Source organism: Nuphar pumila, chromosome 6, assembly GCF_984573655.1.
Source record: "Nuphar pumila chromosome 6, dmNupPumi1.hap1.1, whole genome shotgun sequence".
NCBI lineage: Eukaryota > Viridiplantae > Streptophyta > Magnoliopsida > Nymphaeales > Nymphaeaceae > Nuphar > Nuphar pumila.
The window spans coordinates 42,676,031-42,748,119 of NC_143254.1; the positions used below are offsets into that span (position 1 = coordinate 42,676,031).

At 36.0% G+C, this 72,089-nt stretch overlaps 3 protein-coding genes across 4 annotated transcripts; 1 reads left to right on the forward strand and 2 right to left on the reverse strand.

The window, feature by feature from the left end:
• Positions 1 to 4,397: 4,397 nt before the first annotated feature.
• Positions 4,398 to 5,843, reverse strand: LOC149834741 (plant/protein (DUF1995)). Its single transcript, XM_090010284.1, has one exon. The coding sequence runs from the start codon at positions 5,823 to 5,825 to the stop codon at positions 4,800 to 4,802; it is 1,026 nt and encodes a 341-aa protein (XP_089866410.1). The 5' UTR covers positions 5,826 to 5,843; the 3' UTR covers positions 4,398 to 4,799.
• Positions 5,844 to 12,648: 6,805 nt separating this feature from the next.
• On the forward strand, positions 12,649 to 43,916 carry LOC149834742 (pentatricopeptide repeat-containing protein At5g08510-like). The gene is made up of 3 exons (XM_090009445.1): positions 12,649 to 12,861; positions 41,762 to 43,490; positions 43,852 to 43,916. Exons 1-3 carry the CDS (start codon positions 12,649 to 12,651, stop codon positions 43,914 to 43,916), a joined length of 2,007 nt encoding a protein of 668 aa, XP_089865571.1.
• Positions 43,917 to 53,082: 9,166 nt separating this feature from the next.
• Positions 53,083 to 64,068, reverse strand: MEE22 (maternal effect embryo arrest 22). 2 transcript variants are annotated; one of them, XM_090011529.1, is made up of 10 exons: positions 63,834 to 64,068; positions 63,403 to 63,517; positions 61,860 to 62,833; positions 59,877 to 61,683; positions 59,464 to 59,797; positions 59,231 to 59,361; positions 57,370 to 58,091; positions 55,893 to 56,005; positions 54,894 to 55,392; positions 53,083 to 53,197 (listed from the first exon to the last, which is right to left on the reverse strand). In XM_090011529.1, exons 1-9 carry the CDS (start codon positions 63,873 to 63,875, stop codon positions 55,074 to 55,076), a joined length of 4,557 nt encoding a protein of 1,518 aa, XP_089867655.1. In that variant the 5' UTR covers positions 63,876 to 64,068; the 3' UTR covers positions 53,083 to 53,197; positions 54,894 to 55,073. The 2 variants fall into 2 exon arrangements, with proteins under 2 accessions (XP_089867655.1, XP_089867656.1); XM_090011530.1 differs by lacking the exon at positions 53,083 to 53,197 and adding an exon at positions 54,065 to 54,806.
• Positions 64,069 to 72,089: the final 8,021 nt, after the last annotated feature.

Genomic DNA, 72,089 nt, shown 5'->3' on the forward strand with positions numbered 1-72,089 from the left:
TGGCGAGCGCCGGCTGGCGAGCGGTGGACGGGGAGCGGCGGCTGGCGAGGGCCGACGGGCGGCGGGAGGGTGCAGTACAGCGAAACAGGGAAAAGAGAAAGAGGGATGGGATTAGGGATTTACTTCGACATTTAGCGACGGCTTAGCGACGAAAAATTTCCGTCGCGAAGCCGTCGCGAAACCCAAATACCAAAAAAGCGACGTAATATATTCTGTCGCTACTCCGTCGCTAATTAGCGACGGAGTAGCGACGACAGAGTTCCCTCTCTAAATCCGTCGCTAAAATGGTGTTCTTGTAATCAAAAGTAGCGACAAAAACATGCAGTCGCTAATCCGTCGCTAAGTAGCGACAGATTAGCGATAAAAGTCGTTTCCTCGCTAATCCGTCGCAAATTAGCGACAGATTCTATCTCTAGCTAATCTGTCGGTAAGTAGCGACGGGAAAAATCCGTCGCTAATTTCCGTCGCTAATTAACAATTTTCTTGTAGTGTATATTAACTAACTAACTAATATTACCTACAACAAATAAAATGACCTGTCAACAAAAAACACAACAGATGATTAAAGACAATAAGGAGTGATTGCCTAAACGTGAACCGTGTTTCATGGTGTTCTAAATATGCAAGATCAGACCGTGATTTTCGTGAACACGGGTTCACGCCAGATCCAAATATTTCACTAATACCAACAGGTCTGCGTGAAAACGCAGGTCTGTATGCTGGTCTCCAATTGAACTAAAACAAAATTATTTAGAAAGTAACACAATAAAATAAATAACAAACTATATGCACCTAATGATGGATCATGCTATGCAATATCCATTGATGAAACAGACTCGATGCATTCAACCAAAACCAATATCTAAGCTAAGTGCATAAAAATAAAGAAGAGGTTTGTCGTGCAATTCGCCTCCGACAAAGGGGTTGGGAAGAAGATGGTGATTCTAGATGTGAACACGATGCCCCGACGAAGAGGAAGAAGTTGCCGATGACGAAAGGGTTTGAAGCTAGAAGAAAAAGGGAAAGAAGAAGAAGAAGGGGAGAACATGGAGAGAAAGAAATCGGCAAAAGAGTGAGAGAGAGCAAGGGAGAGAGAGAAGAGAGGAGCAAGAAGTTGGGGGCATGTTTTCCAAACTGTAAAAACGTGTTTCAGCCCTTGAATATAACTATTTATAGTAAAATATTAGGTTAAAATCCCATTTTTCATAAAAAGTCTAAAAACTTTTGATAATTTCCAAAACAACTTTTTATGATAAATGTGTTTCAAAAGACTTCAAAACTAGCTAAATTGTAATTATTAATTTTACCCTAAACTAACCCAAACTACCTCTAATAAAATCTAAAGCTAAAAACTAAAATTGCAGGAAAGGTTTTGAAAAATGTGATTTTCTGATAAAATTCAATTCAATGTGGTTTCTTGAAACTAACGATAAAAGTGGGTTTTTAAATCGATTTTCCACTGGATTATGCATATAATAAGATAAATAAACATGTAAAATGTATGCATGATTATGGGTACCTTTTTCTTTCTATTTTTTTGTTATTGTTTATTCATTTAGAGATTGTTATTGAAATATGTGTTGTTGGAGAGTGGTCCAATAGGTGTGAAGCTCTAACCAAACCTCCTGTAGGTGAGTAATGATTTAAGTACAAAAGAATGAAGAATCTTGTAGGTATCAAGAGTTTAAGTTTTCTTTTTTCTTTCAATGCATATTTCTCTAGTGAGCTTTTGTTTATTTTAACTTTTAAATTTGAGTTAAAATTAAGTTAAGTTCAAGAAAAATTCAATAGTTTAAGTTAAACTAGGATTATAGTTAGATCCGTTATGAGTTATAGATCTCTTATGAGATCCGATTTGGTGATTTTGGATATGGGTTAATTCACAAAATGTATGTTCTAAAATGAACCAGCCTCTATTTTGGGTTTTCCCACTTAAATTGAATAAAAAATTATTATTTTTTAAATTGATGCAACTGTATTTTGGACCAAATCTAGAGTCCTAATAGGATGTCACGATGGCATATGGGGCTCAGAGACTCACGCCCAGTCTAGTGGAGTGACATATGTCAATGCAGGGCCTACAAGTGTCTTGGTGGGTGGCTAAGGGTATTTTGGTCTTTTATACCCTCTCTATGTCATGTGTCAATTCTAGAATATGTAGAGATCTTTTAGGTGGGTTCCATGACACTTAAAAATATGGTTAATTATCTAAATAATAGATTCTGGAGATATCATATATGAATCCAAACATTAGTATTTGAATCAAATGCAAATTTGGATTAATTAATGGATTTTGGATATATTGAATATGAATTTAAATCATATTAACTCAATCCATTATGAGTTCGGATTAGATTTTGGGTCTGGACTCGTAATTAAAAAGTTTGGACCCGACTTGATTTGGTTGTTTGATTCAATCTCAAATATATTGGACCCATAAGGTAGGACACTCCGAACAACGCCATTATTTTTTCAGTAGAAATTTCAGTTGATCGATGACTCACTTATTAAATTGGAGTTGACTTTGATGTTCCTCATCTCAAGGGCATTGAAATCGATAATCTGTAAACTCAAATTGGTTATGATTTGAGTGTTCTATAGTTGGTCAAAGTTCATTCTTAATTGCAAGTAAAAAATCAGCATTTTTTGGCATCAATTATTTTTTTGATTAATTTGTGTACGTATGATTAAATCTAAGACCATCATGATGATCTACGTTTCAAGGGCTATCAAATCAACTATTCAAATGTCAAATTCTTTTGAGTCTTTGGATTTTTTAGGCCACTTGAAAGGTTACTTTGTCATTGGACCATTGTGCACGTACGATCAAATTCTATAGAGTAAAAATTGATTTCGCTTAACCACTGTGAGTTTCTCTTAGTGACGAATCGCTCTAGTGAGTATTTTTTAGACTCTTCGAATCAATCGAGAAATTAAAAATACATCGCATAATAAACACTTCATCTTATTATCGAGTTTTTAGTTAAGTTTTTGGAAGTGTACCTTTATAGAACAGAGAAAGAGTAACAGTGTAATAATGCATTAGATGAGGTTTACAAGTATTTATGTGTTTTAACTAATATTGACGTAAATGTTTATGCATAACATGCATGGTTTTGTGTTCATACATATATTGGCATATATGACTTTGTCTTGTTATGATCTTGATTACTAATGATGTGGATGCATATGTCTTACTTGGAGTTAAGAATTATGATTATCATTGTTGTAATCATGATTTTTGTTAGGTTTATATGTCACGTTAATGTAATACTATAAATTAACTGTTTTGAAAATATGTATATTTTATGTGTTTGTATTCTTTTCATGTTTATATTATAGGGTGTTTCCTATAAGCTGGCTGGTGACAACGAGAGGCATATGATGGTACTAAGAGAGTTACATTTTCTTTAGATTTCTGAGAGGACTTGATTTATTTTTATATTTTGATTATTTTATTGAACTTGTAAACTCTGGTTAAATGAGAATGATACTTTGATTTATTTCAATTGATGGTTTAATTCCGATTATTATAGTTTTACTTGTGTGTATTGAGAACGGTAACCTGCACAGGGAAATCTGACACCCCATATGTGACGTACATGGTTTGTTTATTGAGGAACAACTTTCTGATTGTTTTTTTTGGCAAAAGTTGTATTTTTTAAAAGATGACTAATTTATGGCTTTTGATTTTTGAATTGCTAAAACAATCAGTTCACACATCAGAGTTTGGCTATTCAAGGGTCCATCCTCACTAAACAAACTATATAAAACACTTCTACGGTGTCAAATTGAGTCGAGCAGCTTGTCCTATGAGTTTTGGCTCATTGATACTACGTAGACAGACATCCACGCCAACAGTCATAAATGCAAATAAGAGTGATAATATAAATTTCACTAAATGTGAAAATCTGGATAAAACCGTGACAAATGACATGTACAATGTGCTCCCTACTTTTAGTCTACGATGATTTTATTGTGATTTTAACATAACATGGACTTGTTATTTTTGTTTATAATTTTCTTTAATTTTTTTAATGTAGATTTACCAATGCTTACGTTAACAAGAAATTGACGTGAATGAGAATTATGAATAGGATAGTAGTTTGTAAGATAAATTAGGCTCAGCATTCTTGGCTAAAGAATTTCTTAAGATCTGACTTAATCCCATCTGCTGGTTTCAATCTCTTACAAAATCATGCCTTGTCTTGAAGAATATTTACTAACTCTACTAAAATCTTTCGTAAGAGAAGGTCAGGTTAAAGATGATTATTTGAAAAGAATTCTGTTAGGCTATGACAATTGAAAGGCCTTACTGAGTTATCCATGACCCAGTAGAACACATATCAGGTCATATGGCATATGACGAGCCTTATCACATGCCAACCCTGATCATGTAAAGAACAACCTGAAACTGAGGGTACATTACACTTGATGACATCAATCAGAAGAAGTATGACAATCATGAAAATTCCTCTTGAAGTGGGAAATGGTGGGATACAATACAGCAGTCCACTGTACAACAATATCAACCAACAACACCTAGACCCATTTTTGTTGACACTCTTGGATTGCTTTGTGAAGTGGGATAGCTTTGACACCACTTATGCCACCCCAAAACCCAGAACCATCTTCCAAATTCCAATGCTTTGGTGACATAGGACATGCAGTAGAATTGCCACCAAACAGTTTCTTGCTTCTTTGATTGAATTTCCTAACAGAAAGCTGAGAACATCAGAAAATCCACAAATTCAGGAAATTCCTGGAAGTGATAAAAAGGACTCAACAAGAACCCTCTGCTAACTCTTGCGCATGAACCCAGTGGCACGAGAAACCATGTCTTTCACAAACTTGACTGACTTGGTGACCGGTGAGTTGGCTGCAATCAAGTTGTACAGAACCGTCTCAACCTCGCCCACACTGGGCCTCTTCTTGAACCTAGACACCACCCTCATCTCCCCACCACCACCTTCCTCCTCCACCAGCACCTCCCACCCGGCACCTGCCGGAATACCATCCTTGGCGTACCGGAAAACCATCCCCTTCCTCCTGCTCAACACCCCTTTCACCTCCAACCCCATGAACGAGTAGACCACCTCAAACGACGACACGAACCCACCAACCTGGCCAAACTGGCCCTCCTCCTCGAACGCCCACTTGGGGTTCACCATCACGACCGGTTTGGGATCGAAACCGAGACACAACGTCTCGATTTTCTTAAACCGAGTTGCTTCGGGAGCCACCACCACAGCCACGTCTCCCCACGCCACACCTCCCACCGAATCGAGCACCTCGTTCTGAATCGTATCGGATTGGAAGGTCCGATTTGCTTCTTTCTTCAGGACAGTATCGGACCAGAGGATGAGAATCCGAGCTGGGGAGCCCTTGCGTTTCAGGGGGAGTCCGTCGAAGATGCCGGCGACGAGCGAGGTGAGGGATTCCGGAGAGTCGTCACTGACGGGGATCTCGACTCGGAGCCTGGGCTGCCGCTGCTTCTTGAGTTTTCCGTTGAGTCGGGGGTTGTTGAGGGGCTTGGAGAGGGCGGCAGAGAGGGAGCGCCTCGCCTGCTCGATGGCTTCCTCCTTCGAGGAGGGTGGCAGGTCGCTGGAGGTATTTTCCGGCGGCCGGGATCTGACTTCCGATTTGATAGGTACGTGGGAGGTCGATGGGCGGCGTGTATGATGCAGAGGAGTTCGAAGGGTTTTGGTGGGGTTTAGGAAGAGGGAAGAAGGAAAGGAGAGAGATGGTGGCCGAGGGAGAAGAGGAAGAGATTTTGGGGAATTGAAGAGATGGGTTGAATCTCTGAGAACGGTGAAAGAAGCCATTGAGAGAGAGAGAGAGAGAGAGAGGTTTTATCCAAATGAAGAGGGAGAAACGTTTTTGGTACAGAGCCAATATGCATTTACTTACCTTGGTGTACAACGTGCCTTGGCTGCCGTTCATCTTTAGGATGGACGGATGAACATAAGAGACAACGTTGTTTTGAGTGGTACACGGCATGACAAGCTCTCCTCCTGGAGCAAACGGGACAAAGCTCGTCCATCTGGAGATGAACGTGTGGGAGTTGGAAGGGCCAGAGAATGTGTATAATGGTTTGAGATTGTGGGTCTATTTGCTGGGTTCTCTTGAACACATAGTAAGGTGATATGGATGCATCTCATTATTTGACTTGTTGGTATTGTCTCTCCAAGCATCGGATCTATTATCTTCCGACTCTGTTCCATTGCGCCATAGAGTCCAGGTCAGCGAGTCAATTTCATTAGCCACTTTGAGAGATCTAGAGAGAGAGAGAATGATGAAAATCCACTGTTTGTTTGGCCACTGGCAATTTCTAAGAGCAGAATACCAAAGCTATAAAACAACTCATCCATCGCATACTCTGGAGCCATGTATCCACCGTGTAGGAAACTTGCTCACAAGGTGTTGTTCGGAGAGGTGCTTAACAGAGAAATGAAAAATCAAAGATTAACACAACCAATTGAGAATAGCACATGTAGAGAAGGTTTGGAGGCACCGGAGAGATATTTTTAGCAGCAAACATGATCAAGAGAGGATGTGGTAAGTTGTAGCCCAAGTGATTTCCTAAGGGTGCGTTTGAATCCCCCGGATCTAAGATCAGAGGGATTTTGATTAGAGACTCTAGGATCTCTAGTTCAACCACAAACCATCGGACTTAAAATCTGTGGATTTGTGGGCCGGGGGGTGTTTGGCCTAAAATGAGGTTCTCAGTGATTGCAAGGCGTGGGCCTCACACATTGATCCTCATGCCTCGTGAACTCCATGAAGATATGTGGTAATCAAACACACCCTAAGGAAACATATAGTTGTTCGAAATAGTTGGTCCCTTTTTATTCCTTTGGCATCTTAAATCCCTCTCCGTCGCAAGTTCAAAACCCAATGAAACCGTTGTATAACTAGTGGCGGTCTGCCTAACCCCAGCTTGCCTATCATAAAAAGAAAAAAGATAAGATCTAGTCCCAATACAGTGCAAGGTTCCTAGCTTATCCAGCTTAATTTTTTAAATAAGTGGCTAAATCCAAATTTGGAGCTAAATCTACATTTGTGAATGGAGGAAAATTAATGGATCACTGGACCCGTATTGTATCTGGGTTAGTCGGATCTTAATTTAAGTTTAGTTATTTAGTATTAATAAGCTAGATTAAGATTTCAATGAGTTGGGAGCATAGAACCCATGGACAAGATCCTAACAGAGACCATGGCCAAACCCATATGCCCCTACTGGGTGATTTTGGATCTTGGTTTCATATTTGGCCTGTTATGTGGGTCAGGTTTGGGTGATAGGCAGGGGATCAGACTTTCTTGCCCAATCCAAATGGCAATAATCATGCACCTTGTGTGGCGCCACCATAGATGAGCATGCCATTTAAGAATGTGAGTAGATCTAATCACATCCTTTTAAACCCTTCCACCCGGACCCAGTAGAAATGGACCCCACCGCTAATAATAACCTAACCTACCCCATGCACTCCATCTCGTTTTCTTCCTTTTGCCCCTAATTGAACCTCACAGAATCTGTTAGGAATTGGATCCAGCCTACTCAATTCCCACTAAACTCAACCGGACTCAAACTCAGATACGATTGGTGGGGTGGGTCGGAACTCCTCCAGGCACACTACCGATCACTTTCGTCATGAAGGCTGTCACTCTAAGAATGGCTTACTGTCGGACAGAGAATGGACTGGTTAGCCTGGGATTTTTGCTCTTATTACACCAGACTCAAGTGTGATTTTGGAATCAGGGAGACCTGATTTTGTTAACGGTCTGGAAAAATTCCTGGGTGAAAGATCCCAAGGAAATGAGATCCCTGAAGTTGTCAAACGTTTTGTGTATAGCTTGGACAAAATACCTGTAAGGAAACCAAGTATACAGTCAAATCATTTTGTGAAAAATCTAGCTTATGCGGATAAGGGAGGAATTCAAAAAGAATGGAAGGATCATCCCCCTGATTGACTCCCATCCAGGAAGGTTTTTTTTATAGTTGCAACACTCAATTGACACTGTAATGAAAAATCTGGTAGGGGTCTTGCTTAACCCCAACTTGGCAGAGCAGGTTATATGTTCCACCCCCCCTAGATGCAAGTGCATGTTCGGGGCCCGAATGAATGCCACATATATAAGCGCATGGGGCTCGTATCCCTGTGTATGTCGACATCACTTGGCATCAGAGTCTGGTGCAGTTGCAAAGACTTAAGTACCCTTTCTCACCATTTTCGCCATGAAACGACCGTTCGAGAAAATGACAAAAATATCCTCCATCAAGAAAAGAAAGGATGATCTTTAACTCTTCAAAGTTCAAACGTTCTGTTTTTGCCCTAAGCAGTAAACTACTATGTTGTCGCCTTTGATGATGCATCATCTGCTGTAACAGAAACTCCCTTTGACGGCACACCATTTGCCATCGTCTGTTGCCACCAAAGCACCATTTTTCGTCGTCTGTTGTCGTCGGAGCAACATTTGCCATCGTCTGTTGCCGTTGGAGCACCCTTTGTCGTCGTCTGTGCAGTGGAAACATTGTTGCCATTATCGACTATATCTACCTTCTAGGTGTTTCTCCTTTACTATCGGATTACCAAAACTCCAATCGTTTTGGTGAGTTTCGTGTAAGGTTTTGTTACGTAAACAAATTGATTTATAAATTTGAATGCTAAATCTTACAACTGGTTGTACTATTTATGCTAAATAACACATATTTTCATACTGAAACAAATCGATTTGTACATATTCACCTTACAATGATATATAGCAAACATTACAACGATATGTACTTATGAAGGCTAAATTTCTACAACAATTTGTATGTTTGAATGCATCAATGATTGATACATTTAATGCAGTAGTGATTTGTATGTTCGATGCAACAACAATTTATACATTTGAAGCAGTAGTGATGTGTATTTATGATTTATAAAGTTACCACGATTTGTAATTAAGTTTGCTAAATCGTACAACGATGTTTACTTATGAAGCTCAAACGTTACAACGATTTGTACATTTGAAGTATGAACAATTCATATATTTAAATCAATAGCGATTTGTGTGTTTGAAGCAACAACGATTTATACGTTTGATGCAGTAGCAATGTGCATTTATGAAGTTACCTCGATTTGTATTTAAGTTTGCTAAATCTTACAACGATGTTTACTTATGAAGCTAAATATTATGACGATTTGTAATATTGGCGATTATATAATGAATGTGATAATTTGTAATAATATATACTTGGGGAGGCAGTTGTAACATATAATGATGCAGTTAAATTTATATGTTGTGCAAGTTAGCAATGACTAAAATTCGTAAAACAAGAAAGTTCTCACCGTTCGAGCGGATGACTACTGGAGAAATTATCTGCTAGTCTGATATATATGAGCATTATGAAATGTACCAAAATATAATGAAGATTAAGAATGATAAAAATAGGGACAAAGCGTTGAAATTTTATAATGTGAAGCCTGATCCATCAGATATTGAAGATGAAGAGCAAAGGAAGAAGGATAAGGAAGAACTAAAGAAGAAGAAGGATGATGAAAAGAAAGAAAAGCAAAGGAAGAAGGTGGAGAAAAATGAAAAACAAAGGAAGAAAAGGTAAATAAAGAAGGAGGATGAGGAGGAGAGGGAAAGACAAACGAAGAATAAGGAGAAAGAGGAAGAGAAGGAAAGGCAATTGAAGAAGAAGAAGAAAGAGGAGGAGGAGAAGGAGAGAAAAAGGCAAAGAAAGAATAAGGAGAAAGAGGAAGAGAAGAAAAGACAATTGAAGAAGAAAAATGAGAAGGAATAAAAGGAAAGACAAAGAAAGGAAAAGAAGTACGAAAAGAAAAGGAAAGGCAAAGGAAGGAGAAAGAGAACAAGAAAGAGAAGAAAAGGCAAATGAAGGAGAAGGAGGACGAGGAAGATAAGGAAAGGAAAAGAAAGAAGCAGGAGTATGAAGAGAAAGGAAAAAGTAGGAGGAGGAAGAGAAGGAAAAGAAAGGAATAAGTAGAAAAGCAGAAAAGGGAGACGAAGGAGCAAAGGAAGGAAGAAGTAGAAAAGTAGATGAGGGAGGCAACAGACGAAGAAGCAACAAAAAAGGTAGAGGAGGAGGAGAGAATGAATGGGGAACAAGAAAGACAAAGGATGAGCGAATGATGGAGCAACAGGAAAGGCAGAAGAAAGGGAGAGAGATGATGAAGAGGAGAAAAGTGTGACCAAGGTACGTAAATTGCTCTTGTCTGTCACGATTTAGTATGATAGGTATTATTATGTATAGTGATTACTATGTATAATGATTACTCTGATAACAATTACTATGTATAGTGATTACTGTGATAACGATTACTATGTATAGCGATTACTGTGACCTATGTACAGCGATTACCGTAATAGCTATTAGTATATATAGCGATTATGTAATGATTGACTGTGATATATATTATTATGTATAGCGATTATTGTGACAACGATTACTATGTATAGTGATTACTGTGATAACGATTACTATATATAGTGATTACTATGATAGCGATTACTATGTATAGCGAGTACTATGACTTATGTATAGCGATTATCGTAATAGTTATTAGTACGTATAGCGATTACTTTGATATCGATTATTGTGTATATGATTACAGTGATAGCGAGTGTACAACGGTTATTATATACAGTGATTATTGTGTACAATGACGTATAGAAGTACAAATGAGACTAATTGTGATTTGATATAAATAATATACTATTTTGTGTTACAAGGAGGTCAGAAGAGAAGTAGATCACCAGATGAAAAGTTGAAAGGGTGGTGTCAGTGGCCTATAGTTCTGTCATTGTATGAACAACTAAGTGAATATTAGAAGGACCGATTACAAAATATGCACTTCGGCAGCCTTCTGGACCAGCATTATTTTGAAACGTGTTGGAACACCATGACCCATCTGGTCAATAAGTAGAATTATAAGACCAACACATTCTAGTTTGATCATTTTGAGATCACCATAACCCTAGAAGATGTGACACGAATTACGGGTCTTAAGTGTCATGGAAGTGGTGTTCTAGCACAGGATTCAAACTATAATATAAGAGACAAGTGCATAGCCCTTCTAAGAATGTCAATGGAGGACTGAGGTCAATGTATTTTTGGTGGAAGCAATTTCACATCGATGAAAGTTTCTTCTTTCCGTAATAAATGGGAAGGCTAGTTCGCTACATGTGCATCTGAAAGAGCTGACCAAGAGTTGCACGACTTCCTTCTTTATTTTTTTAAATTTACTTTATTTTCAAATTTGTTTGGTTTGAGGTTAAGTTACTTGTGGCTGCAGTTCTTGAAAGACTTAGATGAAGTCAACAACTATGCATAGGGTGCTGTTATGCTCGCACACTTGTATAGTCAACTTTACCATGCGAGTAAGGGTACAAAGATCGTCGGAGGGTTTTGGCCATTTGTCTAGGTAATTGTCTATTACATATTTACTAGTTATAGACTAAAATTGTTGAAGGTTATAGTCTTACTAATATATTATTTTTGTAGGCCTGAACATGGAAGCATATTGTCGCCTTGCATCCTTAGTGTGGCCTTGCTATTTATGATTTTCCCATGATTGACCAGTGGGCTACAATAAATATCAAGGAGGATAATGCTAAATTCATTTTAGATGGTCTGCAATTAAATTAGGTAAATGATTTAAAATCGTTTACAATCGTTTTAGCATTTATCATTCATTAGTATAAATCGTTGAAATGTTTAGCATTCTTAAGTAATCATCGTTGTAGGATTTTGTCTTCGTGAGTATAAATCGTTATCGCATTAACATTTAGCATTCATTAGTATAAACTATTCTAATGTTTAACATTCTTAAGTAATGATCGTTGCATGATTTTGTATTCCTTAGTATAAATCGTGATTGCTTTAGCATTTAACTTTCATTAGTGTAAATCGTTGTAATGTTTAGTATTCTTAAGTAATCATCGCTGCAAGATTTTGTCTTCGTTAGTACAAATCGTTTTTGTATTAGCATTTAGCATTCATTAGTATAAATTGTTATAATGTTTATCATTCTTAAGTAATGATTATTGCAGGATTTTGTCTTCATTAGTACAAAGCGTTAACGCTTTAGCATTTAGCATTTATTATTATAAATTATTGTAATATTTAGCATTCATTAGTGTAAATCATTTTAATACAAAGCACCCATTAGTAACAATCATTATAATATATTTAGCACTCATTATTATAAATTGTTTTAATATTTAGCATTCATTAGCATGAATAATTATGTCTATACCTAAACTACAATCTCTAATATACAGGTTGTGTGGAGATCGTATGGAGATGGGGAGGACGAGGACCAAGAGGTTGTTGTTGAGGCTGTGAGACTGTCTGGCTATGATATTTGGCTGTTTAGCAAATCTGAAGCTGAGTTATAGCATGGTAGTCGAGTTCTCCTATAAGCTGGCTTGGGACAATCGCCCCAAAGCAGCTTGTGGTAGTGACAAGAAAGATGAATAGTGGTGGGGTCAGGAACGTGAATTGGCACAAACGATTCAGGAAACAATTGGGTAGCTAGAACAAAGGAGGTGTTTGTGCCATAACATATGATTATAAAGAATGACAATATGACCCCAACTATTTTAAAAAAATATTGAGAACCCGTGCATCAAAATATGGAGATTGAGAAGAAGCAACGTGAAAGTAAGGTCTCTACTGTCCCTCAACATGTCGTCTCACAGCATAGAAATAACGTCAATCGTGTTCCTCCGACTACAACTATGATTCTCTCAGTTACAATACACGATGAGGAGCCAACACAACTCACAAAGAAGAAGGTAGTCTCTACCACAAAGTTAGAGAGGGAGAATAAGGAGTTACAGAAGCAGGTACAAAATTTGGGGAAACAAATGCGATCACAATATGGTATAATGGTAGAGATGATTACCAGTAATTTTAATAATATCGAGGGAACCAAGAGGCCACGAAGGAAAGAGAGTTCACCAAGAAAAAAAAAGAGATGATTTGTATGTCATAGTCCATTTGAGTAGTCAAGTGCCACTGAATAAACATTATGTGATTTTTGTATCCCAATAATTATTTATTGTAATTATATAATTCTTTGTTATAATTTTATAATTATTTTTTGTAACATGACATTCTATAATTGTATAATTCTTTTTTTAATAAGTATAACACACAAGTGCCACTGAACAAATCGTTGTAATGTTCAACCTTCATAAATAAAAATTGAAGAAGCGTTTAGCGTTGTGTACTGTAAAAATTATGATTTGCTTTTACGAGTTGTCTTCCTATCGCGATTTACACAATGATTGATAAAAGAATGAAACGATTTATATGTATGAAGGCTATGTGCTACCGCGATTTGCTTGATACCGATTGGCTTGCAACTAGTTATAATTATTTATTGTAACGTAACATTCTATAATTATATAATTCTTTCTATAAGAGATCGCAATTTGTTTTTTATAGAGGAAGTGTTCTATCACGATTTATACAGCCACGAACATAAAGCGAAAATGATTTGTCCTATCACGATTTGCATTTACGAGCTTTGTCTATGTGAATGATATGTCTTATCGTGATTTATACAATGACTGATTCATAAAAGACAGAAAGGAAAAATAATAAACAAATTGACATGATGTTTAGACTTAGTAAAGTACAAATCGAGGAAACTTCAATGATACAAATTGAGGTAGATTCATAAATACAAATTGATTTTGTTCACAATGACAAACAAAGACATATCGTTATCGAAGTAACTTTATAACTACAAATCGACGTGATTTACAACCATATTCATTTACAAAAAATATGAGTATTTAGTTACAATACATCATGACCAATGGTTTGGCTTAGATACAATACATGACCATCATCATTAAAGAAAATAGACATCATCAACAACATCACCCTCACATCCAAATAGTGATATGCTTCGAATGCAATCCAGGCAAAGAAGATGAAGTTGCAGAATGTATGGGATCCCATCATCATCAATATGTTTCTACAAACATAGAAGATGGAACCGCACAACTGTAGCATATTTGTCATGAAGTATATCAAAGATTAGGAAAATATTTTTTCAACTGCGAATGATGGTTTATGAACGATGGAGGATCTGACAATATGAATAGATCAAATAGATGGTCATCAACATCACCCTCTATCTATCATGCAAAATATATATGCTTACTTCAGTATGGTGGCAATGATTAAGGATGATTATGGTCATTATATTTTGCATAAACTTTGATATACTTCATGATAAATACGTCACAATCGTATGTGTCATGAATATATCGATGTATACACAGAAGATAACCACCATAATCATTATCGAAGATTATCCAGATCTTTTCTCACAGTATGAAATAACTAAGTTATCAGCATCAAACCCCATCTATCAAGCACATGTAGAAGGAACACAGAAAAACAAAGAAGAAGAAAAAAGTACAAGGAAGAAGAAAAAAAGATGAAAGCGGAGGAGAAAAAAGAAGAAGAAGTTGCGTTGCCACAGAAAAGAGGAAGGGAGGTTAAATAGATTAGGGTTTTAGACCTGGACAACGGGTCGGGTCGGGTTTTACATAGAATAAGGTTTTACACAGATCTATATTAGGGTTTTAGATAGATTAAGGTTTTACATATGTGTACCTCTTCTTCTTCTTCTTTCTTCTTCTTCTTCTTCTTTATTCGTCTTCTTATGTCATTCTTTTTTTTCTTCAACTTTTTCTTTTTTCTTCTTCTTTGTTCTGTCTACCTATACATGATAGACGGGAGGTGATGCTGATAACCGAGGATATATCTATTTCATCTACTTTGACATACTTCATGACAAATACACCACGATGTTTATTGGTAAAGTACAAATCAAGGTAACTTGATAAATACAAATCGACTTACAACTCCATCAATTTAAGTTTTATGCTATAACAATATTTTAGTAACAAAGACAAATCGTTGTGGCGGACATATACATCATTGCGTAAATCGTGATATTTGTTGCAACATCTATATCTCACAACTATCTTGGATTAATACAAGCTACCTAGATCTGAAAGCATAAGTTGGCATGTCACTTGATGACTTTAAAGTACAAGTTAGAAATGATTTGTGCTATCGTGATTTGCTTGATACTGATTAGCTTGCAAGCAGTTATAATTCTTTTTTGTAACGTAACATTCTATAAATATATAGTTCTTTCTATAACATATCACAATTTGTTTTTTATAGAGAAAGTGTTTTATCATGATTTGTTCAGCCACAGACATAAAGCGAAAATGATTTGTCCTATCACGATTTGCTTTTATGAGCTTTGTCTATGTGAATGATATGTCTTATCACAATTTACACAATGACTGATTCATAAAAGATAGAAAAGAAAAACAATAAACAAATCAACACGATGTTTAGACTTAGTAAAGTACCTAAACAATACAAATTCACATATTTAGATATTTGAAAAGAAAGTTCGCATAAGAGATAAAATTTGTATAAAGTCCATAAATTTTTTAGAATTTTGAAATGAATTAAAAAGACAATTTTGTGAATTATTATAGTTAATTCATTAGAAGCTTTTTTTCTGAAAACTTATTGGTTGACTAATTAGCAAATTCATTATCGATAATATTTTAACATTTATTCAAGTTGTTTAATGTCTAATTGAAAAAATTATGAGATCTTTGCAGAGTATTTGGGTCGACCCAAATGGATATAGAAAGAGTTTAGACTCAGATCAGGGTTTAGACCGAACCTATAAGAGATTTGGATCAATTTGAGACCCAAATAGATCTCCTCTAATGTAATAGAGACCAAATTGGATCTTACTAAGAAAATAAGATATTGAATCTACTTGAAGACTCAATTAGATCTCATTATGTAAATTAACATTTGGATCCATTTAAAGATCCAATTGGATTCCAATAATTAAATAAAGCTTTTGTATCTATTTGAGACCTAAATGGATAGCATAAAGGTAAAATTAATTTGTTTAGATTTGAATTCAATTTGAGACCCAAATAGATCCTATTTAAGAAAACAAGATTTGAATTCACTTATGATCTAAATGAATCTTTTTAATATACTATGAATTTCACTAGAATATAATATGTTTTGGATCTATCTAAATTTCAAATGAATCCTACTTAAATAAATAGAATTTGGGTTCATTTGAAACCCAAATAAATTTAATTAAAATATATATATGTAAATGTGTATCTATATATATAATAGTTTAGATTGGGTTTGGATTTGATGAAAGCTAAATGGGTGTCACAACCAACCCAATCTAATCATTCCTCCACCTAAACTCATCCTCTCAATCGAATACATCCCATCCCACCAAATTCGTTTGACCTATCGTGGTATTTGTACAACCACGAACATAAAGCGGAAATGATTTATCCTTTCGCGATTTGCCTTTACAAGCTTTGTTTATGTGAATGATATGTCCTATCATGATTTACACAATGACTGATTCATAAAAGGCAAAAAAGAAAAATAATAAACAAATTAATATGATGTTTAGACTTAGTAAAGTACAAATCGAGGTAACTTCATAAATATAAATCGATTTACAACTTGATACCGTTTTAAGTTTTATACTAAAATAATATTTTAGTAACAATTGCAAATCGATATGAGTAAATTGTGATATTACATATCGATATCGTTCACAAAGATAAACAAAGATATAACGTTATCGCGGTAACTTCATAAATATAAATCGGCGTGATTTACAACAACATTCATTTACAAACAATATGAGTATTAATTACAATTGGCCATGAAACGATTTGTATTTTGAAGATCTTATCTCGATATTCTATTTTCTATAGCGATTTGCAAATGAAATGACATTTTTTAGTTTATGCGTAATGTAATTTATTTGTTTATTGTATACTTTGTGTGTGATTTTTGAAAATAAGTGGGATGTGAAACGACGTTTCCTTTATAAATGAGTGATACGCCGCACAAGTTCAGGAGGGTGTTGCTTCGCTTTGTTTCATGAGTAAGGAATAGACAAACTGATGTTTTCTTTATAAATGACGTGTTTGGGGATGAAACATATAACCTGTTTTATCGTAAAAGGGGTATCAATGGCGATAAAGGAGACGACGACAACTACATGGCCAGTGACAGTGAATCAGGCATATATTTTATAAACGTGACCGATCGTATATTCGATTTGTTTTGTGTACTATAGAAAGAGATTGCAATATAATGCAACAGTTCATTTATTGAATATTCTGCTAATGTCAGTAGAACATCCACAAAAAAATGTGCCCAAAAACTCAGCAAAGAGCTCCAAGAGAACATCAACCGGTTGCAAGATTTATTTGTAGAAGAAAACACTATTAGTAATTTTGTATGTATGAAACCACTATTAGTTATTCATTTATATATGCCATAAGTATTTATATTAACATGTGCATATTTTTTATAAACAGACTATATACAATTTTGTCATGTATATTCAAAGCAACGCAACAACCAATACTAGACACGTCGTCAACCCTTATTTCATGGCATATCAGTTCTCTTATATGTTTATTTTCATTTTTTATTTACTCTTGTTGCTTCGTGTTTTAGCCTTACTATTATCACTATTTCGTTCAATAGAGTTTTGTTTGTCGACTGCCATACGCCACTGGATTTTAAGATGGACTACAATGCTGAGGTAACGATGATCACTGCGGAGACTTTTGGTCAAGTGAAAAGGTAAGTGAAGAAACCCGTTGTCCAAGGTTTGTGAGGCATAACAGTCCTAACACAATTTCTACTATCGATTTGTAAGATATTATATCGATTTAAGATATTGTTTTGATTCTTAATATCGATTTGTATGCTGATTCTTAATATCGATTTCTAAGCTATCAATAGAAATTTTTATATCGATTTGTAAGATATTTTATCATCGATTTACAGATGTTGATTCTTATATTATAGCGATTGTTTGATCATTAGGTCTTATACGTGATGAATTTACGAAAACAACAACTATGGTGCTACAACTCATTGGACTTTCACACTGGTATAGAACGTGACATTATGCATTTGGTAAGTTTCTATCTATAAGTGTATCATATCTTGTATAGTAGGCCGAAATTTACTTGCTTCTGCATTAACCACAGGTGGTATTAATCAAAGACGTCTTGGGTGTTGACATTGGCGCGTGGAGGTTTCACTGTGCACTCGATGCTCCTTTACAAAATAATGGCGTCGATTGTGGAATATTTATAATGAAGTATATTGAAGCAATATACAATGGACAAGAACCTGATTTCGACGTTGTATGTTGTACACTTAAACATGTTTTATTATCCTACACTATTGGGGACTCAATTTCTATATTGGTCTCACATTATATTTTTGTTGCAGGATGATATATCTGGATTCTGCACATAACTATGCAAAAAATTGATAGAGTTTCTAATTGCAAAAGAGAAAAAAACTCAAACAGCAAGAATACCTAGAAGGCAATGAACGACGCGAGCCCCCCATGAGTAATATGATGTAAAGAGACTTGTAACAGATTTTGTAGACTATGTATAAAAAATTTATAAGTTTGTATACAAATTTTGTAAGACTGTATACAAATTATATAAATCTCTCTGGGTTGAAATAAAAATTCAATAATTACCCCGATTTCAAGAGGAATGCTAATAAATACTAATAAATGTTGATATCAAGAAGAATGAAAAGTTTTTGTGTTTTCCATCATTTAACATAGGACACTATGTAAATTAATGTGGTTGTAAATCGCGTCGATGGGGTACATGATAAATCGCTTTTGCTAAACACGTCAATAAGTTAGATTGTTATTTGTAGCAAAGGCAAATTGTTGTCTCCGACATAGACGTCATTGTGTAAATCGCTATAGGACACTATATGATATGATGATTCAAATATAGTATATGTACAACAATTTGTATATATGAAGGCTAGATGAAACAATAATTTTTACTTTTAATACAGTTTATTCACATAACAACTTTTTGCACAATGATTCAACTACATTATATGTACAATGATTTGTATATGTAAAGGCTAGACGAAACAATATTTTTTACTTTTAATACAGTTTATTTATAAAACTTTTTGCACAACGATTCAAATATAGTATATGTACAACGATTTGTATATGTGAAGGCTAGCTGAGACAATGATTTTTACTTTTAATACAGTTTATTCACAGAACAACGATTTGTGTAATGATTCAAATATAGTATATATACAATGATTTGTATATGTGAAGGCTAGATGAGACAACGATTTTTACTTTTAATACAGTTTATTCACAGAACAACTTTTTGCATAATGATTCAACTACAGTATATGTATAATGATTTGTATATGTGAAGGCTAGATGAGACAATGATTTTTACTTGTACTATAGTTTATTTACATAATAACTTTTTGTGTAATCATTCAACTACAATATATGTATAATGATTTATATATGTGAAGGCTAGATGAGACAACGATTTTTACTTTTAATACAGTTTATTCATAGAACAACTTTTTGCACAACGATTAAAATACAATATATATATACAACGATTTGTATATGTGAAGGCTAGTTGAGACAATGATTTTAACTTTTAATACAATTCATTTACAGAATTATGTAGCTAAAGAATTCACACATGATTTCTGTGTTCCATTGCTCACTTTTAAATTAAACTGAGTCTGTTATGAAACAGAACAATATAAGACACTATATTAAGTTTAATAAAAAATACAACATCTTTCAACATTGATTATATACCAAAAGACTTATAAAATGGATGCCATCATTCCACTCAAACTGGTCAGGAGAATTGAAGGTTCTAACATTATAGTGCACGTCTGTAGTGTATTGCTGCATGTTGGAAATTACACAAGTTAGATATTGATAAGCTGCACGTAATGCAATTTACATGAAAAGCAATATAATGTATTGCATACTTGTTCATGCAAAGGGTTTGGTTGTTTTTGCTTAGGGGTTAGTTGTTTCTTAGACATTTTCTTACCAACCAATTCTAGTGCACCATTTGTCCTTCGACGACTGCGATCAGAGGCAGGTTTCCTTTTGGTACCCTTCTCTAGGTAAAATTTTTCATCACAATCTACAATATTAACTCCTGACTTGTTGAAGATGATGTTTACGTTTCGGTGCAACTTCTCATGTGAGTCAGGAAAAGTATGATTTTTACCTTCGTTGTTAGCTCTCATTTTCTTAGACTGGTCTTCATGAGCTGCAATGAACTGATGGTGAATTAACTACACATTTTCAAGTAACTCCCTTGACACTTTTCTTAGGTTGTTGGTAACGGGAGGTTGTGGCACTTCTCATCAACATCAGATGGACAAACATTATCTGTATTTAGCAGTTCAATCTTTGCTTATCTCATCTATCTTCATATTAAATATGACTCAGGTATTTCTTGTATCTTTTCTTAATTAAGTGCCTTTAATGCATGATGACATAAAATACCTTTGAATTCATATATTTTGCACGTACATTCAATTGTTTCATTGTCAACATTATACGTAACATGTGCTTCTTGCCTTTTTGGATGCTCTTTGCCCTCCCATACAATATAATATTTGTGCATATTCTCGGTTTGCATATGTCCTTATATGTTGCAATTCATGACCTGTATAACCTTCTTCTTAATCTATTCAAATACAGTTAGTGTATACAGATCTGCAGGTCGCATCAATATTTTTATACCCAAAGTTATAGGGCATGTGTTGAAGTATTTCACATTTTGTTCAAGCACATTCTGTCTAAGACCGTCTACAAATAATTTATATTGTTTCATGAAGCGAAACATTATTAAACATGAATACAAGGTTTTTTTAGTGTGTCATGCATAGATTCAGTTCTTTGTGTGTTTATCATTACTGCACAAAAGTATTGTCTTCCATATGCCAATTCATACTTCTCTTTGTCAGCATATAAATTTTATAACCAAACACAGTCTTCAAAGTCGTACATCTGAATCATTTCCTCTGAATCAGACATAAAGGTGACCTCGTCTTCGCTTTCAAGTACACACCTTATAAACTTTTTATCAAATCATGTCTTCTGATTAAATATGTCCTATGTTCTTTGTTGTATTTTGAAAGATATGCTATAAACATAGGCGATGATGTGCATCTAGCCATACATGAGACACTACAGTCGTAATTACTTGATCATCATCTATAAGTACAGCTCCAGGGTGCTTCTCATTCATTGCTTGTGTAAATACTTTGAACAATCACTCAAAGGTTCTCTTGGTCTGGTCATATACAAAAGCGTCGCCTAATATGCAACTCTGTGAGTGATGGTTCACTCTGACAAACTGCGCAAATGGCCATTGTTCAGTATTAATCTTCACTGTCGTATAAAAAACAAACACATTATTGAAGCATTCATAATCTACTTTTGACTTTGAATCTGCCCAAAACATATTCACATCATATCCATCTTCATCCAGTTGCATTGCACTAAAGAAACCAGGGTCATTGCTTGATTTCTTCTGTAAATAATCAACCAAAGAACATATTTCTCCATTCTCCTTGTTATCTATCCTCTTCCTTCTCAAGTGGTTTCTTAGATCCATAGGTGTGAATGGCACATTCTCGCGACCACCATCTATGCGCATGCATAAATTGTATGTTTTTCTTGATGCAATGCCGACGCTGTCAATTATTTCAACAATTGCAGTATGCACTTCAGTTACTTTACTATGTGACCTTAACATAGGATTAATAAATAAAGTTGTTAATTCATGGTTATGATCATTGATTAAAGTGCAAACTATATATTTTCCATTCAGAAGTCTTCTTAACACCATTCTCACTGGACAACCACATTTTGAATTTGGCTTGCTCCTTGTTGGCTTTCCACTTGACTTCTTCCAACCTTCCTTAGAACAAACATGTCTTTCTCACCACGACACCCTGTGCATTTTTTAACCAAGAATACCTTCTAACACTGAAGCCAAGTTTTAAGGCATAATCATTATAAAATTTGTATGCAGCTTCCTCATTATTAAACTGTATTCCTTCTACGAAAACAAAGTCAAGTTTACTGCCATGATCGTCTACCTCATTATCGAATTGCATTTCTTCTGTTGGAACATTCAAGTCAAGAGTGAATCCAATGTTTGCACCCTTCTTATCATGTGTATCATCAGTGCACATGTTCACTTCTTTAGGTGTGTCATTAGTACAAATGTTCACTTCTCCATAACTTTTCAATGATTGAGATACAACATCTTCACTGCAACCAGATGATAAGCTCACCACTGTCATAAGCAAGATATCAATTTGTGTTAGCCAGTGCATACATTTACTATGATTTATTCAAGATGCATATAACAACAGATACCGATTAGTTAAGCAAGTCAAAGAAATGATTGAATAAATCATAGTATAAAAGCAATAACGATTTGTTATTTGCTTATACTATGCATCGAGTTGTTATTTACCATGCCAATAAAAGAAACAATTTATTGTATATGTGTGTTGACGATAGTGATTCACGTGATAGCGATTTAATTATATCTACGACGCTGTGAAGCAATTTCAATAGAAATCACTAAATAAGCAGCGATTTGAATACACAAATCACCACCGCAAGTGCGCAACAATATAAATTTTGTGCACACGTTTTAAAATCATACTATAAATATCTTACAAATCAACACTAGAAAATACATAATATCTTACAAATCAATATATATATCGCATAATATATTACAAATTGATACGACAATTCAGCATAATAGCTTACAAATCGATATTAACAAACAAAACAATATCTCACAAATCGGTAGTATGTTACTACAACCGCAATTTATGTTACATTGCATATACTGAGTGAATGAACGATACTGGATGGGGTAGAGGCCCTTCATCACATCTGTAACCAAGCATTCTTGTCAACAGATCCCAATGTCTTACAAATATCTTTAATTTTTCAACTGTTGAAAAGCCAACATCCACCTGCAATAACAAAACAACACCTTAATGGCACTCACAACGACATGCATTCTTCAACAATAGCATGATGACATGGAAATGTACTCACGATGCCTTAATGGCATTTGTTGGAATGTTTGTGTGTCATTGTTTTTTTTCATTCTGCATAACGAAAAAGAAGAAAAAGAGAATACTGTAAAAAAAGATGGCTGACAAATCCCCCTATGACGCCCACCAATGATTAAACCAGCCGATTGATTTATAGTTATCTTCACGAGGTAGGAATGAACCCAGGAATGTTTTGTAACACAAGGCAGGAACGAGAAGGCGATAATGTGTTGTAACATAAGATAAAAATCAAGGCAGATCTCGACTCACAGAAATGTGCAAAGCTATTTATGGTAGAACATTTTTGTCAAACGTATATCTATCTTACGGGAGGACATTTTTGTCAAATGCATATCTATCTTTTTTATATGTTATTTATCTTTTTTATATGTTATTTTATTATAAAATCATCATGGATAACATTGGCATATGAATTATCATGGGTCCCAAGATATTCCTCCGTACACCCCTACGATCATTGCAAAAATTTTGCCATCTTGGTTTCCTTCTCTTCCTTTCTCTTTTTCCTTTCTAACCTCTATTTTTCTTTTTGAAGGAGAAAATAAAAGACAGAAAAGAAGAGAGAAGAGAAAAGAAAGAAAAGAGAGAGGAACTCTTTTGCGAAGGTCCCACTTGACCTTAATTTTGAAAAGATTTAGAAGATTACTCACCTCCGTTTTGAAATATTTGCGGGAAAATTGGAAGATGGGATCCGCTCGTCGGTACGAGATTCGACCGTTCCTGGCGCCTTTACCAGGGGTAATCGAACCAAGGATCGAATTTATGCCTCTTTTCTTTGCCTTAATGTTATCTAAGAATTTATTCTAAGTCTAAAATGCACAGAAAATCATGCTTGTGTAATGTAAATGCAGAAATGTATGATTTTGAGAAAACTTTTTTTAGAAATTTTGAGATTTCTTCAGTGATTCTGAAATAAATGTGATAATGGAGTGAAGAAATGACTTTTGAAAGTTGAATCTAACTTTAGAACTTGTGATAGATCTGAGAAGGTATTTGAAGTTCTAAGTTTTTGAAATAATCAGAGTTGGGAAAATAAATCTTGATTTGAAAAGAATGAAGGAAAAGGAGAATTTTTGAAGTTGAGATAGAGAAAATGAAGTTTCAAAAAGTCGAAATGGATTTTGAATTTGTGATCTGGATTCCAAAGTGGAGATGGAGTTTGAAATGGAATTGAATTCTGGATTTGAAGTTTGAAATCAGAATGGAATTTGGATTTAAGAATTGGGTGTGAAATCTGGAATCCATGATGAAATTGGATCCGAAATCTGGAATCTAAGATGAAATTGGATCTAGAATCCAAGATGGGATTTGAAAAAGTAGAATTGGATCTAAAATCTAGGGTCCTAGATAGAGTGGGATCCAAAGTCTAGAATCCAAAATGGAGTTGAACCTAGAATCCTAAAGGGGATTGGATCCGAAGTCTGGAATCCAAGATAAAGTTGAATTCAGAGTCAAATATGGAATTAGAAGATGGATCTGGATTTTGGAAATCTAGATGAGATTTGAAGATGGGTCTAGGCCTCGGGCATCTAGATGGGTTTTGAGAATAGAATAGGGTTTTGGAAATCCAGATAAAATTTGAAATTGGATCCTATATCAATTTTTTGAACTCGGAGAGAAGGATAGAGAATGAAATTTAAATTTCGAAATCAGGTGTTGGACCTGGAAATTTCAAAGTTGAATTGAACTTTGAAATTAAATTGAATTTGAACTTTGAATCTGGAAATGAATTTGGAATTTTAAAATTGAATTGAACTTTGAAATTCAATCTAGAATATTGAATTGAATTTAAAATCGAATCCTGAAAATGGAAGTGAATCTGATTTTTTTTAATTCAACTTTGAATTTGGTTTTGAATTTTGAATATAGAAATGAATTTGAGTTTTCAAAGTCAAATAAAACTTCGAATTTGAATCTTTGAATATAAAATGAATCTGAAATTTCAAAGTCAAATTGGACTTTGAAATTGAAGTTTTGAATTTTCGAAGTAAGATAGAATTTGAGCATAGGAAGGAGATTTTGAATTTACAAGTGAGAATTGAAGATTGATCTGAGAGGTGAAGAAGATATTTGAAAAATATATCTCAAAATCACTTGATCTTGGAAAAGAATTTTGGAAATATGATATAGTTTTATCCTAAATGATGAAATGAATGAAAGAATTTGAAATTTGGTTCTAGAAAATTCATATCTCATTCTTTAAATGAATTAAAATAAGATTGAAAATATAATACATCTCTGACTATGGTCATAAGATGTATTATATAATAATCATACATAAATTCAAGTGAAGAATAAAACACATTTTTTGTTGCCTTTATAGAGTTTAAAATGAAAGTAACTCTCAATATATCCTAACTATGGCCATTGATATATATTTTGGACTAATTTTAAATTAAACTCTGATAAAGGAAGAAAGTATTTGAAAATATGATGACTTTTGAAGGAGATCTAGTGTGGATCCAGTGTTATTCCATAAAAGATGAAAACCATAAGTTTTGTTAGCACCCTGACTATGGCCATTGATGCAAATCATCAACTTAGGATTTAATCACCTTTTATTAGAATGATGCTCGTGCCATTCATATTTCCATTCGTGAATTTTTGAAATAAAGGAGAAAATGATATGAAGCAAGTAATTCTAGAAGATATGTATGCTCATACATTCTAATCTAAAGTTGGAAATGGAAAGCTTTTATTAATATCTAGCTTATTACAATATTGAAATTGGAAATATCAAAAATTTCTAATCTAAGGGAAAACAATTCAAGCTTTTCACATATTCCTGTAAAACAGAGTTATTATGAAGCAAAATGCAAAATATGAAAGAAAATGGAAAATTCTATGTTTTAAGAACCAGCATGCATATGGTCAGACCTAAATTAGTGAATGAGTACATATACCTCTACCTAAGGGTGGTGTTTATACTAAAATGGAGAATACACATGAATTTACCCAAGGCAGTGTATGGATAATATACTTAAAGTAGGGGGATTCATACTGATGAGACAATGCACATGCATTTAAGTAAGATATTTAGTATATCTACTATGTACTAGAATGTTATGATGCATCTAAGTAATGCAATGCTTAGATATGTACATGATATGATAAAGCATATGAACAAAAAAAATGGGATAAGAGGAACATGGTACTGTAATAAATGTAATATGAGGAATGATTTTACAGGTAATGGGAGTGAGGAAGCCATAACAATTGTTGGGTTGCTGTGCTAGGCAATCATAAGAAGCCACCATAGGTATTATGAGGAATGGATATAGCAGAAAGGCGGCAGATGGGTTGCCAGTGTGAGGGCAGTGGGCTAGGTTGCAAGAAGATGATAATGGTGTGATCATAGACCATAGGCTATGGTTAATGCTAATGGGATAACAGCAGCCCCTGGGCTGCTGTTGATACAGGTGAAATGCTATTTGAGTGCCCAGGAGGTGTTAGCATCTCGTGAGATGCTGGGTAATAGGGGGAATGGCTGGGGAATTAATACCCTAGGTGTGTAACACTATCTGTGCTGAAAGTTATTACAGGAAAGGTCGCAAATCGGCGACGTCATCTTCTGCCCACAAGTTGAACTCCCCACGGGTCTGTCACCAGCCCCACGTCGCTTGAGAGCTCATGATGAAAAGATCGAACCAGCATCATAGGCCTTTTCTCATGAGCTAAAATTCCCAGAGATCTGTCACCAGCCTTATGTCAGTTGAAAGCTCATAGTGAAAGGATTGAGTCAGCAGACACAAACCTTTACTCATGTGCTGAACTCTACACAGGCTTGTCACCAGCAAACAACAAGCTTATTTAATATTACTTGATGTCATTGAGATCTAGCATCACACTTGGACAAATCTCCTATTCCGATATGCAGTCAAGAGAGGGGATAAACAATTCAACTCCATAGGTATTTCCATATGTACAAATATTCATTACATCGAAGACAACTTCTATTTTGGATTTTGAGAATTGGCAAAATACAAAAACAGAAAAACAAAATAAAAAAAAAAATCTCTCTCAGGCAAGGGATTATTGCCTGAAGCAGCATTACCTTGTCTGATTCCTTCACCGGCATGGAGTTTCCAATCCAGAATGATGGAGTAACAGTATTAGAAGGATGAAAACCCGATGATACAGAAATAAGTCAAAATACAGGGATAAGTAAATGAAAGAATATGTAAAACAAAGATCATAGAGCCATAAAAATAACAACATGCTAGCATAAAGGGTGGGAATTGGAAATGTATTGCAGAAACATAATCATACGTGAGGTGTAGAAATGGAACAAGGTGTTGGACGAGTCTAGTTGACACTAGAAATGAATGACAACAAAGACTATGTCATAGTTGATTTTTTTCAAGCATACATACAAGATTTCAGCAACTCCAATCTAATCAATCAACGCAGTATGACAGAAGCGATTGCAACTTCAGTATTGCAGAAATATGTTTAACAGGAAATACGATTCAAGTAATAAGAAATGAGCAGGAAAATAGGGAGATCCAATCCACGTTAACACCCCAAATCAAACAAATTTGGATCAGTTTAGAAACCACACTAATGTGAATAGGCTTAAAACGCTGATTAGTAAATTTAGTTTACGCAATCAAGCATGAATCCAAGCTAACACAGAACGATCACATGATTTATCTCAAGGATTTCAATTTCAAAATACATGATCAAGATAAAATTTGCATATTAAGGGATGAAATGTGAACAGAAATAAAAGGTTGATGCATTTGTTAACTAAAAAAAAATGAAAATACAGGGGAAATGGGTGCTTAGTGATATACAGGAGGGCCAGGTAGTGTAAAGGGTGTTACAGAAATAATAAGAAGTGAAGCTGGAAGCCACCACGATGTGATAGAGTTACAGCAGTAGGATTTTACAATGAATCAAAGTGACTCTATAACCAGATATATATATATATATACTTTGGACGATTTACTATCTAAAAAAAAAAATCTGAAGAGCACAGATTTAAGAAACAGAAAAATATATTACCTTTAAAATTCTCAATACATCATCTATCATACCAAACTTGGAAATATATTCATCATACAGATCTAGGGAAGATGGAAAGGAACTTATGGCTCTTCATCAAGAACATTACCTTGGATGCAACTATAAGTGTCTGCAGGCTCTATTATTATCCTGATTCAACAACATTTCAGTGTTTATTCAAGGTGTTGGAGTGGTGATATAGGTAGGAGATGTGCTAAGAGTGAGTGAGTGTATCTTCTCTTGCATGACTAAGCAGTTGGAACTGACATAGATAATGACTAAATGCCACCTAATCAAAGAGCAGAGACAAATATACTCAGATTTGCGGTGGAAGCCAATGTCCTATCCTGGGTCTGAAAGTAGAACAACATCATTTCTAAAGAAAACTTTAAATCATGACCAACATTGAGCAACCTTATGAGCATTTGTACATATAAAACTATTCTTATCTTTCAAATGGCAACTGCATTCAATTGGCACAAGTTCTCTTTCCATTTTTTTTGGCCAACTTGATGTCCCCTTGGAATTGATGTTACTCCCTATTTGGCACACACAATGTTCATTGTGGATTCAGTCCATTATCTCTGCACCACAGACATCTTCCATGCCATCATTAGTTTCATTAGCATAGAGTTTTGTTATCGCTGCTAGAAGACTTGTAGAACATGATGCAACAACATCATGAGCATCTTCTAAAGTCGAGTGGACTGCATATTTTCAGCAAATCATTAGGAACTCATGAACAAAAACATGGACTGTATGCAAGCACTCAGAACAACATTCATATACACACAATTTATTGGAACTGATAGAGGAAGGGCTGAAGTTTTTCAAAGTAGATTTTGAATGACCAATTGATAAATCGGCACAACTAGCAACACGATTCTCAGATCTGTAACTACTGGTCGTAGTTGCTGAAACAGAGATCTTATATGGCCGCAGAGGTCATTCTATGATATGATTTGTATGGGAAAATGCTGAAAAATGAATAGATAAACTCAAGAGGAAAATTCCAGATTAACATAGAGGAAGATACGATATTGCATGCCATGATACTAATGGAATGGAAAAGGAAAATGAGCATAAATCAATTGATTTTGACTAAAAATAGATGTATAGAAGCAAATATAAATACTAGTAAAAAATGATGAACATCGTATAATATGCAGAGAGGAATATGCATGGGTCCAAGGGGAAAACATGAAATCAAAACACCACAGATAGTCTAGATTAACAGAAAAACAACAAGAAAACAACAGGAAAATCAAGATGCAAACAGAGAACCGAAAATCAACAATGCAAGCCGATTATCAAAAATGGAACCCAAAATTGGCTGCAAAAGAGAGACAGAAAATTGAAATAAAACATGATATGATTAAAATGCAGCATAGGAGAGATGCTCTATCTTGTTCTAAAAGGGATGAATGGCACAAGGCAATGAAAGAGGAAATGAATTTCATGGCATCCAATGAGGTCTGGGATCTTGTTAATCTTCCAAAAGGAAGAAAACCTATTGAGAGCAAATGGGTTCTCAATATTAAAAGGAATGCTGATGGATCTATCGAGCGATATAAAGCTCGTTTGGTTGCTAAAGGATATATACAGATGGCATGGATAGACTATGATGAAACATTCTCACCTGTGGTCAAATTGACCTTTATTCGCCTTTTGTTAGCCATAGTGTCACATATGGATTCAGAATTACATCAGATGGACGTTAAAACTGCATTCCTTAATGGAAAACTGAACGAAGAAATATATATGAAACAACCCGAGGGGTTTGTTACTGCTGGTTTTGAGCGCAAAGTGTGCAAGCTCAAATGATCCATTTATGGATTAAAGCAGTCATCCAGACAGTGGTATTTAAGGTTTCATGAGACCATCATGGGTAATGACTTTGCTATGATTGATAAGGACCACTGTGTTTATCTTAAGCATCAAAGTCCAAAATTTGTAATTATAACTCTATATGTGGATGATATTTTATTGGCTAGTAATCATTTGGAGTTTCTAAAAACCATTAAAGAATGGTTCTCTATTCATTTTGAAATGAAAGACATGAGTGAAGCATGTTTTATGTTGGGCATAGAGATTAAAAGAGATCGTTCAAGAAGACTTCGTTCTCTTTCACAAGAGTCATATATAAAGAAGGTCTTACAACGATTTCATATGCAAGATTGTAAACCCATAGATACTCTTGTTGCAAAAGGGAATGATTTAAGTCCTAAGATGTGTCCAAAGGAATCTAAAGAAATAGAAGCTATGTCCAAAGTCCCTTACTCCAGTGCAGTAGGTAGCCTTATGTACCTTATGATGTGCAACTGAACTAACATATGTTATGCAGTAGGGTTGGTTAGTAGATATCAAGCTAATCCAGGACAAACCCATTGGAAGGCTGTCAAGAGGATTATGAGATATCTTAAAGGCACATCAGATTCAGTTCTTTGTTACCATAGTGGTAACATGTGTGTGGTAGGCTATATTGACGCAGATTGGGGCGGAGACCCTAGCGTAAGTCTACGTCTGGCTATGTGTTCTTGATGAACAATGATGTTATATCTTGGTGTAGCAAGAAGTAGACGTGTGTAGCCTTATCCACAATGGAAGCTGGATATGTTGCAGGCTCGTTCGCAGTGCAAGAATGTGTTTGGTTAAGAAGATTCATCAAACATTTGGGACTCTCTTCTGAAGCAAAACTGCCAGTGACTTTATTCTGTGATAATCAAGTGTCAATAGCATTTGCTAAGGATCCCAAGTTTCACAATAGAACCAAACATATTGATACGAGATGCATGTATATGTGTGATATTGTATCTAAAGGCAAAGTTGCCTTGGCATATGTTAATACCCAAGATATGGTGGCAGATCCCTTTACTAAGCCAATCAATAGGGATTCTTATGTTAAACATGTAAAATCTATGGGTATTTGTAAGATTTGATATGATAATGTTATTCCTATTTCTTTCTATGATCATTGTATAGCATGTTGCACATCTATATGAGTATGCTACCAGGTTTGAGATAAATCTTCTCACACAGATTTATCGCCTCAGACGTTGCTTGTGGGCGGGCTGAGATGAGATGTAACAAAATCCAGGGTTGCTAAATTAATAAGCATGTCAGATTTTGGGGATATCATGTGATAATAACTCAAAAAAGAGTGGGAGTACAATGAGTTATGATATCCGCCATATATACGTATATGGGATACATCGCCCTAACTGGGTTAGGATGAGGTCTTGTATATATTTAACTATATGGAGAGACTGACCTTTCTATCTAAATGTCAAGGGTAACCTGGTTGACCAGATATGAAGACTTGGATAGACATTGCATGGGAATGTGCATCCTGAAGGACTCAAGTTAGTTTCTCGGGGAGAAACTGAACTAGTAAAGATCTGTACGACAAAGAATTTATGGTGTATGCATACATTCACTAGAGTGAGACAGTCTTGCTGTAATACGTGAGTCATACCACGTATGTCGCATCATAACTATAAGTCAACCACAAAAGGAAATGAAGAATGATCTCTGCTTCTTCATTGTGTGAGTCCTTGATATACATATATATATTTTGGTGTCCTTATTGACTTTTGACCTTATTTTAAGGAGAAAGATGAGTGTTGATATTTTAGCATGTTGCTTAAGGCTATGCATGATTCGGTCTAAAAGAACATGTTTGGGAAAACAACTTATCTTGATTCAAAGATTAAGAGTTGGAAAGGAAGATCATTTGACATTTTCAGATTATGGACATGTTAAAAGTCAGCTTATTTTACCACGTCCTGTGGATGTTTAGGTTTATGATGAAACATGTGACATAATGAAAGGCCTTGTCTAGTATAGCTTGGCACTATAATATGTGCAGAGGGATTCAGTATGCTAGAATGTGAAAAATGTATTTGATCTAGGACACAGTGAGTTTTTTATCTGGCTTGTGCAGGTATACCTTGTGTTATCTTATTGTTTGTAGGTTTAGGCTATTATGTTACACTAACCGGTACATAATATGCCTCCACTCCCAAAGCTCACGGGTCGCACGGTCCATTTGCCAGTATGAATACCCGATGTTATTCACCATCTGAACAAGTTTAGTGTTCTTTCTTATAAGATCTTTTCCCATCATGTGCGAGTGGGAGAATGTTGGGTCTGCAAACACCCTAAATTTTTCAAAATCTTATAAATATTCCTTTTTTTCTTTGGCCCCCGTTTTCTAAGCAATTGAGTCGTTTTCAATCAAAATTCTAGTTTATTGTTCGGATTTATTGGAATCAAATTTATTTTCTATATCTGACTCAATTTCGGATCCGGATCCAGTTCATAATCCAAATCCGAGCCTCGTTATCCAATTTTTAAACCAATTTACAAAAACACCAAAAATAATTTTTGAAAGGCTCAGACAGTCCATCCGGTGTCCGTTTTTATCCACGGCTCTGTATTTCGCAATTCGAGGTTCAAAACTTGAATATTTACTCAAAACCTAGGTCCAAACCTGTTTTCTGAAGAAATTTCAAAAGATCAAACCTGAATTCTCAAAAAGCTCCTCTTTTTGTAAATATTTCTCAAAAATACAAAAAAATAGTTTTAAATCCCTTATTTTCTTTCAGTTTTTAGAGTTTTATTTCAAAACCACAAAAAAATATAGAAAATACGAAGAAAATTACAAAAAAATGGTTTTAAAAACCCCTTTTGAGAAAACTTTCGAAAAGGCCCTTTTTAATAAATTTTTTTTCTCTTTGGAAAACCCTAACGACATTCCATGGCGAACGGCAGAGCTGGCCCGACCTCTCTTTTTTCTCTCTCAGATCATCTCTCTCCCTCGCCCGAACCCTCCATCGCCAACACCCATGTGCATCCTTCTTTATCTACCCTCCGATCATCACCTTCCACAGATGACCATCGATCCCAAACCAATTTCCCTTCTCGAGCAATCGATCCACCGTTCGATCGGCATCCATCAGCCTCCCTCAGCCTCAACCACCAATCGCCAATGAACTCCCCCCCTTCCAGATCCCTCCTCCATCTCCTATATAAACAAACTACAGAGGAAGGCTAAGGCATCCATCTTCTACCTCGCCATTTGCTTTCTCTTTCGCGATCGCTTCCCCTCCTCCTCTCCCTCTGGTGCTCTCCCTAGAAGCTATTGAAGATCGATCCCCTCCTCCAAGGTTCTTGCAAGCAAAAGTAAGCTAGTGAACTTCCCCTCTGGTTCCATTGAAGGGGCATCATTTCTTTTTTTTTGGGATTTCTGCAACGCTTCAACCCCCTGCAAGTCCACGAAACCAACGAAGGGAAATCAATTGATTTTCCCTATGGTTCATTTGAAGGAGAGATCGACTCCCTCCTTTCGGATCTCTGCAACTATCTGGTGAATCCCCCTTCAATTACCATCCAATTTCGGAGCTCTAGCAGAGTCGCAGGTGAGTGATCACCTCCTTCTCCCTTTCATTTTTTATTTTATCCAGGTTATTTAGTCATTTTTTTTCTTTTCTTCGTTTCTTTCTTGTTCATCGCACTTTCTTCTTTTCTGCAATTTTTTCTTCATCCTCTCTGTTATGATTTGGCATCAGTTATACCTCTACCTCTTTCATAATTTTCCTTTTACTATTTATCAAGAAGCATCATCCGTAGCCTCGATTTTCCTCTAGCAACATCGACCTACGCATTGCAATATTAATGAAATCTTTTTATTTCCACATTTATTTTTCTTTTCCTTTTTTTTATTATTTTCTTTGGTTTTCGTTTTCCTGTTTCCGTTGTCTTGAGATCTTGATTTCCTGTTGGCATTATCAATCTCCCATTTTCGTCTCTTCTTTATAGTTAATTTCTAATTTTCTTACTTCAAACTCCTGTTTATACCATTATGTATTAGATCCAGTAACTCATTTCATTCATAAGTGCTCACTTGCGTCCAGTCCGTAGTATTATACCTAATCCAGTTTTATGCACTTTTGACCCAGCACCTCTCTATCATCTTTGTATTTCATAATACGTTTTTGCTACCTATTTTTCAGTCACGTTCCTGTTATTCTTATCACGTTCTTGTCATTAGGTTTTTACATGTATTTCATTTGTATTTGTTGTTTCATTTTTGTTAGTGAGTTTCCATTTTCATTTATTTTTTATTGATTTCCTGTTTTGAATCTTTAATTCCCCTTTTCTATTTTGATTTCCCTGTGGATTTTTGATCTCCTGCTTGCATTACAATCCCTGTTCTTGACATTTGATTTATTGATTTTATTGACCATGGTATTTCGATTTTCGTTGGAGAATCATCTCATGGCATTACTTTAGCAGATGATGATCTAAAGTTATTGCTAAAATATATGTGGGATTCCTGGTTCCCTGTAAAACAAAGGAGAGTTGATTTAAAGTTAAGCAGCTACTTCATGCAAAATGGCATTCCAACCCCCCCCCCCCCCCCCTGGCACTTGGTTACATCACATTTTATCATAGTATATATATCCAATGGTCTTGTTTTCAATTTTTTTCTTTTTTTTGCTATTTGGAGTTTCCTTGGTGTCCTTCTGGAGTTTAACATAAAATCCCCATTCACTTACCTGTTGTAGGCGTGTTACTTTTACCTTGTGTCATTGTCCGATAGCTACTGTATTTTGGACCCCTGGTCATTGAGAATCTGTAGGTAAAGCTGACTACGATGAATGTTGTGGTTACTAAAAAAAAAGAGAGAGATAATTATAGGACAGACTGGTAGAATAGAAAACAAGTATATCTTGGGTTTTGAGAGTGGTGAAATCAAATATACTGAAAAGAAATCAAAAGTTACTACTTCCAACCACCAGGACGAGCTTGTTGTTGTTACACATGTTTTTGAATGCCTTCCACTGGAAATCAGATGTTAGAATTTAGATTGCTGAATAGTTCTGATAGAATTCTAATCACCCAAGGTCATTTACCACTGACTCTTGGTTTGTATCATACATAACTTGAGTTTAGTGAAGAAGGTTTGCTAAGTTCATAGGATTTCAGAGGACACGACCCATCTGCGGGTCATTGGAGAGCTCCTCTGATGTATACGAATCTGAAGAGTCATTCAAGGAGTTTATGAAACAAATGACTCAACGCTGGCACATCAGCATCTCCCACTAAAAAAAATAAGAAACATCTCCACTATTGCATACCTATTTTTCTATCTGATGTATTTTTCTGAATATTTCCTAGCTTTGTAGCAAGGTATTTGCATTTGGTAGCCGCTAAGTACCTTCCAGTTTGTGTGTTAGCAGTATTTTTTTTTTAAGTATCTTTAATATGTGGGTTAGCAATGTATTTGTCTTTACTAAATGTGTTCCAGTTTATATATTAGTCATATTGTTATGTTCACTAGTCATTAAGGCCCCCATGTCACCACACAACGCATTCCCCCATCTTAAGTTCACATTCCATTCACACCCTGCAATAGCAACAGATATCTACTATCTCCAACCTGTACACCACTGCATTTCACCAACTTCATATGCATAACATGTGTATAAACAAATTCAAGCCTTATGAAAATTTTCCAGAATCAATGAACTGTTGTCACTGTCATTCACCCATCTCACTTTTTTTTTACCACTTGCACAATGTATTACTCCACCTCCATTATATGTCCTTTCACCTGCTGCAACAGTAGCTAGTGGGAAACCTTCCAACACGGTTCGGAGAGCACTGAAGACGAATGAGAGGTTAACCACCACATCATAGCAAGGGGAGCTCGCTCGATTCACAGATTGGTCTGACTCGTAATTCACTTCTGACCCCGTGTTTGATAGCCCGACCATAGTTATGTCAATTGTGGTTACATTCGTAAGTAGCTTGGTCCATCTTTATTCCATTTCATATATGTCCGAGGATCCGCATAGCCCTCAAATTATGTGTTATTTATCCATTCCTACTTACCTTCATCACTTAACATCACGTCTATTACAACTTCATCTTTGTTTCACAGTAGCATCACTACCACCTTCACTTCACAACATCTAGCCACAATGCACTTGTCACCTACCATCTGTATGCACTTCAATCTTCCACCCCAATCATATCACTTCTTCAGTGCCCTGCTAACACTCCAACATTTGGTGCTGAAAAACACCTTAGTTGCCATACCCATTCTACCTGTCACACACTTCCAGCAACCTCACTCCCTTTTGCTTCATCCTTTCAAGTTTCGATATGTTATAATATAGCATATCCATAGATATCATGTCTTAAGCCTCATCATCTGTTTTGGGTCCTGGATTGCAGTGTAATCCTATACTCCTTCTGAATTTCGTAAATGGTTGGTTCATGTGCATTGTGACATCTCATCTTTTCCTCACGTAGGCATAATATATCATACGTATATCTCTACATCCATTGTCTTAGCAATATGATGTGCTATATAGATATTTTCATGTAGAGATTTCTCATTAGTCTAGGCATGATTATAGGTATATAGGGTCTTTAAACATGACATTTTCATATTTTTTTTTTTTTTGCTAACCGCGTTTTGCAGAGATAAATGAGATATTGGTTCTCTCCTTTAGATTAGGATTTGATTATTTTAATTTCAATTCTTAAATTGTAATAGCTAGATGCTAATGAGAATCTTTATATTTCCAGCTTTTAGATAGAATGAATGAGCATTGTAAATATCATGAATTGCTTGTTTTCATATCATTTTACCTTTTATTTCAAAAATTCATGGATGGAAACACGAATGGCACGTGCACCATTCTAATAAGAGGTGATTAAATCCTAAGTTGACGATTTGCATCAATGGACATAGTCAGGATGCGAACAAAACTTATGATTTTCATCTTTTATGAGATAACATTGGATCCACACTGAATCTCTTCTTAAAAATCATCATATTTTTTAAATATTTTCTTCTTTTATCAGAGTTTAACTCAAAATTAACTCAAAACATATATCACTGCTTAGTCAGGATATATTGAGAGTTAATTTCATTTTAAACTCTATAAAGGCACTAAAAATGTGCTTTATTCTTTACTAGAATTTAAATACGATTACTATATAATACATTCAATGACCATAGTCAGAGATGTATTGTATCTTTAATCTTAGTTTAATTCATTTAAAGAATGAAATATGCTTTTCCAAAATCCAATTTCAAAATTTTCAATTCATTTCATCATTTAGGATAGAATTACATCATATTTTCAAATTTTCTTTTTCAAAATCCAAGTGATCTTGAATATCTTCTTCATTTTTTAAACCAATCTTCAATTTTTATTCATCTTTCCATCTCACTTCAAAATTCAAAAATTCAATTTCAAAGTCCCATTTGACTTTGAAAAAAAATCGAATTCACTCCTATATTCCAAATTCAAAGTTCAACTCAATTTTGAAAATTCAAATTTATTCTCATTCTCAAGATTTGATTTTGAATTCAATATCCCAAATCAAATTTCAAAGTTCAATTTAACTTTGAAATTCTTGATTCATCTTCTGATTTCAAAACTCAAACTTTAAATCAAGTTTATCCTTTATTTTTCATTGAGTCTTGATTCTCAATTAAAAATCAAAGTTTTGAGATTGATTCTGAATCTCAAAATTCGATTCAAATCTAGATTTTCAAAACCCAGATTCATCAACAAGTCCCATTTGGATTTTCAAAATCCAATTCCATCTTGGATTCTAGATTTAGAACCTAGTTTCACCTTGGATTCCAGACTTCAGATTTAATTCCGTTTAGGATTTCAGATTTCAAATCCAGTTCCAATTCTAATTCCTATTTCCAAAAACTATTTTCAAATCAATTTCTTAAATCCAAATTCAATTCCTTTTCAGGTTCTGAAATTAAGAATTCCTTTTTCAAAATCGATTCATTCAAATTTAAAGCCCATTTGGACTTTGAAACTCCATTTTTTTTTCAAAATTCTATCTCAAGTTCCAAAATCTCCTTTTCTCCTTATTTCTTCAAATTCAAAATCCATTTTTCAAACTCTGATTATTCCAAAACTTGGAATTTTCAAGTTTCTTCTTTCAGATCTATTTCAAATTCTGAGTTAGATTCAAAATCTAACTTTTTCAACCCTTTGAATCATTTCTTCACTCCATTATCAAATTTATTTCATAATCACTTGGAAAATCCCAAATTTTCAAACTGTTTTCTCAAAAGCATACATTTCTGCATTTGCATTGCACAAGCATGATTCTTTGTGTATTTAGACTTAGAATACATTCTTAGATGATATTTAGGCAAAGCAAAAGGCATAAATTCGATCCTTGGTTCGATTACCCCTGATAAAGGCGCCATGAACGGTCGAACCTCGTACCGACGAACGAATCCCGTCTCTCCATTTGCCTACAAATTTTCAAAACGAAGGCGAGTAATTTTAAAACATTTTCAAAAATAAGGTCAAGTGAGACCTTCGCAAAAGAGTTTCTTTCTCTTTTCTTTCTTTTCTTTCTTTTCTTTCTTTTCTTTTCTCTTTTCTCTTCTTTTCTGCCTTTTATTTTTCCTTCAAAAAGGAAAATAGATGTTAGAAAGGAAAAGAGAGAATCAAGAGAAAAAAATTTGTGATGATCACAGTTGGGTACCGGGTCCGCCCATGATGGGCGAGATTCGGACCCGGCCCACCATTTGAGGAGGGGGCGATTTAGAAACTGAGAGAGAGGAATGGTACACAGAGAGAGACTGTGTAGTTGTTGAAACTAAAAGAGGAACACGGTGCACAGTGTGTGCATAGTGCAAAGCAAAGGGAAGAAGACATTGGGGAGCATTTGGACTCGTCGTTCTCTCCAAGTGAGGGCACACATCCGTTGAGAAAAAGCGAGCATCATCGATCCGCCATTTTTCTGATTCTGCTTCAACGAAAAAGTATGATTCGAACTCTTCAATATATATATATATATATATATATATATTCAGTATCCCTGTGAAGCTCCACCACCACCCCCTCCTCATATCTCTCATTTTCTTAAGATTTTTTTTTCATGCTATCCAAACAAGTAAAAACAATCATTTTAGAAAATTTATCACATCAAACTTCTCATAGGCAGTTTTTTTTTCTATGAGAGTTTTTCTTGCTCCCAAAAGTTTTCTTAGGGTACCAAATACAAGTGTATGGATGGTACTTTCCCACACGCCATGTGATTCCTTCCCGCATTTCTCTTACCAAAACACCCTTGTTTGCTAAACTGATTAGAGATGCAAACGAGAAGTTGGGGATGTGGGTGGTGGTAGCGGTGGCTATGGTATGCCGACAGCTAGGAGGAGATGGGGTGGAGGTGTCGGTTGGCAAGAGCTATGGTGGTGGTAGCAGCCGAAACTCCCTCTCTCTCATCATGTGTTTTGGTGGAGACAACTTATGACACAACTCTTGTTCATATCAATGTTGTCAGTATCGGTATCGGCCCTGAATCGTTTGGCCACTGATTCAGCTATATATATATAGGCTGATACCGATACTCAAGTGAATTGCTTTGTATTGGCCCAAAAATAATTAAAAAATATTATGTGTCAATCATAATGTGACACATATTAAAATCATTAAAATAATATTAAAAAATATTTTTTGATATTTATTAAAAAATTGCTGATTTAGGCTTGCATCATATCGATTTTTTGTCGATACAATGCATATCAACCGATACAGGATCTTACACACCGATACGCATAACATTGGTTCAGATCCTTGGACCATATCAAGGTCATGTGAATGTGATTGGCTTTATCTTGTTTCATAAGGACATGCCATTTTGGTGGTATGGGATACGACCACATTACTTTAGTATTTTTAATTATTTTAAATAATAGTTCACTATAAATGCATTTTTGATATATTAAAATGATAAAAGTTATTTTTTGCTAATAAAATATTATAAAACCATGTTTTTCTATTCTTTTTTCAATAAGATTTTAATTTGTGTGTGGATCCCCAAATTTTGAAACAAAAATTGGGGTAAGTCCAAGAAGATTTTGGATTTAAAAAATCATATCTGAATTTTAGAAGATACAAGAGAATGTAGGGGTTCGCTCTTCAAGTAACACAACTTTTCTCTTTTGATGAGCATGAATCAACCACTCCAAAAACTTCTAAATCTTTAATGGTTGAATTTTAGCGCACAAGTATCACGCACTTCGAACACAAGATCTTAAAAGGATGAGTGCTTGACGGTGTCAGGCACCATCAAGACTTAAAAAAGCACAAAAAGCAAACAAATATAGATGTTAAGAAAATTTAGAATTTTTATAATAAATAAATACAATAAAAAGTGTATGAAAATTGAATCTCACATCTGGGGTAGCCTTTACTAGAAACATTGATGAGTGCAAAAAGACTCCCCAAGCATTTCAACTAAGCATGGGTTTAGGTAGGATGAGTGAGACAAGTGATCTGGACCTAGACTAAGCTTAGTAGGCTAAGCTAGGTTGGATCGACATAGGTAGAGTTTGGATCTAAAGCTCTAGAAAGCTAAGTTGGGTAGTAGATGTGATAGGGTATCTTTTCTTCGAGATTCTAGATCTCAAATGTTGGGTTATATAAAGGTAGTCTCTACATATAGATTTTAAAGTAGGTATGGTTCCTCTACATACTTTTGATGATACGTTACAATGGCTAAGGCTTCCTTGCTTAGGGGTTACATGATTATTTTTTAAAATTTCATAATGAGGGTTAAGTTCATTTAACAAAATTTTCAAGAGGATGGGATAGGATAGGCAAATTTCTAGAAATCGATCCTCAATCAATGACATGATCTTGACCAAATATGGCAAATGGTCCGAACAACACATAGTGTTAAGGACACTCCAACATTTTTACGTACAATTCACCATTTTTGAACCCTTCTAATGACCTTTCAAACAAATGCTATTTACAATTAAAGTCTGCTAACGACAAATCAAGATTTGCCGGCGACAATTCATCCTCATATAAAGTGTCATGAGATAGCTCCAATAAACTAACTTGTTTTGTCAAAATCTTTCTATTAGGATGTTAAATTGAGGTAATTTTTAATGCGTTGAAAAGTTAACATCTTTTACTTTTGTTTATCTTTTAAGTATATAATTAAATTTGATTATTTTGATGGTCAAAATTACACTCAAAGTAGGTCTCACGTGATAAATAAGATTTATATTGAACAAGTTAACTTATTTTGATCATTACTTTCTACTCTAATGTTATATTGACCTGGTTTTTGTCTTGTTTAAAAGGTGAGATGGCTTACTTTAATTAATTTTTGAAAAAAACTTTGAGAATGTCATTTTGAATGCCAAAAATGCTACTTTGACACAAATTGATTGGTTAAAATGTGTGGTACTCACATTGCGTGTCAAGACGTTCGGTGACAAACTTTATGAGATTGCTCATGTTTGGGTCCCAACTCATGATTTATTTTGTGTGAGGACTTTTGTAACAAAAAAAATGAAAATATTTTGTTTATGTTTGCCCAACCCCAAATAAAAGTTTATGGGTCGGTCCCTAGTGGCAGCGCCTCAAAGTTTTTCCTGAAGAAAGCAGTTAGCAGGACTTTTAGGGGGGGGTGTTTATTTCACTCTTTTCTTATTAAGAGAATGGGCATTTTCCATATAAAATTTATTCCTTTTCTCACAGCGAAAGACACAGGCCATTTTTATGGGAAATGGTCAAAGAGAAATGACTTTCTTTTCTTTTTGACCATTTATTTCATATGAATGGGATCTTACCTCCCCTGTTTTCTCAGGTTGGGCATAGAAGGAACCGCCAACTGCTAGCGAGGGCGCACGGGATGCTTCCCCTTCATATCACGCCCCTCTTACAGCGCTGCTTCACCACCCAACACCTGAAGCAGATCCACGCCCACCTTCTCGTCACAGCCCTCTTCGGAAGCGACGAGTTCGTCATCAATAAGTTCCTCCGCCGCTGTGCCCATCTGGGCAATATCGCGTACGCACGCCAACTGTTCGACGAAATTCCTCAGCCGAACGTGTTCCTGTGGACGGCGTTGATTCATGGGCATGTTGACAACCGATTTCATGATGAAGCTTTGCTTCTGTACCGCTCGATGCTGAGGGATGGTCTTACTCCCTTGAATTTCACCGTCTCCTCTGTTGTCAAGGCGTCGCTGGGGCTGTCTCAGTTGCAGTACGGTAAGTCGATCCATGGGCAGGTTTTGAAACTTGGTTTGGAGTCTGATTTTGTTTCAGCTAACACCATGCTTGACTTTTATTCGAAAAGTGGGTGTGTTGATTGTGCGTCTCGGCTTTTCGATGTAATGCTGCAGAGAGATGTAGTTTCATGGAATATGATGATAGCTTGTTTCTGTAATAACGGTGATGTTTGGCATGCACGCCAATTGTTTGATGGGATGCCTGAACGAAATGTGGTCTCTTGGACGACTATGATTTGTGGGTATATTAAACTGCGTGACATGGGTGCTGCACATTCTCTGTTTAGCCAGATGGGTCATCGAGATGTCGCTTCATGGAATGTCATGATCAATGGTTATGTGGATTTTGGTGATCTTCGATCTGCTCAAGATCTTTTCGACAGCATGTCACAGCAAGAAATCGGAACTTGGAACTTATTAATTGATGCTTACTGTAAGGTTGGTGATTTAAATTCAGCTCGTAATTTGTTTGATCGGACGCCTGAAAGAAATGTGGCTTCATGGACAATGATGGTTGATGGGTATGCAAAGATTGGAGATATAGAGTCTGCCCATTTTTTGTTTGATCAAATGCCCATAAAGAGTCTCATTTCATGGACGTCTATGATAAATGGTTATGTTAAAAATGGAGAACCCTACAAGGCATTGATGTTGTTCAATAAATTGCAGCAAACTGGGCTTGAGCTGGATGAGACATGCGTCTTGAGTATTATTCCTGCTTGTGCACAATTAGGAACACTTAACACAGCTGAGAAGATTGTTCATGATTATGTTGGGTCCAGGTCTTGGTCTAATCTTCAACTGGTCACTTGTCTAATTGATATGTATGCGAAGTGTGGGAGTATTGCAAAGGCATTTCAAGCTTTTAAAAACGCTTGCAAGAAGGATTTGGTCTGCTATAGTACCATGATCACAGCTTTTGCCCATCATGGTATGGTTCAAGATGCTATTCAACTTTTTCAGGAGATGTTGAGAGAGGATATTAAGCCAGATGAGATTTGTTTTATTGGCATCTTGAGTGCTTGTAGCCATGCAGGGCTTGTTGATGAGGGCAGGAATTACTTTAACTCCATGGTTAAAGAATATGAATGTCTGCCTTCTGCCACTCATTATTCATGTATGGTTGATCTTCTTGGCCGTGCTGGTTGCTTTCAGGAGGCTTATCAGCTTATTCAGAATATGCCTGTGGAGCCACATGCGGGCATCTGGGGATCTCTGCTTTCTGCTTGCCGGCTTCATGGTAATATTGAGCTAGCTGAAATTGCTGCAAAGAGACTTTTTGAGATGGAGCCACGCAATTCTGGTAATTATATCCTTTTATCTAACACATATGCAGCATCAAATCAATGGAGCAATGTCTCCAGGATTAGAGCAAAAATAAGAGAATGTAGAGTTAGAAAAACTCCAGGTTGTAGTTGGATTGAGATAAATTTTTCTGTTCATCAATTTGTCATGGTAGATAGATCGCACCCTGAATCAATCAGTATTTATTTTATGCTGAACTTTCTTCTTCATGAAATGAAACATTTTGGATATACATTTGAAGAAACCTTATAAGCTTTATTCTGTCATGCAATTGGGACATTAAAATATGGCAAGTTTACATTTTAAAAGTTGGAACTCGGATTCATGTCTACTTTTGTTTCATCAGCAATTCTTGATAGGATATCTCAAGTTCATGGTTATTAGGCATGTAAAAGTACTTCCTGGATTGAAATACAACCTGTGAATTTTTTCTTATTCTTGATGACAGTTATAAATGATATTTCCCTAGATCATATTCATAAAAGTTCATTGAAAATTTATCATGGAAGGTGAACCAAGTATCTGCAATTATCTGTAGTGGTCCATCTTTGTGAAAATGAGACAATGGCCATTCGTAAGAGGAAACTGATGTCTTCATACCATGTTTTTTTTATCATATTGTGGAAAAAGGATATCGGATCCATGTAATGGATCTTAAGTTAAATGTGAAGCCTACTTTAGATGAATATTTGGATTTTGACCTCTGAGTAATGTTCTAGTTTCATCTGAGCTGCTTAGAATGTCGGGGCTTTTCTCCAAATTCATTTTGTAGTTATTTGAGAATTTTGTACTGTTGCGGAATATATAGTGTTCTTGTAGCATCACAACCTTGTCAATGTAGTGCTTATTAGCTTGATCAGGGCAACTCTAGCTATGTTGATCATATAATGAATACAGACCCAAAATTAGGGACTTGTGAGATGAGCATTTAACATAGGACATGGATAAGCTAAGTAGCTAACTTTGATAAAAGCACAAAAGTGAGTCTGAACATTGTGATTCTACCATGTAAGCCGCAATATCAAACGAGAGTTAGGGCATTAAAAAATGATTGACTATTCATGGAGACAGATGCTCCAACATTACTGATGTCAGAAAGCATATTTTCGACATTTTCTCAGCTTGATTCATGTTGAGCAAATTACTTGTAAATCATTAGAGTGCAAAAAGTAAATTATCTTTTACACTAATTGCATGGGAATGCATTATTTTGGCATAACAATGCTGCTTGTAAGCTAATGGGTTGCTTTAATGGTCGTTTTCATAAATCTAACTGCATTTTTTCCATAATTTCTTCACAATGGCATGCCATATTTCGGAAGTAGCCTAACCCAAATTTTGCTTGGTTCCAAAAACCATATGTGCAGATAGGTGATGCGGATAGGTTCAATACAAGGGCCTGGTCCCATTAACATTCAACCCATTCTCTGTTTGTAATGTCTAGACCAGGATCTATCCCTAAGTTATTCAAAAGCCCTTGCACTTTTGTGGGTATTCAAATTTGGATCCACTCTTGGGACTCACACCTGGACCCAAGCTAGAGGATCCAAAGAATTTGGTAGATTGGTACTATAGTATTAGGGGTGTCAACGGGTCTGGTTTACCTGAACCAAACCCTATAGGGTCAGGGTATGGTGACAAATAAGAAGACCCAATTAAGATCCAGGTCCAGACCCGAATGTCCGATTAATACATGGACCCGGGTATAGTTTGTGAAATTTTATACCCGACCTGAGTTCCAATTAAGACCCGTAATTTTTCAATGTAAAAATGATAAAAAAAAATATTATTTTACCAGGTATGGTCTGGGTCTGGGTCTGGGTCTGGTTCTGTAGTTTTTATTGGATCTGGGGTATGGTTTCTCTTATAGTAGACCCGATTAGACCTGGGTTCGTACCTGATACCATACCCGAAAATCTGGTCCACGTCTGGTTCTGCCTGGGTCCGAACCAAACCCGACCCGTTGACACCCCTATATTGGATGGTTAACCCATGTGGAAAGAGGCCCAGTTTGCGCATTTATATGCCAGGCTGAGGCCAACCCTAGATCCAAGACATTTAGGACATAGAAGGGTTTACCTTACAAGACTGACACTACTCACACATGGACTGTTATCTGATTAACCTCGGAGACAATGATACTGGAACCTGGATCCGTTGCATGCATTACATAAATATTTCAAGACTTTGCAGAAGGCCTGCAAAGCATTTTCTATTGAAAGATCAAAAATCAGGTTGGGAGAGGAAGAAATTGAATCTATTCAAAATTCAAGAAGAAAGAAAAAGATATGTTTGCTAATCAAAAAAGTAGATATTCATTAAGATATGTGTTCTACTCCTTATTTGTGGTAAAAAAAAACACACATGAAACTAGGCTTCATCAAAATCCTTGGAGGTATGAAAGGATTCCACGTATAGTTCCTCCAACCACATTTTTCAAGTGAACCAATGCCAATCTGAATTGATCCTGTTAACGGTTTTATTTCTGACATCTATAATTTGGTGCAATACTTCCAAACTCTGCTCACCTGTCTACAGAAAACCAAATTTTACTAAACTTGAAGCAGCACAGTCTTACATTAAGAGCATGACTGCAACCCTATTATAACTCCACCCTGTTGAGCCACAAGGAGATTTCAAGGGCACAAGAAACTAACTATGGTTGCAAAAAAGCGTCCATCTAGAATGCTCTGTTCCACAGTCAGGTATTCTTTTGAACTTCCACAATCTATTACTGGTAATAAGCAGCAGTGATCATAAAAGCTCTACTCTTACTGACCTCGCAACTCGGTAATTGTCGAGCTATGATGACGATCGACTCTAACAGACCCAAAGGTTGGTTCTCTGATGTTGATCTAGCATTTGACACCCTCATCTGCCCCTCCATTGACCTACTGCCCACATAAAATGCAGGTGGTGAAGGGGCAGGAAGAGTCACAGAGGTGCTACCAAGCTTGAGAACAACCAAGGCCATTGTTGGTACATCTGCTACGTCATCTTGAATGCATAGTAGGTCGATATGGATGCATCTCGGCGCTTTATTTCGTTGATATATACCGTGCCTACCATTTCTGTCGGCTTGTTCTCTTTATATAGCTTCCATGCCTGCGCTAATTTGGAATAAACATTGGATCTGGTTGAAACTTTATTTTGCCAGCAGTAAACTTCAACAACAGATTGGATGCTTACAAAATTATGCAGGTCTTGAGTAAGGTTTGATTGTTGGAAAGAAGCATCCTTTCGGACAGAAACAGGTAAAACTCCAAAGCTAAACACGTGTGATTCGACAGATTTTTGGCCCTTTAATGTATATTCTGGGGACATATAGCCACAGCCAAAAATAAAGGATATCACATGCGTTTGAATTTGGGTAAGCAATCCACAAGAAGCGAGCTTGATAGAACCAGCTGAGAGCAATTTGTTGTAAGTTTACTTCATTTATTTGGTTGCACAAGATCAATTGAGGTCATTTAACATTTCACACTACAATGAACCATAAAGCCATGGTCCCAATTTCTCTAGCAAAAGGCTACATCCATCAACAAAGACGGAAATGAAATCCATGTTGCACCCACTTTAGTTTGTATGCTTAAGCTTAACAGTTCTCAGAAATGGTGCCCACCCGGGTTCCACTCATCTGGTAGGGCCAGTCATGAATGTCATCAAGTTGATGGGATCTTGATGCAGGAACAGCAGCGAAGCATTCTGGGTCCAGGATCTACTTGTGGATCCATTTATCTTTTTGGTTTGTATGAATTCAGTATGGATATCGGATCTATCTAAGATCCATCGTAAGATTAGGGTTTTATTAGTTGCTTATAAATATTTTCTGTGGACTTGTAGATGGTTGGTTGATGAATGAATTTTGAGTATTTTCCTTTAATTTGATTGTTTATTTTCCATTAAACTTGATTTTTTATAGTTTAGTTGCGTAGGAGTAGTTGGAAGAGGTAGGTTTTCTCGTGACCTTCAAATTCGGGGTTACATGAATTGGTATCAAAGCATGATCTTTACCTCAAACTCGATCGTTCTATTGAATTCCAGATTCTCCAAGCATTCAACCTAATAAATAGATTTTGATCGGAACATGACGTGTAATTTCTCAGTTCATCAACGAGCTTGGACATTGACAAGGAATGTTGCTTGGCAGCCCGAGTATTCAGAGCATCAGATCATGGTGCAGCACCAACACTTGGTCCTATTATACCAGCCACACACCACCGTCTTCCCCTCTACCTTGTTCTTCACCACAACCACCAAAATCTCATTTCCCCTTTCCTTCTCCACCACCTTTGGCCTTTTTCCTGTCACCACCTCTTCCTTATTCTTATACCCTCGCTGGTGACCTGCTGTTGGCAGGACCCTTGCACTAGGCTAAGAAGCCCACTAAGCATAGGCAGAGCTGGGGGGGGGGGGGGGGGGGGCAGAACTGGGCTGTAGCCCAGTCCTGCCTCCCGACCCAGTTAAAAAAATAAAAAAAACTAAAAGCCCAGTCCTAGCCCAGCCCTGATTCCATATGAAATAGATTTTTATCCATTTTTGTAGCCCAGCCCTGATTCCATATGAAATAGATTTTTATCCATTTTTGTAGCCCAGCCCTGACTGCAGCAAATAGTTTGATTTGTCCATATGAAATAGATTTTTATTAATAATTGTAGCCATTTTTTATTTTATCTCAAAAAAAAAATCAGGGGCGCTGCCCCCGAACCCCAGACTATCACACCAATTTTTTTTTTCTACACCCCTGTTTGCCCCCCCTCACATGAATCCTAGCTACGCCCCTGCCACTAAGGATGGAGGATGGTGGGTGAGTTTTAAACCTCAGCCCACCACCGTCCTCCACTCCTCCTTCCCCCCTCTCATCTGGACGTCATCGGTGGAGTGTTGGCCTGTAAGTGGCCATTGGCCACCAAAGACAAGTGAAACCTCTAGCCACCAGTCGGTGGATCCTTATGGTTGAAGGTGGTGGATGGGTGCCAAAACCCTAACCCCACCACCATCCTCTCATCTCTCCATCATAAGAATAGGATGAGGAAGCTGAACTGGTCCGGATTCAAACTGGTTTATTCCTATTGCCACCCTTACACACCAGATAACGTCCATCTGAAACTGGTTCAGGATTTCAGAACGGGTTTCAGCCCATTTTGAACCCACCAGACCCTAGCCTCCTGAGAATTTTCAAATGGTCATATTTGCGGATTCTCAACTTTTCATTCGTCCCTCAACTTCTCATATGTTTCAATGAAAAAACACCTCTTGTTGAGGATCGCCCATCGGCAACCCTGTTGCTGGGGCACTCCGGAACAACCTCATTCTGTGGAATCTCTTTCACCCGTTCTTAACGCACTTTCACAAGTGCCAGATCTGGCTTGCGGACGCATGTGGCGTTCCTATGACAACAGTTCTCCAAACCAATAGACACACGACGAGACGATTGGCGTCCTCGATTTCTTGGTGCATCCCATTTGACTGTTTGCTCTAAATTGTGGACTATACAAACACCTAATTAATCTTTTCATTGATATTTTTTATCTGATCGCCAAGGTGCATGACTGCGCATTCTAAATGATCCATCTGTGTCTCAAAGTCCGCCCTTGAATTTTGTGACATGGTGAACGATTGAGGGGAGAACCAAGAGCTCTGATACCAATCTGTGCATTAGTCTTGAACCCCGCAGGATTTGATACCTAACTATGTTAATCAATTATAGAAATAAAGAACTGAAATAAATACTAAAGGAAAAACAAAGTATTCAGGGTTTCTTCTAACAGAACTGTCTATCCTAAACTATTTATAGAGGTGATATGCCCTCACTATGGATCACATATCAACATTTAGAAATGGGCCCAACAAACGGATCTAAAAGATTTGTTTGAACCATATCATGCCTTGGATCTGTGCCAGTTTGGCAAATGATTGTATGCGCTTTCGTTGCCCTTTGGTCACATGAGTGGACCTCCGCACAGCTTAACTATGCTCTTAGCCCGTACAAGAGGCCACTTTTCAGGATTCGAGCCCGCTGAGTGAATGCTGTCTGATTTTGGACCTGTACTGCACCAGTTTTTCAGCTGCATTCAGATAGGTGCACAAGTGGGAATGGTAAATCCCCAGCTCAACCATTTCAACCATGTGGATTTGCTAAAACTACAATTTTTGGGGATTTTGCAAATTTATCCTTAAGCTGCCACCGACTGGCAGTTTCCAAACAGGCCCTAAAATGCCTTCTTTGTTGATCTATTCAACAAAAGTCCGAGTTGCTTTTTGAAAAGGATGAAAAAAATCCGTTTTTATATCTCAGGGGCGGGAATTTGAAATGCATTAAGACAAAATAAGTGGTAAAATTGTTGGGTGGCCTTATGTGGATAGCTGATTAAGTCAGCCAAACTTGTTTTTCAGACTATTCGACCACTAAACAATGCAAGATTTATGAAGAGCTTTTAGATAATCTTCCTTACCTTATGGATGATTTCCAAAAACATTCCTACCTTATTTGATTTTCCACAACCTTCACATTTTGAAATGTTAGGACAAACGTGCTCTTACATCATGTGGTGTCTAGTCGGCTCAAGGATGGTTTGCCATGTTTGGCAAAAAAGGAAGCAATGATTTCTGGAAATCAGATAAGAAAATGATGGCTTTGGGTTTGATTTATAAGGAAAAAACTCATTTATAAATTTTGTTCTTGTGACCACATGGACTATTGTTGATGAGGCTGGAGGAAGTGAACATCTTTACCTTAATATCGCGGAACTTTCAAAATCTAAGCCACGATTGTGGGTTTTGAGACGTTTGGTATTCAAGCTTCTTGAATTCTATTCTTCGAAAGCACACTTGCCCACGTTGCTGCTTAAAAAATCAAGCAATTTTTTTCACAAAAAAAAAAAAAAGGATTATTGACGACCTATAAGAAGGTGGTTAGGACTCGAATCTATATATGTAGCACATATCCTATATATTTTGATAATATAGTGATTTTATCACTGTATTCTTAGGCACCGGCGCACTGATATAATCTAAAAAATAGTATGATACAAGTAATAAATATCATCAACTTTGAAAATATCATGATATTACATATCTATAATCTATTTCAAGATTCAAGAACAGTTTTTTATATCTTCTTTGTCACTTCCCTTGTTTTCCATTAAGAAAGCTGGGCGAGACTGCAGCATAGGATCCCAACTCGAGACACCCTTGCCGTCCAGCTATCTCATTCGAGCTCTCGTTACTTCCTGCTGCTTAAATATCATGCTTCAGTCATCTCCTTTAAACACTTGCTTCTCACTTCATAATGCTTTTATGAATCGCGTCTTGCACCTACTTATCATTCTCGTTAACTATCGATTAACTTAATAATTTTTCAAAAAGTAACCTTTCGTTTTCAAAAATATCATTATTTTAAAGGTGTTTAAATCATTTTTATAATGTTGACTCCATCTAATGTTAAATCTAACTAGTTTAATGATAGATTTATAGTATATATATGGATTAATATTGTCTACTAATGAAGGTAAGAAGCTAATGAGCTAGAAATCATAAGTGCAAGTTGTATCGACTCAATTTAACCACAAGAATGTGTTCAGCATGGTTTGTTTGCAAAGGATCAAGCCTTAGGATCATGCTTTTCTGACGTAAAAATGTGATCTTTTGAGTTATGAAATTTTAGCGTATGGTGGGGCCATTGATTTTTGGACTCCTTTAAAAATCTAATTACTTGTCATAATCACATGATTCAAAACAAGTTTCTTATTAAACAGACCATGTAGTGTAACATTTGATCTACAAAAATGCAAATTTTTAAAGAAAACAGTGACTTCTACTTATTAGTTTTCTAGCTTCATTAGTAGTCAATATTAACCCTAATATATATATATATATATATATATATATATATATATATATATATATATATATATATATATATATATATATATATACTTAGGCCCCATTTTGGTTAGGTCTCTATATAGGCCCTTTTAAAAATCATAGTTTTAAGTATTTATTCTCATGTCTAACACCGTAGATGAGATTTATAGGTTTTGTTTAGTGACAGGTGATCCAAAATTAATGGCTATGAAGGTGCCAGTTTTTTTCCGGCTCATAAAAATATGATTTTCCGTCAAAAAAACATGATCCAAAAGTCGATTCCCACTAAATCAAGCACGCTAAACATATGTTACAGTTCAAATCTATGATAAAACACTTAAAACCTATGGGGCAGAATGAGTAATAAGTCCTAATATATTCAGTTATATATATATATATATATAGAGAGAGAGAGAGAGAGAGGATGTAACATCGAATGCCCTTATCGTCAAACATTGATCAAACACACCTGCAACATCCATTTTTTTTTGTGTATTATGACCTTTAGCTGCGGCACGACCGTCGTTAAAGGTCTGGGCAAAATAAGAGCTAGCAATCTCTTTTTAAGAAAAGCGTAATCTCTTTTTAACAAGAGTAACGTTCAACCACTGATCTTGCGCAATCAGCATCAGAAAAGCACCTGTTTTTCATAGCTTTGTGTGTTTGATGATATACTCGTCTATATATATAACACACTAAGGATCGTGTTATTTTGATCTAAAACTATGTTTTTTTGAATTGTGAAATATTAGTGGACTGTGGAGTCGTTAATTGTTGAAGCCTTTAAAAAAACCTGTTCACATGTCATAATCACATAATTCAAAGCTCGTTTTCTACTATACAAAACCGTGTAGATCATATCCATAAAGTCTGTTCTACAAAAACAAATTAAAAAATATGAAAAGGTGAATTTATACTCATAATTTTGTGCCTTCAATAGCACCAAATATTAACCACCAAATATTAACCCTAACAATGACCGTAGGTAGTATGGCGGGCTGAACCATCGCAGCCAGGTCTTAGTGTCGGGTGCAGTTTCTTCAGGTTATAAATTCAAAAAAAATGTCTCCAGATGATAGATGATGGTGCTTGAAGCATGTGCAAGTACATCCTGGATCAAAATAAAACATCTAAATTTTTCTCGTTTGGGATGTCCCCATCAGCCTGTTGACAGGCCATGTGATGGAACTAAGGCAAAGTCTAGGCTCTGTTGAGTCCAATTTGCCAGACCCAACTAATTCAGTACAGCCCAGGCAATTGGTAGGCTTAGGCACACCCTAAATGTCTAGGTTTTGTTGAGTCCAATTTGCCAGACCCAACTAATTCAGTACAGCCCAGGCAATTGGTTGGTTTAGGCACACCCTAAATTCAATAAAGCTCAAACAACTTTGCCAACTGACTAACGAATCAAGTCCCGGTTGGTTGCAGAGACTGCTAATGGCATTGAACCCAATCCAAGACATCTTGAAATTCTCTGAACTCATGGCATCTGAGTTCCTTTCCAATAGTCTCCGCCCCAGATTTTTTCGCAGATACCAAAGCCAAAGAGGGTCATTGTTGCCCTTGACCAATGACCATGGTCCACTCAGCAAGCACACTAATATGAACTTATGCACCATGCTAAATCAGTCACCAAAATTTTCTTTCCAAAGCTAAACAAATAAAAAGCTTTCCATTTCCAAATTACATGAAGCTAGAGCAATATTCATTTTGTGGTGGGGGAGGGGGGGGATAAATGAACAAAGAAAAAGTAGACAGATGGTAATGCTGCAGGCAACATTTGGTAAAAAAATATGGGTTCCCAGATGATATTGTTTTCCGCCTTGCCATCCTCTCAGCCTGCAGAGACAAACGTAATCGTAAGAATGAATCTCAGAGAAGTGGAGAAATGGAAACAGAGTAACCAAAGAACATTAAGTAATCAACAGTCGGGGGTAGAGCAATTCAAGATCTGGGTTAGCACCCATCTCGACAAAGAAGGAATAAACCAACAAACAAAATTAGTATTAATAGGGGAAATTATCAGAAGATTGGCCTTGAGTTTTTTCCAGGATTCTCAAACTTCAACTCAACAATCACAAGAAACAGGTGAAAATTTCCCTCCTGATTATAAGTAATTTATGAAAGATCTGTCACTACAGATATCAGTCAGAAGGATTTGGAATCAGATAACTGGCTTATTAGGATTTCTTAAACTATAAACGGAACTTGGAGAATACTGTTACCTCACATATCACAATGACCACAAAAGGACTGATTGCAAAATTAGAAAGAGAATAAGTGAAACCAAATCAAAGATGGCGAAAAGCAAGGAATGCTTTGACAACCAGTCTCCAGGTAGACACCTCTGGGCCTACTGGAAAAGCCCAGAAAAAACTAGGGAGATGACAGTTCACAATTAGTACTTCCATTTAATAGCATGAATGAGCAAAAAACCATTAAGAGACAAAGATATCAAAAGGGGAATGAAGAAAGAGGGACGTTAATGACATTAGCAGTCTTGGAGGAGATTCTTTAAAAGTAACCATCACCAGGACTCACTCATCAACCCTTCCCTCATGTTACTCGAGTGAAGAAAGCTGGGAGTCCCACACCCTTTCTTGAACCCTTGAGACACCATTTCCCATTTCATGAAAGATTTTTGGTATTTCTCAATGAATTAATCCGTCTTCCATCGTGGAAACGCGGACTGCACCGACCTATTAGGTGACTTGATCTAGATAGATCAACTTACCCTTCGAGGAAGTTCTTCTGAGGGCTCTGGATTAGCAACAACTAAAAGCAAGTTGTTTTCCAGGTTGATTTGAGAATTCTGACTTCCCAAATGTTACCTCTGGTAGCAGTAGGTAGCAGCAATCAGAGTCTGTTCCGACTTTCCTAGCAGGACTTGGGAAATGAATTTTTGGTGTTGGACCAAAACACCAAGACTGTGAATAGATTCAAACTGAACTACTTCCCAGTTACCAACGAGCTTGCACAGTAACAGCAAAACAGGGGGAAAATGCAGTCTTGGACAAACTTTAACACATTACCCAAGACACAGGAGCAAATTTGCACCCAGATGACAGACTAGAAGTATTATAAGAAGTAATTTGCTCATCAGAGTTTACAATAGGTGGTGCGGATCTCCTTAGGAGACGCAATGTCTGGCAAATAGTAAAAAAGAAAAAGAGAGAAAGCAGAACAAAAATCACAGCTATCGCAAACATAAAATTCACAAAATCTCAAATGAAGAAAAGAAACTGCATTGTCTGATGTGACAGCTAAAATCACGTGAAAACATGAAAGTATAAAAAACACCAGAATTCGATGAGCAAAATTAATAGGAAACAACATCAGAACAGAAAGAGCAAAAGGAAACAGTAGCTGATCCATGTTGAGCACCAGAGACATCAAGTTCAGAACTTGAGGAGATTCCAAGAATCACCAGTTCGGCTGGACAAACAATCTGGGTAAGAAGTGAAGATCAATTAACCTATCTCCAGAATAGCACAAGTAAAACGGTAAATAGCTTAAGAATGTTTTAGTACGCTACCTCAGTTTCCACTCTTAGAGCTGAATGATTTCATTGCCGATGAACAGATAGGGCTTCATCCAGACAGCTGAGGGTCTCAAATTGTTTCAACCTCTAAAACTGATGAAAAAGCAGCAACCCAATAAATTCCATCATCCTAGAGAATGACAAGACTGTAGAAACTTGACAACCACGAGACCCTCACACAGCTGGAAGATAACCTGGAATTGTCTGTAAAATACCACCCTTGAGAAGACATAAAGCAGAAGATTGCTGATCATTATTCAGCTCATTGAACCACTTCCTTATAGTCTCTAGGTGATTCAATCGAGATGCACTAATAGAAGAAATGTCTTGCTGAATGCATTCTGTGAAGTCTATTGACAAAAGATTCAAAAGAGCAGCTGCAGCAGCCAACTGAATAAGCAGATGTTTGCCTCTAAGATTCAAAAATTCAGAAAGGTTACATCTCAGTTGCTCAACCCCTCTTTCTTCATATCCAGAAGCATCAATGCCAAGTCTGCCAATTTGAAAAGCAGTGAGAAAATGGAATTGCAATTTGTGCATGCACAAGAGCAATAAAGGTGTGCAAAGACATGATAATTGAAAGATGTTAAAATTTTATCATTACACACACACACACACACACACCGCTGAACATCATGCATGTGTGGGTGTGTGGTGGTGGTGGTGGGTTGTCGGTGCATGCGCACACACATACACACGTGGGAGTGCATTGCATGTCAAAATCTCTGAATAATGGAAAAACAGTGATCAAACATTTTCAAAGAGCTAATTTAAGGAAATAAAAATATTATATGTTGACACCATTCAATACTTAAATTCCCATTGCTTAGATCTATCAGTAACAATTCCAAAGAATGCAGCAACCATAAGAAGCACATGATTGAAAACCATCCAAAAAATTAACATACAAACACTAAACTAGAAGTCTTTGACTTTATTTTCAAATATCTAGATGCAAATACATCAAGCAAAAACAACTAAAAGAAAGAGTACCTTCCCAGCTGACCAATCAAAATAAGGATCGCTACAAAAATTTCATCAGGAATAGATAACTCCAAAAGCTTCCAGAGAAAAGGAACAACCTTGTTGTAAGTCCAATCCCAGCCCTGCAAAGAATAATAGTGTGTATGGCATGAGTTATATAGAAAGTTAAAGGATAGGAAGATGAACATCACAAGTGTAGTGATACTTTCCAGTTCAAAAAAAAATCATAACTAAACAATATTGATAGCAAACCCCATGCTTAGAAGTATTCAAAAGGTAAATTCTTTTGAATGGAAAAATGGTGGTCACACATCTAAACTCTCTTTATAATTTACATGCTTATCAGCTTAATCTCGTCTTGTTTCAAGCAAAGAATTATTGCTCAACTCAAATATGAGGTTCATCACCAAAACCTTGTTCTTCTGGAACCTGACTCATCTTGCATTTGCCCACACTCTCAATGAAACATAAGGTTGACCATTCAGAAAACTGTCAACCAAGCAGCTAAACATAAAAAAAGGAAAAAGTTGCCAGCAATAACCAAAGAAAGTTGTCAAGACAAGCTTGTCACCAAGACCCCAAATGCAATTAAAAAATCAATGGCCTACTTCCGAAGAAAATGTGAAAACAGTGGAATTTGTATTGATACCTCCACAGTGTCCACACCAAACAAGGGGGGGGGGGGGATGGGAATGGGGGAAGCAAGAACAAAATGCAAAGTCCAAGTTTCTAGGAGAGAATATGTAATTCCTCAACCTTAAACTAGACAAAAGTGAAGATGTGCATAGCAATAAACCTAGCAAAAGATTGCTTCATCTGCTACACAACCAACTAAAAGACCATTCATTTCAAGCCTCCAACAGCAGACTTTTGTTTGAAAAAACAAGAAAAAAAATCTAGCAATACATTTTTCCAAGCAGGTCCAAGAGCAATACAAGATTGTGTATGTTCTGCCTCGAGATTCCATTAAGAATCAGAAACTGCACCATCAAGCAATTCCAGTTTCACCGATTAAAACCTTCTCTGTAATAATGAAAGATGGAAAATAAGATCACCTCCACAAAATAAGCAGTTAAGAAACCTAGGTAAGCTGGGGATGATGATCTGAACTGAAAAGGAATACATATACTTGAAACACCAGGTCACACGTCACAGGTCGCTTCCCAAAGTAGTGAAGCCAATAATATCCACGTGCATACACACATATATGTTTATATGAATGCATGCTTGCATACATTGCATGTATGTATGTATATGTACGCATGTAGCATATGCAAAAAGGAAAAGGAAAAAGGCATCAGTCTGCATCTCTATGTTTTATGTAGATAATACAATCACGCTATAAGAGACAGAAGAATAAATAATTCGTCCAGTGAGCCAACTCACCGGTACTAAGATAACAGTTTTCTCACCCATTATACAAAGAACAATACAAATAATGGAAGAAATGGAGAAAGGACTACAAGCAATTTGAAAAGGTTCATACCATGTAGAATGACAGGAGCTCTACCAATGAAAAAGTATCAACAAGGTTGGAGGGAGCAGAGCCCACTGTATGGTCTGACTGAGGCCCCAACTGCCTATGACAGGATGAGCATGGTTTAGTTGTGCCCGACTCATGCAAATATAGATGCCCAGCATGATCCTGGATGTCGTTCAACAGCATTTCTGTAGCTTTATCCATACTCATGACACGTTTTGCAAAAGGGCATTGTGCACATGGTGGAAAGCTAAAGTTATAACCAGTCACCAAGAGCGCATGAGAAGAAGATATACTATCTCTGGACTTATCTCCACCCTCAAGGAATGAAACTATAGACTGTATTACAGTAGCCATCAGACTGCAGTCACTCGGCATAAAATACCTCTCTCCGCATACAGAGGAAAAAGAATGAAGCACAGTAAGAATCCAAAAAGAACTTTTCTTGCACAGACGAAGCATATGATATGATGTCTCCCAAAGGAAACTGAACTGGTTAACTGCCAAGCAAATACATGCTAGAATGGTGCTTCCAGCACTTAACAAGTCAACAGCAGCAATTTGAGATGACATGAGGATTTCTTGGCCATCAAAAGTCAGTGCCTTGACATTTGAACAATCAACCAGCGGCCCATTTGGTGCATTAACAAACAAAAGTACTCTTCCATCAATAAGAAATTTCTCAATGAGGATGAACAGAATCTCTAGCTGATTATCTACAACTACCACTGCGAGCATAAATGGATTACTGTTAGCAACAAAAAATATTACCGCCAAAAATTTTCTCATTAAGCAGCTTGTGAGGGAAGAAACTCAGTTTTACACATTTGATGGTTGAGGGGGAAAAAGAAAGAGAAGGAAGGAGGAAACAAGAACAGCAACATCAAGCAGATACCTCACACAGATAAGACCCTTAATAGCTTCGTGTATCATACATCTAATTCTAGGTATCTATGGTATTTAGTGGATTTGGCTTACAAATAAAAAAAAACAGCAGGACCAATTAAAACTAGGATCTGATACAAATGACAAAGATGTGATGATTTTTCAACCATGCTTGATAGATCAGCCATAAACAAACTGTCTAAACTATAAAAAAATAAAAAATATTGAGCAGGGATACAACATATGATTTCTTTATATTTACTCTATACATTGTTGTAAGTATCGTAACATACAAATACAATACGAGTGTATATCATACTTGTATTGGGTTTATTGCACGATACACCTCTACATCATAAGATGTGCCACGATACACAGATCAAAACTTGGATTGTGTAATTTTGATCTAAAAATATGATTTTTTGAATCATAAAATTTTAGTGCATTGTAGACCATTGATTTTAGAAGTCCTTAAAAAACCTGCTTACATGTCACAATCATATGATTCAAAACTCAATTTCTACTAAACAAACCATGTAGATCACATTCATAAGATCCGATCTACAAAGAAAATCTATATAATATGAAAAGATGATTTATACTCAATAGTTTTGTGCCTTCAATAGCACTAATATTAATATATATAGGGTAAATGAAATATGCTAAATGGGGTTTTCAGGTTTTTTTGTTTTATTTTTAAATTCTGACCGTACAGATGTGATCTATGTACTTGATTTTATTGGGATTAGCTCTTGAAGCATTGGATGCCTACACATGGGTGGGTTTTTGTAAAGTAAAAGACTATTGGGATTTCATAAGCAGATCATAGCATACAGAATGCACGTATCAACAACACAAAATGCTATAGCAGTTTAATTGAGTGTTCAAGTAGGGTTTCAAAATTACAATTCATATGCATGTAGAAATACTCAATCACCACAAACTGGTTTGATTTTCAAAACGGATTTAGATAATGTCTCACTGTTCTTTAGTTGGTTGGTAAGTGAATCCAAGTAGAGCAGAGGACCCTCCTTCAAGTTGCTTCTGGAATTTGCTGGTATAATCATAGAGAAGTTGTATAACAGTAGTGAAAAGAAAACACAAGCCCACTCCCTAAAACCAGAAAAGATATAAAAGGATTAGCATGTAGATGCATGATTTGACAACATTTCCGGAAAGCTTCCTTATGAAATTTCATGTCCAACAGTCACTTACTTGTCTAAAAGATTGGTCTGAGTTGAAAGAAAGAGCATCAGTTCCTCAACCACACAAACTTTTTGAGAAATAGATGTCATCTGAGATATGAAAGCTTCAAAAGCATGATATATTTTAAGAATCGTATCATCATCCACAATGTCAGGAAAAACAACTAGATGCTTGGGGGGATTCCCAGGAGACTTTGTGTCACATAAGCCATCACCAGGAAATCTAGAAGGTGTTGGACTTTCCATCTTGTCACCTGATTCCAGGATTTGAATCATGCTAGTGTTCACTGCTTCCTTAGAGCTAAGTAGACCATCTAATGCAATGTCTTGATCAACATCAGAACCTAAATTAAAATAAAATAGTTAATTTAAAAGAACTGGATTTATAAAATAATAACCAAACAGAATTACGTAATAACTTACCACCATGTGGAATGTTTTGACATTTATTTATATCTAGCGCATCTGCAGATGAAGAAACTGACAGACCACTAGAATCCCTCCACTCAAACTCAAAATGATTATGGACATCAGACACTGATTCTGTTACATGTTCATATCCCTGACTCATTTTGCTTGACAATTTGGAACCATCAACTGCAACGTCACACATTTCTGTAAGATTTCCACATACTTGGTCCGCGTCAACACCCTCAGTGAAAAATAAACTAATTTCTCTGTTATCCACATCTCCTAGCAGCAAAAGCATATCTGTTTCTGTTGCATCATTTTCATTCCCATTTTCTGCCAAGCCTCCAGAACATCTAAAGCCTGGTGAAGTGGAATTCCCCTGCTCTTTGAAACCTTCTAGCTCAACACCATGTGCCTCGACCTCACCAATTTTAAGATCAGACCTTTTGGTGGTACAAATATTGTTAACACAGAGACTTTTATTGGTTTCAGGTGTAGGAAGATCTGCAAGAAAGTCGGGCCTCATCAGTCTTTGGCAAGTTAGATTTGGATCTTGGCACGACTGGAAAGATTCAAGAACCAATTTATCTGGTAGCAGTCCTCTTGAATGATCAGAACTCTGTGAGCTTATTTGCTGTATTTCAGCATGAATCACATCAAAGGCTTCAGATGGCATTGAATCATTTCCCATCATCGCAATTGCTTCATTAAGATGGCTCTTCTCCATCAAATAAATGGACTTGTCTGTTTCTTCAGATTTATATAAATTAACTTCAGGTAAAGAAGGTGAAAGAGGTTCTTCTAAGGCCATTCTGTAGTGTTCCTCATCTGTGTCATCATCCATTTCCAGCAACTTCAAAAAATCCCCACCTATCATATCCTCGAACTTTGGAGTAGCTGGTAGATCTTCAAGAGATCCATCTAGTATTTTGTCCTTACCAGCAAATACTGTTTCACTGAGAGGTAATCTAATTGCACTTTCGATGCAAGCATTCCCAGTAGTGGAAATCTTTCTTTTTTTACAATGTATGTACTCATTGCCACCTTTATCTGGTGATTTACATGCATGACGCTTTTTTTCCCCCTCGGTTTTAAACTCTTGACCACTTAGAGAATGATGTCCCCGTCTATCTTCATTAGAGCCCACCTTGCTTTGCAATGCTACAAGCATTTCTTCAATCTTTAAATTATTCTTCAAGTTCTTGGAATACAAACGTTCAATGTATTTCAGTACATTGCCAGGGCTTTTTACCTTGTAGCCAGGGAGAGATAATTTGTCTGCTACTCTAGTTTTAACCTCAAAATCTGGAATCAAGCCCGAGCTTGCTGGCTTTACTGGAGTAGCATCATTTTCATCCGCAGAGGATTTTATATTGCATCCACCTGCCACACTTCCCTTGTGCTTCCCACTAGCCACTTTATCCGCAAATGATTCTTGAACTAAGCTACCCTTACCCAATTCTGCCGATGTGGAAACAGAAAGGACATCTTTTCCCTGTGAGCCGACCAACTGTCTATCAGTAAAAGATGAGGTAGTTGAATAAATGGCAGAAGACTGTGACTTGTTTCGTACTGAGACCCCAACAGGGGAATCCAATTGAGAGTTAGTACCTGAGAGGACCCCTGTGCAGCCGCCTCCGGAAATTGGGTGAAAAGGTCCATTATATTCAACCAATGACCCATGGTAATTCGAGCATTCCATAGTTCCGTAACGTCCTTGGCTCAACTCCATATCATTTTGATTGTAAAAGTTGCATGATGCCGTAATTGTTGATTTTCTATTTAAATCAAGAGTTCCTTGATGAGCCAAGGGATCACTCTACACAAAAAAAGATATGATGTTAAGAATACACAAAATAAGAAACAAGCATAACTCAGGTAAAGACATCACTCAGCACAACACCAAATGAAACCTTAGAAAAAAAATGAGGTTGATGTAAAAAGAACCTAACAAAAAATCAAATTAATAACATTAACAAGTTGTCCAATACCAACCTTCATAACTGAACCATTCATATTTCCAACATCACAAGAAAAACGATTTTCAAGTATATTTAGACGATGTGAGAATTGAAAAGCATCCTGCTTTAAAAGAGATACTTCAAGCCGCAAAAGATCTTTCTGTGTCCTTTCATCCTTGGCCAGTCTTTCAACATGCTCTAACTGTTGCATTTTGAACTTCAATTTTTCCTTTAGCAACTTCTCTTTGGGTGACTTCTTAATTTTATTATCACTGGACAGGACAGGAATGTCCTCTCTTGAAACACATTGTGGACATTGCTTGCTCTCTCTTCTTGCAGAAAGGGCAACCTGGAGCTCTTTTTCAAGTGCTTCTCTTTTCTGCCTCTCTTCCTCCAACATCTTGGACATATTGTCTGCATGATTTTTTTCATCTGCAACCCTTTTCTTCTCCACCCCAACAGATTTCCTGAGTTCTTGTGCTATTTTCATCTCTGAATCAGCACGTTTCTTTTCTCTATCAGCCTTCTTTTTTTCAACTGCCGCTCGTTTGTTTGCCTCCTCTATTTTTGCCCTCTCTTCAACTAACTTTGCTCTTTCCTCATCAATTTCCTTTTTGGCTGCTTCCGCAAGGCGTCTATGTTCTTCTGCCCTGTTTTTTTCATCTGTCTTAATTCTTTCTGCATTTGCTTGCTTTTTCGCCTCCTCAGCTTTCTGTTTTTCAGCATATGCTTGCTTCTTTGTTGCTTCGACCTTCTTGCTCGCCAAGTCTCCTCTGTGTCTCTCTTTTTCAAGATCGTCTTTGAGTCTCTTTACCTCCTCCTCCAATTCCAATATACGGCTAGCAAGTTTACCATCTGCATCTTTGCTTTGACAACTCAAGCCATTAATTTTTTGCAATTCAAATATCTCTTCTTTCAGGCTGCATATTTCCCTCTCTTTCTTATAAGACAACTCCTTTTCAGCAGCTTCTCGCTCTGATTTTGCACGCATTCTCTCTTCCTTCAAGGCTGAAAAAAAAAGAACATGAAGGATCAAGATTTTAGTGTAAAGTAATCATAAGAACAGAAACAATCAACAGTAACACAGAACTTCTGCAATTTAAGTTAGAAAACTTGGCAATGTTTCCATCGCTTTCACTTCCTATCGACATGTAGCAGATGATGAAAATAAACAAAACCAATATCATTAGGAGAGTTCAGTGCACCCATTTATCCAAAACAGCAGGATAACTTTGGAAATTGCATTGCAAAGCACAACGCAAGTTACAAGCTGTGTCCCACTTCTCTATGGGAAGATCAATATCATTGTATGCAAACATTCATATAGAAAACAGGGATAAGCTGTTATCCTTCCATTCGCGATAAGAGGGTGGATAATATCCAAAGATCCCTTCAGATAATTAAATTTACTTATCATGGTTTCTTCATAACCACATTGAGGTCGACTGATTTTCCATTTGATAAAGCGAAGAATAATGCATACCAACAACTTTAAATCCAAACTACACGTTCTTAAACGTAAACACAAGAACCGTCACGCCTAAGCAACATGGTACCCACAGTGTGCATATTGTTACCTCTTTCGAGAGCATTTTTCTCATCCCCGAGATGGCCGACTGATGCTTCCAGGACCTTGATTGCCTGCCTCAATGCAATTCTCCCCTGCTCCGACTTCTGTAGCTTCTTCTTCACCTGTTACAACGACCAAACAAAAATTTAAACAAGAGAACTATATCAAACCCCAACTTGCATCAATCGAACCAGAATCCCAAAACCCTAATTTCTTGGCCTGTGCAAACACATCCGCAAAACCCCAAATTCCAAACAAAGGCACCAATTGTGTTCTTCAAATGAAAATGGCAAAAAAAGAAACTAAGGGATTCGAAGGAAACCCCATCTTCGAAAATAGGCAAAAAAAATATGGTGATTAGCAGAAACAAGAAATCATCACGCTGAACTCAAATGAACAACAACAACAACAATAACAATAATAGCAACAAACGACTACCTCTGAGCAACAAGGGGATTCCCCAAGCTCTTCTGAAGCCATAATCGAAGATGGAAAACAGGAACGTCATCAATCACTCCTCAAGGGAACAGAAACGGCGGTTTGCAGGAACTAGACTAGACGAGTAGGCAAGAACCAATGCCGGCATCTCTCTCTCTCTCTCTCTCTCTCTCTCTCTCTCTCTCTCTCTCTCCTAGTAGTAGTAGGGATTCAGAGGCAGTGGGGCGAGCTCCCTGTCGTCTCCGCCACAACGATGACCGCCCTAAAACCCTTGTAAAATCCTCATCCTTTAGTCAAAGCCTGTCACAGTGACACACCATCTGGAGGCATGTCATAGTAGACACGATATGGACACGTAATGACACGGTTACATGACTCGGACACTGGCGGACATTTTCTCAAAATGTTTTATTGTTTAAAAGCTAAAACGGTTCCGTGTCAACACTCAGCGCGTTCCAACTTCAAACTTGAGCCATGTATCGGTTGGGTTCGTATCTTTGTGGTGAACGCAGGAATGTTAAACTTTTGGACTCAAAAGTGTTTTGTTGGAACATAGTGGTCAAAAAAACAAGATTTTGGTACGACTGAGTCACCAAGACATAATTAGCCTTGAACCTCTAGAGTGTTACGCTTCCCAAGACTAGGTAGTCTCTACCACACTTACTTGCAAGTCAAACGAGAGCCAAAAAAGAAAAAAGAAAAAAAATAGGAAAAACTTGAGAATAAAACTTGATCAACAAGTTGAGAATGAAGAGTTTTTATATACTTAGTAAGACAACAATTTTGGGTGATAAATAAATTCAAATGATCATAAATCCAATGTGTTAAAATTTGAATAAAAATGATACCCAATCTCATTTGACCAATGTTCAAGAACCTCACAATCCAGCCTACTATCACAACAACACAAACACATTTAAATGCTTTCAAACGAGCCAAAAAATGTGTAGAAACCAAAAGTCAAAGCAATCAATATTGGCTTGATCAAAATAGTCAAAGGTGGGCTCAAATTGATTAAAATAGATCCGTTGTGAGTGAAGTGTGCCATCAAAGTTTTATGTTGTGTGTGCATGGTTGATGTGTATGTTCTTGCACATAGACGGTGCAAGCTACCATAAGACATAAGGGTTTTCCAAAATACAAGTAAATAAAAAAATCTCTATTTAAACCCTTCAAAAATTTCTCTCCCTCTTAGATATGGGACTAAATAATTTTCAAAATAATTTGAAAGAAACAAAAGAAAAGAATTATTAACTTATAACATGCATGTGATTAAGTACTTTACCAACATAAAAAATAGTTTATTTTAAAACTTTTTCCATATTTTGCTTTAGCTATTGAATCCTCATTCTCAATGACTTATCTAAATGAAATGGTTCATATCATATGACAATATCCTCAGATTTTCAATGGTTCGACTACTTGATCATTGAGGTTTTCGTTTATCAAAATGTTAGTTCATATTAATATCCTACAATTCTCAATGGTTTAAGGGACCACATAAAATATGGGACAATGAAATAATTTAATAAGTTTGTATATAGCCTGTATAAGTTTTTATGTTATACTTTTATATATGTGGTTGTTAATCATGTAAATTGCTTAATGTGTCAGTCAATGCTTATAAGAAGAACAATGTAAATGAGATTTCACAACTATCTTAGATGGCATTTTTAGGATATCACATGCTGAAATGCCGCAGTGGTTGTTAGTGAACATATCAAAGTCATTAACCCATATGGGTGCATTTTTTTCCTTGTACACAAGCCTTATTTTGAACCTAATTCAAATTGGGTTATGTGGTTTGCTTAGAGCTTGGGCTTGGTTTAGACAAGCCTAATTAATTCAACCAACTTGGGCTTTGTTTAGTTAGGTAGATGACTGAAGTCCAAGCCAAGCCTAACCAGAACAAATTTAGATTAATGCTTATAGTTTTTCTTTGTAATTATATATATATATATATATATATATATATATATATATATATATATATATATATATATATATATATATATATATATATATATATATATATATTGTGTGTGTGTGTATACAACTCCTCCAATATAAATTTTTATTTTTTTGTCCTTCCCTTGTTGTTATGATTGCTTTTTTACATATAGTACCAATGACCAAACATGATACGATATACACTTGTTTTGCTATACAAGTGTATCGTATTTATATTGGGTCTATCAGGTGCATCGTATGATGCACCCTTAGATCGTCTGACGTGACATAGTGTGCATCATTTGATACATCCTTGGCACACTTTAATAAGGATCAAAATTATTTTTTTTATGTTTTGATTTTTAAAGACCTTATTAAAGCTTATTCACTCATTTTTTTAGAAGCTATTACAGAGGAACTCATGCACCCTAGGGGTCATGGAGGCATTTTAGAGGGTTGATTCTTCTGCAAGAGAGAGAGAGCTTTTATGTTTCTCACATATGAACATTTTTTCACACATTTTTTACTAAAGAGATTGGGCTTTTATGATTCTTCCGCATAACCTCTCTTTTTTTTGCTTGTTATTGAGTTCTTTAGATGAAGATGGCATCAAGAGACTTGACATGGCAATACGACACTTGTATAATGAGTGAGAACTGATTGAAAATCAAATGCAACTACTATTACCTTTTCTGTCGATGTGTTTCAGCTAAAGCATCATTTAATCGAGACACATCAAACTATTTTTCCATGCACGTCAAGAGATTTGTCGGTGTTGTATAATGACAATGTCATCAATTGCTTAGTAATTTAAAAGAAAGGTTGCAGAAAAAGAACATATATGATACAAAAATAGGATATACGCAACCATTAGAGAATGATAATGATGATGATAAAAATTTCACTTCTAATCCTACAACCCTTAGCATATCATCAGAAGTAAGAAACTTTGCGGAGAAAGGTGTTGTTGGTACTAGTGTGAGTATGAAGAGAAAATGAGAGAGGAAGTTCTTCGAAAGGAGGTGGAGCTCAAGACTCTATTAAGAGATTTTTTTCTTTTAGACTACCTCGAGTCCCAATCAACATTCAAGTTGATGTGACTCCTAAGCATTTGATTGATTAGACAAATGTCATGATAGGAAGACAATTTTATGGTGTCTATATTACTTTGATGAAAAACTTTTGGATATCAATGTAAAGTGAGGGCATGTTGTGATGACATGCAATACTTATGGAAGAAAATTAGATATAGTATCATGCCAAATTGATGGATTAATAGAAAGACAAAACCTTGATAAAAAAATTTGTCTATTGCCTAAAAAAAACTATGCCTTTGAAGTCAATTAATTTGTCCAAAATGTTATACACCACTATAGACAAAGATATCCCCTAATCCAACATGAGGGACTGGTCCTATAGATTTTTTAGCACACCATCATTATGGATCCACATGGTTGTCTATTATGTTGCCGTGGTGGGAGACAAGGTCCTTTAAACCATGTAACGGGCCCGTAGGGCTCATTGTCATTCTGGATTCATGGGGGACTATGCAAATTTAGTGTAGCTTCTTTAGTTAATGTTATCATGCATTATGCAAATCATAGGACACTCTCCCTAGATCCCGAAACAAATCAAGACAACTTTTATATAAAGTCACACCATCAAGAACTTAGAATTTCATATGTCACATGCATCAACTAATACGGCTACTCATGCAATATGAAACACTTAGAGAAATATTAGCATCCTAGCAAAACTTATGCATTAACTGAACACATAATATGACATGCAAACCTTTACACTCATATGAATACACAATTAAAAGTCAAATCTCGGCCCCATCAAATTCATTATAGATGATCATGCATTAATTATGCATTTTATACATATATTTCTATGCATGATTCATCATAAAATTTCATTAAAAACTCATTCTTATCAATGTTTTTTAGAAACTACATTGAAATTCAAAATAAAGATAAAATCACATATTTAAATCCTTCTCTGCATTTTTAAAGTGTTTTGAGTAGTTTAAGACTTTTTTTAACTCGGAGTTTAATTAGTTTAGGAATTGTCAAATAATATCTTAGTTAGTTTAGAAGTGTTCTTTCCTAGAAACACATTTTCCTAAAAGTGCTCATTTGAAATTTTTGAAAAATAATTAGGGCTTTCAGGAAAAATCATGTGACCTAATTTTTTTAGTATAAAAATATCTTTTTCAGCAGAGGGGGGCATTTTTCCCCTTGGATTCCACACCATCCTCCTTTCTCTCTTCCTTCTCTCTTCCCACTCCTCTTCGTTCCCAACTGGTTCTCCATTTTTTCTCTTCCTCTTTTTTTTCGTTCTCTTGTTGCTTCTAATCTCTTCTGGCACCAGTTTTTCTTGTCCCCATCGTTAGAGGCACGTGCAACTCGGAGGAAATATCGTTTCTTTTTCTTCTTAACCCCTCCATCAAAAATGGATCGTGAGGTACATTTCTTCTCCCTCATTTCTCAATAGTTTTTAATTGGATTAGTGTTTCATTGCATAAAACATAGCCTATTCGTTGCATATGGGTTACATCTACTTAGTTGTAGAATAGTTTCTTTTTATGATTTTCATAGTTTTCAGATAGTTTAGATTCAGATTTAGTGTAGATTTAATTTATATTAGGTTTTTGGTTATTCAGTATTTATTAGTTTAATTAATTAGTTCTTTTTAATTAGCCGATTTAAGGTTGTTGCAATTTTTTTGAATCTTTTTTATTTGCGTTAATTAGATATGATTTCACTTTGTTTAAATTCAGTATTAGGCTAGTTTATTTATTGTTCAATGCATGCACTTATTTTTTTATTAACGTTAAATTAGTTTTTTAGCTAATTATTTGTTAGATTTGAAAAATTGATAGAAAATGGATTAGTTGTCTTAATTCTTTTTATTTTAATTTAACCGAATAGCTTAGATTTAATTTCTATTTTCTTTTAGCAGTTAAATAATTATTCTTTTAATTTCAAAATTTTTTAATCCATTAATTAGATTAGATTAAAATCATTTTAGCCAATTTTCTTTTCCTTATTCAATTATCAGTTTTATTAGAATAGTTTAGATTATTTCCTTAAATCATGTTTTGTTGTAGATAATTTTTCATTCAGATTAGTTTAGTCTTAAAGTGATTAACGTTAATTCAGATTAGATTTAATTGTTGTTGCAGAAATTGATTTTTAATCTTGCATAGTTAGTTTATTAAGCCAACCGATTTTTGTTTTCTTTCTGGTAATTCATTAATTTAATGCTATAGATTAGAAATAGTTTTGTTAGTGGTTTTCAGAATTCATTAGGTAGTTAAATTAGTATATTAGAGTCACGTCAGTAGTTAGCTTTAATTTTTATCTTGCAATCGCTTTAGTTTTGTTAAACTATTCATCGTCGATTTCTTATTTTCTTTAAATTCATAGTTAGTTAATTAGATAAATTAGTTAAAGTAGTTTCTATTTTCTTGTTTCAGATTACTGTAAATTCAATTCATTAATTAACTTAGCCTTAGATTATTTAGTTGTTTGTTTAGTTTTAATTTACTCTTGAAAATCGTGTAGTTAGTTAAAATAAACATCAACGGATACTTTGTTTCTTTATTTATTCACTAAGTAGTTAGATAGATAACATAGGTTAGTTTTTATTACTTAATTCTAGTTTGTTATTAGTCAGTTTTAGAATACCGTACAATAGATAATAATTGTTAATTAGTTAGTCTGTTAGAATGTTATTTAGTTATTTGTCATTAATTAGTTTAGTTTCTTGAATTCGGTTAGCTTGTTTTCTTGCTTTCTTAGCTAGTTTGTTAATTTAGTTGTTATAAGTTAGTTTCTTTATTGTTATTTAGATAGTTATTTGTTGTAAATTTGTTATAGTTTGTTAAATTAGTTTGTCAAATTCTTGCTTTTCTAGTTTAGAATATTAGATTTTGGTATAGTTTCTTTGCTTTGTTCTGCTCATTTTGTTGTTGTGTTTTGCATAAAAGTGATTGGACGTGCGATAACCCTTCAAAAGTGCCCATGAAGAGCCCTATGAGGTTCCCAAAAGGTCTCCTTAAAAGGCCTTTTGAGCCCTCAAATGAGCCAAGACATTTAAATATGAATAAAATATTAGTGACTCTTGAATTCAAAGGGAGGCAATGAAGATCAAAGGGACAGAAGCTCAAGCAACTGAGGACCCATTTTTCTTTTATTTTAGATTAGGATTATTTATTTCATTAATTTGGGTTTGTAATAAGGCCATTTATTATTTTTGAGCCCTATGCAAGGGGGTAATTCATTGTAATAGCTAGTTACTTTTATTTATTTATTTTTTAAGGCAATAAAGCTTGTCATTTTTTGGAATACAAAGTTACTTCTCCCGTTACCTGAGTTCAACCCGGATCTCACCTTAGTGTGAGCCAGTTTTTATTATTTTTTGTCTGGCTTTCACAAAATATTTTTTATCAAAAATATCTCTTTAAAAATCTACTTCATCAAACTTACACCAATTTTTTGGCATCATTGCCAGGGAACGGCGATAGAAAAATGAGTATTCACTTTATTGCCTCTCATGTGTTCTCATTTTATTTAAGACTGTTAGTTTCTTTTCTATTATTTATTTAGGATTGCTAGTTTATTTTTTTGCTCATTAATTAGGATTTGTAGTTTATTTTTGTAATTAGGATTTGTAGAACCACATTGCTTACGAGCCCTAGAAACTAGTTTACTTTTCCTGCATGTTCCACCTAGTAGGTTATCCCCATTAAGTGACTCTGCATGATTGGTACCATGCACATAGTTTGCTTTCTACAAAATATTTGTTTGGGTGCAAGTGTGTGGTGCATGTTTACTATTTCTTGTTTTATTTTGCTTGCTTCGTGGTTTGCTGTGATTTGATCACATTTGCATGTTAGGTAGGTAAAAAACCTTTCTTTAGGATGGTTGCTACACCGGTCTACCTTCAGGTGTATGCAGGAGCGACGCTCACTTGACCCCGAGCTTATTGAGACAATAGAGGGCCCTGAGTCTATCATTAGGAGAGTCCGTCGATCTGACCCCATGGCAGATGATCAGTAGTTGACCTGTCCCCTCTGGGAGTATTTTATTCCCAATGAATACACTCTCACCTCCTATATCACTAGACCCGCTGTAGAAGCAAACCATTTCGAGATCAAGGCCAATATTATCCAGATGTTACTTTCTTTTTACAGCCTTAGTAACGAGGACCCCTACCGTCATCTCGATGAGTTTCTCGAGATCTGCTCTACAATGCAGATCAACAATTTTGGAGATGACACATTGAGGTTGACCTTGTTCCCGTTCTCCCTCAAGGACAATGCCAAGCACTGACTGAAAGCTTTAAATACGGTTCAAATTACTACTTGGGAACAAATATAGAGAGAGTTTCTCAAGAAATACTTTCCAATTGGTAAGACAAACTAGTTTAAAAAAGCCATCACCATTTTTTTTCAAATTGAGGGAGAACAATTTCATGTGATGTTGGAAAGGATAAAAGATATTCTTCGAAAGTGTCGCCACCACTAGGTGCCCCGTTGGCAACTGGTGCAGTACTTTTACGATGGGTTGACCGAGAAAAATCGTCAGATGATTGATGTAGCCTGTGAGGGCACCTTCATGTTGAAGAGTGAGGATGAAGCGTAGGCCCTATTTAAGACCCTTAGCGAGAATTTGATGCACCACACTTTGGCCTCATGTTCTGAGAGGGTTGCACCTGCTCATGATGGAGCAAAAAAGGCTGAGATTTTCAAGATAGGGATGCACCTTGAGTTGCAAAACAAGGTCAACCTACTGACCTATAAATTGGACCAGTTGTTGTTGAATCCCTCACCAGCTATGCAGGTGTGCACATTGTGTGCTAGCCCAACACGCTATGTTTTTGACTGCCCTGCGGCGCTGCAGTACCCTGAGTTTGTATAGGAACAAGCTCAGGTGGCGCAAGGTTTCGCTAAACCCATGCCCAATCCTTATTTCAACACCTATAACTTGGGTTGGCAAAACCATCCCAATTTCTCGTGGAGGAATCCACACCAACAACCCCCCTTCCCTTCCCAAACCAACCTAGGCAAGGCGGTTATGCACCTGGTTTTCAGATATCTAGCTACCCTTCAGCCCATCCCTCCTTTAGTCAGCCTCCATCCTAGGAGCCAGCTTCTACCCAGTCCTTCAAGGATAAGATGTTGCAGGTCTTCTTAGATATCAAGGCGAACCTGAAATCTCATACGTAGTCCATTTCCAAATTACAGACGCAGATAAGACAACTTGTCGAGTGTAAACACCCCAAAAATTTCAAATC

Coding starts and splice junctions, on each gene's coding strand:
- MEE22 (XM_090011529.1), bottom strand. CDS start 63,875: ATGGCTTCAGAAGAGCTTGGGGAATCCCCTTGTTGCTCAGAG. Junction 61,684..61,859: donor TGAATGGTTCAGTTATGAAG/GTTGGTATTGGA, acceptor TTTTTTGTGTAG/AGTGATCCCTTGGCTCATCA. Junction 59,362..59,463: donor CAGACCAATCTTTTAGACAA/GTAAGTGACTGT, acceptor TTCTGGTTTTAG/GGAGTGGGCTTGTGTTTTCT.
- LOC149834742 (XM_090009445.1), top strand. CDS start 12,649: ATGGAGATTGAGAAGAAGCAACGTGAAAGTAAGGTCTCTACTGTCCCT. Junction 12,862..41,761: donor ATAAGGAGTTACAGAAGCAG/GTACAAAATTTG, acceptor CTGTTTTCTCAG/GTTGGGCATAGAAGGAACCG. Junction 43,491..43,851: donor GATGGAGCCACGCAATTCTG/GTAATTATATCC, acceptor AATTCTTGATAG/GATATCTCAAGTTCATGGTT.
- LOC149834741 (XM_090010284.1), bottom strand. CDS start 5,825: ATGGCTTCTTTCACCGTTCTCAGAGATTCAACCCATCTCTTCAATTCC.